This window comes from Xiphias gladius, chromosome 14 (assembly GCF_016859285.1).
Source record: "Xiphias gladius isolate SHS-SW01 ecotype Sanya breed wild chromosome 14, ASM1685928v1, whole genome shotgun sequence".
NCBI lineage: Eukaryota > Metazoa > Chordata > Actinopteri > Istiophoriformes > Xiphiidae > Xiphias > Xiphias gladius.
In genome coordinates, this window is record NC_053413.1 from 8,865,058 (window position 1) to 8,922,387 (window position 57,330).

A 57,330-nucleotide genomic window follows, 5' to 3' on the forward strand; every position below is an offset into this window, starting at 1 on the left:
GGATAGGATATATCAATAAACGTGTCGTCATTAAGCCGCAATTCCGTTTATTTTGTCAGGTGACTTTGCAGAAAATTCTGAATTGTGAATTCAGCAGCATTAAACACAACTTTTGCACGTGCATAAGGTGATATGATTTTCAAATACAGCTGGCATAGTGTGGAAAACTGTCAGAGGGAATGCATCTCTATTCACAATTACCTTACCATTACCTAACATTTTGGTGCTCTCTCATGTTAAAGATATAATGTGTAACTTTTCTGTATTAAAATATCTAAAAATGACAAGACCTATGATATATATTTTCTTCAGTTATGTACTTACATTATCCCAGCAATTTTCAAAATCAGAGAAATCTGTAATTTTAACTAGGTAACAGTCCGTTTTATTTGGTCGCCTGTCACTGGCGTCATATCCCCTTTGCGGATGAGTCAGCGTTGTGGTTGTCTGCCAGAAGCGTTCAAGATTGACTTTTTGTCCAGTTTAAGCCACATTTATTTTATATAAATTTATTTATTTAGTGTTTTTACCGGATTTGATCTCTGTGTCCATTTATTTTGAAAGGAGACCTCTGTTGATAATTCGGGTCCCGGTATAAAATGTATAGTCAATTCCATACAGTATGTTATAGAATTAGTTGACAAATTGACGCTCGATCTGCGACATGTGTCAAGATAATATGTGTCTACTTCAATATGTACAATGCTGCTTTATCTATTATGAAAAGTGAACAAATTATGTGTTTGAAATCACCATTTATAAAAAGATTCAGAATGAGAACTTAATAACCAATAAAGACCACTGTGACTGTGAGACATGCTTTTAAAAGTCTGGAAACAGCTACAGTCAGAGGCACACACCGTGTAAGGTCACCTTTGGCATCTGGGTTGTGACTCATTCATCAGCAGAAGAAAGGTTAGGCTACATGCTTCTGTGAAAGTGCACGTCATGCATGATCATTCTTTACTCTAGGCTGAATGGTGTGCATCCTCTCCTGTATTTAGTCAACATGTCACATCTCATCTGTGTGTGTGCGCGTCTGAGCTGTGTCTCATCCATGCGGGCTTTGCGTGAAAGCACAATGTGACCCGGTGGATGTGGACTCAATATTGTAGATCCACGTCTGCATTTCGTGTCCCATGAATGCAGAATGTGTGAGTGTGTATGTGAAAGTACATTCGTTATTACCCCTCACGTATCTCAGGCTTTTGTGTCAGACGAGCCGCGATCACAGGGAACACCTCATGTTTCTGTGTGTCGCATCAGACAGCAGCAAATCTCAGATGACAGAGAAGCGCAGAGGAAATAAGTCCATGAAACATGAAGCAGAAGCTTCCCTGGAGGTGACTGTTATTCATATGCACACATCTCCAACCAAACGTGGCATGTCAGCTGCAGCTTTTTGAAAGGCTACTTCAGCCCTATGCACCGAGCTTAATCACAAGCACATGGGAATGGGACTTTCCCATGGACTGCGACAGTGGGCTCACTGAGGGTAAGGCATGGCCAAATTGATTTCAAGTGGCTGCTTAGGTCTTATCGGCCTCTTGCGAAGCACCCTGGTAAACGGCCCAGTCCGAATGCCATTGTAGCCCAACCGTGAAGAGGATTTAACTGCTCCTAAATCACCACAAGTGTGTTTATTGTGATGTCCAACAACATGGAGGAAGTGCAGGAAACTGGGTCGTTGAATTATAAGTGGAGCAATTTAAAGAAAAAGAAGGAAATGAGCTATAACACACAAAGACGGCAGAGGGAGGGGATGGAAGAATCTCTGACAGAAATTGTAAATCCGAATTTAATGCTGCGGCCTCAAATGGTATCCGCAGAACATCAAAGAAACCCCCCTACTCCCCTCTCATAAAAATCTAAGAAAGCAAAGCACTCAGAGGATTATTCTCCTCCAATCACATACGCTCACACTGACGGGATCCTCCATCCCTCGCTAACTCCCCCCTCCCACACCGAGAGAGAGAAGTATGCATGGTGAGAGAAAAAGAGGAGGGAGCTATAGGAAGGAGGAGGTAGAGGAGGCCAAGAGCAGTGGGAGAAAAATATAGATGAACGTGTGAATCATCGTCAGTGACGAAATGTGGAGAAAAAGTGAATTTAAGTGGAAACCAGGTAATGGAAAGATGGAAAGAGAAAGTGAAGGTTAGAGGCTTTGCCCTTTAAAAGGACAGGTGAGCATTCAGGGCCAATGGGAACTGGCGCTTGCAAAGCTTTACCAACACACACTAACACACATACGTGGGTGAACCTTTTCCTCTTGATGGTAACAAGTTCAGTTTGCAACATCGAAAACATCATTATTTTACAAATCAACATTACTATAAAATAATGAAATAAAATAATTTGCAGCATGTTTCTCGTGTTTAAGACCACGTGAAACATACTGCAAATGTTTCAATGGGGTACTTCAAAAGAAAATTATATTAGTGCTGATTAAAGGGTTACTGATAGTGCTGCACTTCCATAAAGTTGTGCTACTCACAAGAGACAGATTTAGCAAAGAATGATCAAAAACAAAGCAACAGAAGCCGACTATCTTAATTTTTAATCACTGAAATTGCTTAAGCTTCCAAAATACCAGATCCTACATTTCCAACAATGCAACCAGTAGCATAATTTTGTTTCCCCCTTCATTTTCCCATGCCCTATGCTCTCAGTTTGTACCGCGGGTTCTCTGTTGTATAGTGTTTTTTTTGTTGTTGTTGTTGTTTTTTTGGTTTTTTTCCCCTCTCCAAGCCCAAAACCAAGACAACTAATGTTTTCTCAAGCTGCGCTCAGACAGAATGCAGGGCAAAATCTTTGACATTTTTATATAAAGTCGATAGACTTAAGATGGAATTAACAGAAAGAAATGGATTTCGGGTGACTTCTGAGATCAGTCAGAAGCTAAGCTAAACACACCCACAGCACTCACGGTCGGCTGCTAGCTAGCTTACAGAAGACATTGCACAACTGTTTTCACATGTTGAGTGGTACTTTTCATGACGAGTAAACCGACTGTAATGGGCAAAATTAGTGGAGTGCTCCTTTAATAACTATTTAGAGTTTTAGGGAGTCATTTCTGCCAAGAAACTGGATTTATTTTCTTCAGTTTTCAAAAGGAGTTGGGCGAGAGAGTGAACAAGCTAACAGTAAGTATAGACACCAGTATACCATAATAAAAACATACATATACAACAGCATACTGAGAATATTCAGTCCATAACAGACCTTGGATAAAAGCAGAGTGCCTTGGAAAAGAGGATTGCAGCCCTGCATTTACAGATAATCTTTGGGACGAGGCATGGCAAAGAGAAACCTAGGAATTCTGTTAACAAAATGAAGGAGAAAAAAAAAGAGCATCAGGCACGCTTATCTCTGAAAGGCTCCTGCTACCCAACCGGGTCAGATGAATAAAGAGGTTTTAACCTAATTTCTCACATTCACCACCGCTGTGACCGTGCCTGACCACAGCAACAGACCGCGTATGTAACAGTAAATAGAATTAATCCAGTTTTTCGACTTGAAAAACACAGCTGGAGCCGTATGATAAATGTGCTTGGTTGAGGCTACACATCAAAAGATCCTGTCTTCAAACACATTTTCAGTCAGTGTCCTTTTTTCCATTAAAAATGTACACTACAAAACAGCTAGCACGTTCAAATGGAATATTCCTTGTTCTAACAAGTACTTTTGTTAACAGAACACAGATAGGATAATAAGGACCACATTTTCAGCGGCTCTGTACTGGCAAAAGCAAATGAGATGGCTCGATGGAAAGCAGCTTAGCCCTTGAAGTAATTTACTTCCATCCTGAGTAATGACTCATCACATGGAAAAGATAGTGATGGTGGATCAAAAATCATTGCGGGTTTATAGAAAGATTTCACTGCCCCCTGCTGCACAAAGCAATGAAACACTTACATAAGAGAGGTTACCATAGTAAAATTTTCTGCTACCTGCAGACCTGGGTGAAATCGCTGTATTTCTCTTATTTTCCCCATACTACTGTCTGGTGAATAAGTACATGTCTATCGACACGTGTGTGTGTTGTCCATTTCAATTATGTACAGCTGTGACTGTGACACGTTTTTACCTTTCAAAATTTTGAAAGGGAAATTGCAAAATGAACCATTTGCGCAATATGTGCAAAAACCACTGGGCCAATCAGAGGAGTGTATATGAATGTCAGTGCCACTTAAGAGATGTTATGTCATATTCTGTGACCTAACGAGGAATTTCACCCATGTTGCTGGTCTTTCTGTAGCTGACCCTGTAATGTCTCCCATTCTTATGCAACAACACACTCTTGACTGTAATTAACTACGGTGCTCATATTCCTGTAAATTAAACCCACTGTATCTGGTGCTCAACTACATACAAATACAAGCAGAAGATATTATAAAAATACTATCTGACTAACACTAGTCAGCAACGATCACAAGCTCTTACCGTTACCTTTCAATAACACTGAGCGGGGAGGGGAACGTTATTCTCCCTCAGTGCTCAGGGCCCAGGGCCCAGGGCCAGTTAGAGAACAACACTCCTGAGGCAGGTAGGAGGGGCTCATTGAGCGGCTCAAGGTACCTCAGTGAAGCGGAAGCTTGCCGCTCTCAGAAGGTCAGAGTCCTGGGTCCTCAATTTTCCCTTGATAGCACTCGCAGCATCGCTAGGAATGTGAATTAAGCTGTTGGAAAGTAGTGAACAGTCCCAGGGCTTTCACTCAGACCAACCAATCGCATTTCAGATGACGGAAAGATACAGCAACTTGAGGGGAAAACCTGGCATTTCAAACCTGAGGCATGTCAAAGGCTGAGGGTTGAAGCAGAATTTTTCCATCCTTTACTTACATGTTTGATACAACTTTGCATTTTTTTCCAAACTGCTGGCTAAAATCTTTAATTACACTGCTTCATAATGAAATTAAACCCATCAAATAATTTTTCAAAAGTGCTGTATCTTGTATTATTTGAAGGTTGAGTGGACTCAGTATTTAATTGTATTCAGGCACTAGTTTCTTTTTACATAAATCAATAAAATAAACTCATAACCTGAAGTCAGTCAATGTTATGAGTACACACCTGTCTTTTCTTTTCTCTCTGCTTCACTGAATCAGTAACTAACATAACCACAACATAACAGCACAGGGCTATGACTATGTTAAGTAGCTCTATTTGTCCACTTTCAGTATAGAAATTTGCTAATACTATTGTACAGTATTTCTTCTTCCAAGTACTTCTGCTGTGCTGTAAACCCTATAGTTTTCTCAAACAGTTTCTTTGCTTTTACTCTGATGGGTGAAACTGACAAAAGTAAAAGTCCTCTGCTTGTCCTTGAAGGTCCGAGGCAACTTCTTGGCAGAAAAATTAACCTAGATTTACTATGAAATAAAAAAAACAGATTGAAAATGTATATATATGATTTAAAGACAGAAATGTTTTGAAAAAAGAGATGTTGAACTTGTTAAGTGCGCACATTATGTAGAAAATAAAACTGAGTCCTTTTTGTTAAAATCTTAGGTCGATGGTCACAGTAAACATTTCCAAACAGAGGGAAATCTTTAATTTTAAGCTGGGAAGATATTTCTTTGACTTGAAGTTTAACAAATATAAAAAGGTCTGACATGAACAGAACAGAGAACATGAACAGAAAAAGAAACTAAACAGTGAGAGTGAAAGGACTGTCTCGATTTGGAGCTTAAAGCTGCCTGTGGCTACAGAAATTATCATCCATCCTGTTTTGGAAAGAGTTTCGCAGTCAGTGGGAAGGAGTGGAGCCTTTTTTAAATTTGTCTCTTTGTCCTGTCAAACAGAACCTGAGAGGGCAACATTTACCCCAAAAGTCCCAGAGCTTTGCTCTGTTTTCCTGTTCATGATATATGGTAGATGTATGGTAGAGATGGGCAACGGATCACTCTTGTTCCTCTTTGGGGCTTGAAGCAAGTCCGAGCCCGCACAGCCGGGCTTGGGACGCTGGCGTCTTAAAGCCCGTTTCTCTGCCCGGGTCTTGGGTGGCGGGAGGCTGTCACAGATTCGAGAGCAGGCTGTGGTGATGCCACAAAAGGAGGGGTCATCTGAATGTGAGGATCCCTCTGAGCTGCCCTCTGACGGTGAGTCTCTGAAGGTAGGCTGAAGTAACCTTTTTGTAAGAGGTGTAGGGTTTGTGGTGATAGGTACACCGTTACATATAACAGCTCCATTACTCAGTTCTGGAGCAGCATGAAAAGAGGGTTTCAGAGTCTCCACTTTCTCTATAGGCTTCATCTTACGACGTCTCCTCTGTGTGGGGAAAGGTTAGGGAGAAAATGTAAACAACTTTTTCAAACTATATTTTATATTCTGCCCTGCAATAAATTTGTCTTTACACACCTTTCTGTTAGCTGGACAAAGACTCCGGGTCTCCTCTGTGTGCCGATTTTCTGGGCCTGTGAGCCAAACAATGAGGTTAATTCTACCAAGAAAGGGAAGGGTTCAATTCTGGATTGATTAGCTAGTATTCAAGTTATATGAAAAAAAAAAAAACTTGAAAACAATTTGTATTATTACCATGACAGCACTTTTGTTGTACAACTATACCCTCAGTGGTGGCTGACTGGAATGCCTCAGAGTGTATCAGTGGATAGGATGCACTCCTCTTCAAGCCCGTCTCATCACAGGAAGAGAACTGCCTATTAAGGAAACAGTAATGGTTGAGGGAAAGCACTGCATGTAGCACCTCTATTAAGATATGAGTAACGGCTGTGTGATCACTTAAGATTCCAGCTGCGATGTTCTTGATTAATAATTGTATCAATAAACTGGCTTAACGATTGGAAGCAATTCAAGGTACTGTAACCTCTCGCCATTTCATCTTTCACTACACTAATCTGGTAATAATGACATTTGTACATTGTAGTATTATATACATATATATATAGATATAAAACGTTATTTTTATTTTTACCCTACCTTTCAGGACAGCAGTAGGTGTAGCTCTTAGGTACTGGTTCCTCTTGTTCTGCGACTGGTGGAACAGTGGAGATGCGGCAGTAGCTGACACACAGCCACAGGCCAAGACACAGAAACAACACCAGAGACAGCAGCAGGTAGTTCTGCCTGTCTGACACCTAGGAGACAGAAAGTTGATTACGCCATTAGCAAAACTGTGGCAATATCTGATGTGACAAAATAAGAGACGGAAACAGACAGAAAATGGACAGTACACATTCAGACATATAATCCAGAAGTTGAAGTACCACTGCATTTCACAGCCTTAAAGATGTTCCTCAAACTATGCATAACGATCTGGTAGGCAAAAGTACTGGTACATCCTAATGACTTGGTCCCAGAAAAATGGACTAAATTTACTCAGTTTAATCCCCTGCTGAAAAACCCCCTGATTACAGATGAAGCCTTTGTGCCTGGAGTGTTGTAGCTACCTCACTCTGCAGCTGGCTGACTCTGACAGACAGGTTGAGAACCAGCTGAGTCACGTTCTCCAGCTGGCCCTGCAGCAACTGAATGGACTCAGTCTGACGCAGGTCCTATGGGAGAAAAGGACAACGTATTAAGCAACCACACATCTTCACACACCCATTCAGATTTGCATGATTTAAATAGTATGTAGAGATATTATGAATAAATATTTCAAGGTACAATATTTAAAGCAGCACAGACAGTTTTTTGGCTGCTTGGTGTCAGCAGAAACAAGCCGTAAACCCCACATTGACATATCATCCGATAAAGTTGATATGGTAAACATGTTAGCAAACACTGGTTTTAATGCTTTAGCTGATAGGTGTACACATCGAGCAGACGTGGAGCAACGTTAGTATTCATTTGCAGTCGTGTTTCTAGACACCTTCTGACTCTAAGTGTAATATTCACTCTCTGTTTGGGTTTGTTTTTGTCTCTACGAACTCCTGGGGCAAATATTTGGCGCTTTTGCTGCTAAATGCTCCACTGTGTTCACAAGCAAGTAGCTAAATTTGTCTGTATGCCATTTGGTGCTGGGAACTCCATGGCAACTGCCTGGGATAACATTTGTGCCCTTTCATTGCTCACCTGCTCCTCTGCTATTCTGGAGGTGTTTTGGAGTTTAATGATTGTTTTGTTGAAAGCCTTCTGCATCTCCTCCATCTGCTTCCGATACCTAGTATCAAAACATAGAAGAAGAAATCTTAATATCACCCTCAACTCAATTCATACATGAAGAATAGCATCTCCTTCTGTTTTTTGTGTCCCCGTCCCTCACCTCTGACTAAGCTGCTCCAGGTAGCGTCCGCTGAGTGACATGTTCATCTCCAGGGCCTTGATGCGGTTGTTGAGTCTCATGAACACAGACTCCTTCTGACTGGAGCCATGCACCAGGTTGCCATTCTGCTCTGTGCCATTGGGGGTTTCTGCATAAATGTCTGAGAGGGATGGTGAGGTAGGTGAGGGAGGAGAAGAAGGAGGAGCTGGAGAAGAGGGGCGAGGCAGCTGACCAGTGCCACCTGTTGATGTAGAGATTTCTTCTGTGAGATCCTCCGTTTTAGTTGCTGTGATGACTGGGGGACCACCAGAGGGCTCAAGTTCTGTTACAGTGTCTGGAGCAGGGCTGGACAGCTCAGTGGAAGCAGTGCTACTTTCAGGTACAGCTGGTGGGTGATGTTCTAAATGAAGGGAGGTGGTTGGAAGGAGAACCTGAGACTGATCTGTTTTATCTGGGATTTGGACAGGGGTATTTATTTCTATTTGAGAAACATCAATATTTGGCTTCTCCTCAGCTGGTTCCACTGAGGCATCGTCCACTGTTGCACTGACACTGGGTTTCACATAGATGGAGCTACTGAGTGAGACTGAAGGGTCTGTGTGTTTCCCTTCAGCCAGCACATCCAGGCTCTTTTCTGGCCTTAGCTTCTTTGCCATTTCCTCAGAAGACAGCTCTGGTCTCTCCACAATAGGAGAAGGTTTGGCAGCAGATGAATCGGTGGCACTGGGTTTGGGGAGGCTCGAGGTTTGACTGGGCTCCAGCACAGGAGGTTTTGACATAGACTCTCTATGAAATTCTACTGTGTTCCCTGGAGGCTGTGGTGATTCTGATGGGCTGGCTCCACTCTCGGGTTGGTGCTCAGAAGCTTGTTCTTTTTCATGAAGCTGATGTATCTCACTGTGGTGCGGATGAGGTTCAGGGCAGGCGGAGGGGGACAGGGGTATGTGCCAAGTGGGTGTTTGGATAGGAGGAATCATTTGCTTTCTGTCTTTTGTTAGGCATTTCCTCTTTTTCGACAGCAGGACTGAACACTGCTGATGGAGATATTCCTGGAGGGAAGCTGTGCAAGAGCATGAAGAAGAAAATGAAAGAAGTAGAGCACAGTCATTTTGATTTGATTGATCCCTTTTCTCTTTTTCTTCATCCAACTCCTCCTCCTTATCCAAAAGAGTGATTGTAGAATGGGTAGGTTCTTCCTCATCTTTCTCTAAAGGAGTAACAATGTTTTCCTTCACTGGGGGGAGCTCTTGTTTGCTAGTATCAGTATCAGGTGTCTCTGACACTGGGGTCTCTGAAGAAGGGGCTGCAGTTGTAGGGATATCAGGGTCTGGTAAAATTTCTACCTCTTCAGAGTCTGGACTAGAGAGGCAGAAGAACAATATAGTACATATTAAATACAGCAAAAGCAGGACACAATACTATACCCACAAACTTCAAAAATAACCCAATATGTAGCTCTTCAAACTCAACTACAAAATAAAGTATCTAGAGCATGTAAAGTAACTTTATCCATTATGTTACAGAGCACAGGTTAATGAAGAAGCAAGACATTTAATTTAATACAAATTTATTTGTTCTTCGCCAAAGCCCAAGACAAATGAAGACAATTGATTTGAAAAACAGAAATGTTTGACTATTTAAACTATAATGAAAGGTCCGTATTAAAGAATACTGGAACAAAAGTACACCCTCCATTAGTGAGATTCTGTTGTTTTATTTTTAATATTTTGTATGTCTGCCTTTATTTTTGATAATAAATTCAATCTTTTTGGGCATGAATGATACCAGTCTTGCACAAATCTGTGGAGAGATGTGCGATTCTTCACAGATGATTAATTTCATCTGCTCTTTGCTGGAGGGGTTTCACTACTCCTCCTCCTACTTTAAAATACTCAAAAGATGTTCCATTTGGATTCAAGTCAAGGGACATACTTTTTCAGTGCACCCAACTGATCCAAATAAATTAATTTTGGTTTCTTCCGACCAAAGAACGTGCTGCCAACATTCATCAGGCTTCTTTTCACATTCTTTGGCAAAGTGTAATCTTGCAGTTTTGTCAGCAACGGTTTTTTTCTTGGACTGCATCCATACAGGCTGACTTTGTGCAATGTCCTTCGTACTATCTGATCACCAACTGAAACACCAGTTTCTACAGATAATCCTTGTGCCAAATCAGAAGCACTTACCCATCTGTTTTTCAATGCAAGGCTGCATAAATAGTGAACTGCGCACGGCCATTGCACCTCCAGTTCTTGGTACTATGACTCTTCCTATACCTCCCGCCACTGCTGCAACTGTGTTTCAGCTTATATTCAGTAGCCTACTGATGCTTTTGTACCCTCTTCTATCTTTGTGAAGTCTCAAAGTCTGTTTTCTTACTTGTTCAGGCTTTTCCTTACCATGTGGAGCCTTGTTGCATTAGACATAACCAGGGCCAAAACTGAAAAACTGCGGTGTTCACAGGTTATTTTATATCCCTGTTTATGCATTGAGCCTTACCTGGAAAACACAGGTTTAATAAAATCTGTTGAAGTGATCACAGGTAAACGCAGTTTTGTTGCATGGAGGTTGTAGTCTAACTAACCAGCTTGTTTTAGTTGTACATAAGATCAAATACCCTACCCTTCAACTTGAAAATACTTAAAAATACTAGTGTGTAAGATGACACAGTTTTGAATCATTAAACGTGAACTCAGTTTTGTTGTATACTGTAGTTTTCTGTGCAGACTTCAGATAGAGTTATAAATGCTTTATGACCTAAGTCATAATGACCACTTGCACCCCCTTCAAACACTATAAATGAATTGTCAGTATTTTCAAATTATGCGGTTGTATGTTCAACTATGAAAAAAAATGCTATGGTTATATATTTATTGAAAGTAACTTTGAGTGATGTTATAAAACACTTGACAGGTACTCACACTGAACTAAGATCTGTAGTGGTAGTTTGGGTTGTGGTTTCAAGCTGCGCTGATGGCTCAGTCACGTTCACTTCATGGGATGAAATATTGCCTACAAAATGTAAGTTAAAAAAAAAAAAACATTAAGATTGACTATACGAATTATTACAATTCACAAACTCCACCATATTGTAAATAACTGAAAAGGAAAAAAAAAATTTTTTTAAGTTTAAGGAAAATAAAATAGTGACTGCATTTCATTTATAAAATACTTGAGGTGTTGGTGAGCAGAAACGTCCAGCTGTTTGTGTTGGTCATACCTTGTGTCTCTGGGCCTCCGCCGAGAACATTAACAGCAATATTACTGACCATGTTCAAAATGACATCTAAAGAGAAAATTTAAACACCAGAGTAACAAATTAATACAGTAATCCAGGTCATCTTTTAAGCAGTAGAAATCCCTTTCGGCCAGACTTACCCTTTGCTGATCCGATCAGATTCTTAGATAACTTGACTTCACCGGGTGCATGCCCGGATGGATAATCTGTAGAAAGCGGTGCACTTATTAAAACACATCAATCTCACAACAAAACATCAAAGTACACTAATAAATGTGAATGTGAAACCACTTTCATTTTTGTAACCTGAACATGAAAAATGATGCCCGAATACACAAATGAATGTCTGATCATATTATCTTCATAAGTAATATAAACTGTACCAAACAGAATTTATCACGTGGATAATATTTCCAACTGTACTAAATATGTGACGTTTTCAGTTCTTACCCACGTCATCGTCCTGATCATCCGGCCTTTCTGGAGGATCAGCTATCTCCTCATACTCTTCCACCATGCTCGTGCCAAACACCCTGGCATAAAAAGTATGTCAAAATCATTCTATAGCCATGCTCATGTAGCAGTGATCAGGGAAGCTAAGAACTAAACTGTTTGATGCGGCAACTTAAAAGGAGTCCACTCTAAGATCTTCAGTCTCAATGGGGTAGAGAGCTATGCTTAAAGAATACAACACACAAAGGTCATACAATATAGAAGAGCCATCCAATAAGTGGTCCTTTTTCTTTCAACATGAGACTTGTTTTGATTTCCCTTGATGGGGCTTCTGAAACTGCACCAGAAATACTTCCTAAATAACCATCATAATCAACAGTTTTTATATGTGTGTTGGTTTTGACGATATTTGTCACCTCTTTTGTGTGAAGGCTTCAGCCAACATTTATCTTTACTTTTTGCAGAAGTGGACTATGAGCAGCAGCTAACATATGCATCAACTGCACTTGCTCCCTCCACAGGCTTGATAGTCTGGTAAGGGGTAAGTGTGAGCTAAATCACCTTGACTGCATGCAAAATATGAAATAATATCACTTGACACCATCTCGAGCTCATGCAGTATGCAACAAGCCATCATCTGGAAAACATAGACTTGGCCGAATGATTTAATTACAGTTGATTAAAAATAGGTGAATGCATAATAAACTACAAAAACATGAGGCACACACACACAAAAAATAAAGATACAACCAGAAGAAGAACAGGACACATACTGTAAATGGCACAAGCTACATTTTGCTTTAACTTTCTTGTTTGTTGTATAATGGAAATTCTCACTTCCATTTTACAGGTTTTCATAAGTGAAAGTGAAAGCCAACAATGTGTCATATTTTATTCTTTGTTTTTAGAGTATGTTATGAAAACTATATTGCGTTATTTGTTGCATACCTTATGAGACTGAGAGGACAGAAATGTTCCGAGCCAAAGTGAGAGACCAGCTCTACCTGAAGAAAATGAAAAAGGATTCAGATATTATGATTGAAACGTGTGCTGTTTTATACCCAACGCAAATCAACATTCTCAGCAGTGGTTGTGTTACGAACAAACAGCAAAGCTGTGATTTTGTTTTGTGGTAAAATGAAAACAATGGCTTAAGAGGAATTACTGATGGACTGAATGGCAGGGAGTTACTGTGTGAGGAAATCTGAGAGAAACATCTTAGTATATGATAGGTTAGATCATCTGACAGAATATGCCTGATTATCTGAATTATATCAGGTGGGTATCAATTCATTGGGTTATCAAATGTTCATTATGTGCAATATAAATGCATTCAAAGAATATTTCTTGAAGTTATAATGGGTTAGCAGGCAGCATAGCAAGTTAAATCTGATACTGTTTAAAAGATGACCAGACCACTTGGACAGAAGAAAGACAAAAGACATTCCCCTCCATGTTTACTAGTCGGTTCACTCAACCACAGACCACTAAAAGAAATGCAGGCTAACCTTTATGTACTTGGTGAACATCTGAAGCAAGAGAAACAAAAAAAGGAGAGAAGAAATTAAGGAGATTTAGACATGCATTCAGAACAGGGACAGATAGTGTGTGTTGGCTTTATTTGAGTCACTTCAGATGCAAAATGATGCCACTGTCTTTGAAATTTGGTCATCTAAATCTAGAGCGTAAAACTCTTTCCAAATGGGCCCAGTCACCTTCCACATTTCAGGACTTTTGCTGATGTTTTCATCGAGAAGGATGTATAATATTCGCAACACTGAAATTAACTTTCAGTTAACCAGAATAACTGACTGTAAGCAACCACAACTATTACATACAGATGTCAAGACCGTCTACAATACAGTCTCAATAGCCACTCTACCAACCATAGAATGACCTTATGACTTTATACCAAAGGAACAAAATAAAAGTAAAGGAACCGAAACTTCCATTCAAAGAGATTCAGAGAGAAAGTGTACAGAAACCACCCTGCTTAATGTACATATTAAATATTCAACTGCATTTAGAGATGACGGTGATTCCTTTACACTACATTAACATAAATAAGGACAGTTGCAGAGGTAGTGTGACTAAAAAACAAAACAAAACATTGTGCTCACCTTCACATATTTAGCATAAAGATGCTCATCTAATGGGAAGCTCTGGACTGTGCGTTCATCCCTGGCATGAAAGGTTCCCAGCTTTACCCACTTATTTGTTGGGTATCTGGAGGAGCAAGTGTATACAACACAGTCGCTTCAGTGGTCCGGATGTCATGATTACAGCTTGGTGTCATTAGAAATTATGAAAACGAAAGAGCACTGGATTTGATCATTTAAAATTGGTACCAGCTTTAATTGCATTAATATTTTGATATGTTTTCAATAATGACCCACACTTAGTTTTTCCAATAAATGCTCTCAATAAATTTTATCGAAAATCTGATTAAATCCAAAGATAATTATCATTAGCAAGCTGTTAACTGTTAGAGGTATGTTTTTGATCTCCAACTTCACTGAAGATATAACAGATATATTTCCATACTGTATCATATTTAGTAGCTGTAATGCATACCTATCACTAATGGAGACCAGAAAGTCTTGGGGAGTAGAGGAAAAGAGTTCAAAGTTAGCAATGTCCAGCTGCTTCAGCTGGATGGGCTCACAGAGCTCAATGATGAACCTGAGTGAGACAGAACGAGAAGCAAAACGTAGAAAATGGGCTTCAGATGAAGGAGATGAAAAGAAATTGTCTTACATTTAAGGATAGAAAGCAGGAGATGCACGCATACTACATACCAGATTTTGTTACTACAGGGGTTTAGCATGTACAAGTCCATGTTCTCCTTCAATATGGCTGAAGTGCTCTATATGAAACAAATGAACAAATCCATATCAGCTGTATTTGTCATTAAGTCACCATCCAACCGAGCAAGCAAATTCTTCAGTATGATATGGTTATTACATATACAGTACCTTAGCCTCTGGGTTAGCGCCAAGGATCTTGGCCCCACATTCCACTGAGGCGTAGTTATTGAAGTTCTTCTGGACCTTCTTCACTGTATGAGAACCCCCATTGTTTGAGGTGTGAGCAGACAGAGCTATGGAGAGAAAACACATCCAAGAATTGTGGTAAATATTAAAATTCAGCCCTTACACTCCTGTAGTTTGATATGAAATAGAAATTATTATTTGGTTTGATGCATAATATGCATCATGCAGAATATGTTTTAAAACAACTTCATGAGCAGGATCAACATGTAGTCTTACTCTTCTCTTTCTCCACCTCCATCATCTTCCGCTTCCACTCATCAAAAGTGGGGATGTCCTCTGGGTCTTTGCTGCTCACACTGGAATCTACGTCTGTGGTAACAGAGGAGCTAAGGTCCTGTCAAAGATATTGAGAAAATGAGAGCTTGGACTCTTCCTCTGGCAGGGAAAAGAGAAAATAATTCACACTGTATCTCAGTTCCTTACCTGCTCTTTCGGCGTGTGTGATATGTTGGTCTCCAGATGCTGTGTGCTGTGACCACCTGGAGAAGCCAGAGGAGGGTCAGTGTGGGTTATAGTGCCTGCAGTATGAACGTTGGAAGTGTTCTCCAGAACCACCGGAGGAATGCTTTGGAAACACAAAAACATTGTTGTCTTGTTACAAATAGTGACAGTTATTCTTAAAAAGAACTTCGACCACATTCTGAGGTGGTTAGGCTCACGACTAACACTCAAAGCCAACCTGACAACAATGCGAGAGAAATGTTACTTTGATATTTTTCTATGCCACAAGATTAACAGTACCCACCTATCAATGTCATATGGGTTGTTTTCTTCTTCTTCACAGTCAGCTGGGGACAGGTCAGATTCAAGGACCTCAGGTGCAGCTACATCAGATACATCATCTGAAACACTAAAATGAAAAAACAATCGTACATTTTAAAGCCTTTTCTTTTGCAGGGAAACATCCAAGAAAAAAGAAACATTTTAAATGGAACTTGTTCTTCTCATTTGGCGCTATAAAGCCAAACATATACAAAAAAAACAAGCCGTTTACAGATAGCTGACAGATTTAATGAACTGGGAAAAAAAAGATTTGAGGTAATAATAGCTTACCTATTTGGGATGTTGTTTTGAAGATTGGGAATGCTGGGATTGTCTTTAAATTCAGCAGCAAAACCAGAGATAGGGTCGGAGGATGGGAGTAGGTCAGCTGAATCCTGGTCTTGAATGACAGACGTTTCATGATGTTGATAATCTGATTTTGGCTCAGGATCTGGCTCAGACTGTGAAATTTTGTTGTCTGCCTCCACTTCTGCCTCTATAGTGGGCTCCTCCACTTCAAAGGTCTGATGGAAAAACAGAAAGACACTTGAGCTGTCGAGTGGAATGTTAAAACGGTTAGCCCACTAGCCAGATTTGGATTGATCAACTAAACACTTAAAGCTTCAAATGTTCCAGGAATAATCAATAAAAAGAGCTGGATGGAGTTAAGTATCTGGTTGCTTATCCGGGTCTGAAGCTGTTGTGCTGCTAAGGGAGCAACCAAATGGTAAAATCAGTACGTTAAATAGATCTTTGAAATTATTACATGCATTAAGCAAGTGCCCTTGCATGGAACCCATTTGTAGTATTAAGTTAGGATTTGAATGTCCCAAACCTAAGTGTAAATTTATATAAATTCAACAATTATACCTGTGAATATTGTTCTTTTTTGGCCATGTCCTGTGTTGTCTGCTCCTCCTTTTGCTGATAATCCTCCAGCAACAGCTCATTTTCAGACAAGGACCGGGCAGGTAAGACCGAGCTCTCCTCAACCTGGAGAACAAAACACACACACACACACACACACACACGTGCACACGCAATTTGTAATGACCCCATGAAAGGGACACATTAATCATCGAAGCCAAAACACCCATATATCTGAAAAAGCTACATACAAATAAAACATTCAAAAAAATTTATATATAAATATATATATATATATATATATATATATAAAATAATTTATATAACATTAGTGTATGGTCACATGAGTGATCTCAGACAGCAACCTGTGAAACCTCTGGGCAATGAGGTGGGTTGTAGTATAGTAGCATAAAACTGATGCTACCTTTTGATGAGGAGTCTTTTCCCCTGACTCTTCCTCCGAACTGATGTCCTGTGAGGACTCGGGCCTCTGGGCCTCTTGGTGCGACTCTGTGCAACCAACATAGCAACTAGGGTACCTACGTGATGAAGGGAACAATAGTCAGTGTCATAATAACACTGAGTCAATTTTATCTCAATATGGGTCATCTCATAATACACTTTGGAAAATGTCCTGGCATCTGGGAAAGAAGCGCAGATTATAAAGACCATAATTCATAAAATATTGAATTAAGCAAACTAAACATTTTATTTGACTGAAGTGAGTCAGACACAGAGGAAGCTGGATCCCAGAGTCACAGTGTGACGCACTCCAGTCCAGGTGGCCTGCACCCCACCATAGACAACATATCTTATCTGCATTCAGAGTCAGGGAATTAAATACACACACCTTAAACAAGTTGCATATTGGTCAACTTGACTGTGGGGCCTTTAAAAAATTTGAAATCTGCAGTAATTTTTTAATGTTTTTTATATTTCAATACGTTCTGTTTTGGTCTGAAACCTGCTGCATCTGTCACCTGTTTAGTGAACAAAAACACTATTTAGGAGAGTGAAAATAAAAAGGAATAATGTTCCCTTTTCCTTTACTGATTTTTTCTTCTGTAGTTTTTTTCTAGTAAGTGTTAAGTTTCTGTGTATGAATACATTAAAACCCTACTCTTTTGTTTTAAACCCCACAGCTCTGTTAGGTGACACTGTTCCTAAAAAAGAGGTCTGGGTCACAGTGACTATCACCACTCCTGGCAGGAAATGATATTTAGTAGGAACACGACTTTAAATAATTGCAATAATTTCACGTTCCTGCGGGGGAAAAGGCCCTCTTGCGCCAGCCTCAAAGGCCACATTCCAACAGTGACCACAACTTGTCAACAATCCAGGCTAGTATCTGGATTTTATTTGGGATTCCAGGTCAAGTTATTTACCTGGCCACTGAGCTGGCTGGCTCAACTGCTTTGTTGATCTAGTTTCAGAGGTTAGACTAGCTCCAAACACTTCAGTAAACAACTGAGCATTTGTTTTCTAATTAAAAGCCAGCATCCATAATGCAACTAAATAATTAACTAACTGGTTACAGACAAAGAGCTAAAGCAGTGGTAGGAAATGCTAGAAGTTAGCATAGATAAATGACATGAATGTATTACAAATACAAGATGTTTTTAGGTGTATCCTTCATGATGAAATGGCTATTCTGTGTGTTGGAGAGCCTACTATGCTCTACATGAATTTTTCAGGAAAGTAACTGGTAAAATAAAATTTAAAAAATCAGCAAGAATAGGATGTGGCGTTTAATGGATAGCAGACCCCATGCAATACCTACAAACAGAGCTCAATTCACAGAGTGAATGGCCCACTATTGCAAGTTAGAGGACTGAGATACACGTCACCCACAAGTGCAAAGATCACACGCAGGTGTCCACTCATCAAGATTGTCCTTGAGACACACCTGTCTGACACTTGATTGCAAGTCTTTCAATTGATATTGTGACATACTGTATCATGATGCAGTCTCTTGAAACACACTGATATTGAGGCACCAGCATAATGCATGTTGTGGAAACACTTGTGCTATGATATTATTTTTAATTGTGGGCAAAATACTGTGAAGGAATCGTAGAATGGGTTACCCTTCGATTCCCAGACCTTATTAAAACCCTTTACATTTTGGCACATCATTGGTATTTTGTTAAAAGAGGTGGTCAATGTGGATAAAATCTTTATCACAGATTATATATTTAATTCTATATCACAATATCAATATATATCAATATATGTTATTTTTTTCTGGAAAATTAATTGAAAATGTGTTGATGGCTAAAATGGATGGGACAGGAATCTGTTATTTGCTAATCCAGCAAAAATAAATATATGACATATCAAGCTACCTCATCATATTGATGGTAAAATCATACCAATACAAAACGTCATAATAGCCACAAAAAGCCATGAAAACGGTCCTAATGAGCTAATGAGCTGGTCTGGTACAAAGGTCTAATTCAAACAGATACATTAAAATTATAATATATCACAGTATGGCGACTATGGCAAAATCTCTGACGGTGGACAAAATTATATCATCTCACATTAAATATCGGCTGACCCAATTTGAGAGCAACAATTTTAAGACATTCCAGTTAACTATAACAAGAAAGGCACAGGATGTGATTCATGAAATTAACGACATCTACGTTCCTCCAGAAAGTGCCCCAGTGTGCCATTCCAGTTACAGCACGAGCTACACCACGGCCGGGCAGCCGTTACGCCCGCATGAAACGCAACCGCCCCGTACGTTATTACTGACCCCTGGGCTGTTATGACACGTCTGAGTGCCGAGACAAAGTCAATTAACATCTACTGGCGGGACTAACGTCCACTGCCCTGTCCAGACCGGGACATCGTTTCTAGTCAACCTAAATGTCCTGTGCCAAAAATACTAGAGCTCAGAGCTTCACTGTTAAATGAGAGCTAAAGCGACAGTGGGCCAGTAGGCCAGGTCAACATCACCCGCATAGATCCTAATACCGTATCGCACCATATCACCCTCCCTCCCTCTACTCTCTATCTGAAGTACAGTAGTCAGTGCGTGTTATGTTTTTTGACTGTCCTCTAACATCATGGCGGGAGCCCATAATCATCCTGCGTAATCTCTCCTCTCTCTCTCTCTCTCTCACTGCTGCCTTTAGTCTGTTCTGTCAGATTTACCCAGACCTAACAACCTCCAGCTTTCAAGGGGGCTGACGTGAAAGGCCTATAATCCTGTCAAGAGCTGATAAACCAGATCTGTGCAACGTCGGCTAAGGTTAGCTCTTGGCCGGCCAGGGTCGAGGGAATCAACAGTCACTGACGTGCCATAGACCCAGTAGATTGTTGTGTGTGGAGGAGAAATACTACGGTAGTTGTTGTCAGGTGTCTCCCAGAGAGGTTACACTTGACACTTGTAAGCTACTGCTCAAAGGAGATTCATACAGAGCTGACAGGTTTATGGTTGAACTACTGATTAAACTGCCAGATCTATATCTGCCGGACTATATAACATAAGGTAATATGTTAGGGACAACTTTGTTATTAGCTACCCAAACAGCGTTAAAGCCAGCTAGTGTTCAGCAACTTAAGCTAACCCGTAACACTAACAACATGTCAGAAGTCAACCAGGTGCCACATCACAGCAGGATGTTAACGCTAGCTGGCTAGCTATTGCGTTGTAACTGATTTCCACCGTGAGAAAGGTTAATCAGGTGGTTTGGTAGATTCCACAGTCAATATCTGCCTACGAAATAATAGCACTGTGTTTCAATGAGACAAATTCAACCAACTTACCATGAGACTACAGCTACACATAGCCACACTGACACAACTCGCCATAACAGTGGTGTCATCTTCATCCCTCTCCCGCCGGGACAGACATCCTCGCCGTACTCAGAACTAGCGTTATATCCTTTCAGTCAGCGGTCGCCTTCAGCTGTGAGGAGCGTTAATTCGCCCGCTGCTTCCCGTTAACTTGGCCAGCGTGAGGTGTTTCGGTGGTGAACTGTGATGCTAGCTGCTGTCAACCACACAACCTGCTACTACCGACTGTCACTGCGTGTCGGCTGTCCAATGAAAAGGCAGAGAGGCTTTTGCGCAGTTCAAACTGAGAGTGTGTTGGGAGCGCTCGTTTCACAGGCTCTGGTCGCCCAAGTTGGTGGAGCTTCTCGTGGTGAGGCATTTAACCGGGTAACAGAGGCCAGTCCTGCCTGAATATATTATCATAATTGTGGAATTACGACTCATGACAAAAAGACTCGCGACAAAAAAAAGTCTCACGTTGTAATAATAACAACAACAACAACTACAAAAAACACTGATACACGAGTCATGTGAACGTGTCACTGGTGTGTGAGTGGGTGAATAACATGGAAGCTGTGACAACAGCTGAAGGAAAAAAACAACAGAACCTGACAAGAACTCCAAATAATCTCAACTATTTGACTTTCAAAAACCCGTACTTGAGGAGTACGATAACTTTGACGCAATCATTGGTAAACGACCAGAGTTGCGCAATTCAAAGCGTTTGTTACAACCGTTTGTAAGGAAAAAAAGTATCATCCTTTATTGCAAAAGGTGAGAGCAATGAATGCGTCAAGTTGTTCTGCGGTTAGTTGGGCTTCACTTTCCACTTTTTACAATACCAATCGAACAGTAAATGCATGTCTATGTTATTATCACTAGAGGGAGCCCTCGACTCAACTCTGCAACATTTTCCAGGCGTCGAAAAGGGTGATTTGAATCTCAGCTTCTGAGGACAAGAGACAAAGCGTCAAAAGACTCTGGTGGACTAAATAAAAAAGAGAAGGGGGGGGCATGCGTGATCACACCGGAGCAGCACTTCAGCCACTGTAACCACAGGACGTGTGAGCAATCATAACAGAAGGCACCTCCGACTGACAGACCAGTTCATCATCTAACACGCCACCTGTCGTTAAATTAGTCATTGTACTTGATCCCTTTTTTCCCCCTGATCATGCTCAAAAAATATATGTCAAAATGAGGGGACGCCAGACCGGTTAGGTTCCTGATACAACTACAAAATTCAAGTAGGCCTCTGCTGCCATCACGTGGCTGGCAGTGAAAACGGGCTTTGGTTCCTCAGTAATCCCGGTGGTTTTAGTATTTAAGAAAGAAATCTTTGTCTTCAATAGTATGCAGTGTGTATATTATTCTATACAAAAAAAAAAAAAATCCATCCTCACATGCACCAGTTTAGACATCTATCAATTCCTATAGCAGAAAAAGATGAACATTTACATAGTCAGTACAAACAGTCAAGGGTTTTATCCCTAGTAAATCCAATACTGTTAGTGATAGACAGCAGATGGGATGTGAAGCAGTTTGGGCTTTTTATTGTCACTTTTTTTATTTATTGTATACTGAGTAGTTTTTCAGCTTGTAGGGTACATACCCAATACATTCATCCCCATGAAGCAATACCAACTTATACAGTTGATTATGAGGACATTAGGGTTACAATATCAAGACTTTTTTTTTCTGCATTTTGGTAGGAAGAATGTCAAAAACAAAACAAAAAAAATGCATTATGCTACAGATTGTTTGTTGTTGTGTAGCTGATGGCCTTGCTCTGCTCCCCTCCATGGTTATGGCCTTCACTGGTAGAAAACAGTATTCAATCATTTAGGTCTTTACCCTTTGCGGATGCTTATTATGCTTACGTTTTTGGTTTAACTAAATAGGTTTTCACTGTAAGACAAGCAGTCTGGTTCAACATTCCTGATTAGACCATTGGGCAAAGATACGAGGTGTGGAGCACTTTTCATCAATCCAGATATTTAAGAGGTACCTGCAGCCAACTACCTTTTTGTATTGGTGCATGGAATACTATGGACCGTAGTTTTAAGTATTGTTTCATCTTTGAAGTAAATGTTGTATATAATACACAAGGGGCACGATTTTTAATCTACAGTACCACTATATTAATCTTACATTCACGGTATATTTTGGGAAGGTTTCAATGTAGATGCAGATATTAAAGGGATAGAGATTACTTGATACTGACTACTACTATTACTTAATTGATCCTTATAACAATTACACTATTACAAGTGCAATTAGGTTATCCAAAAAAAATGACGACATCTATAAGACATGAAGAAAGTAGATATATAAATTAGAATCGAAAATCTTTGAGGATAATATTAAGTTATGTTCATTTTCTAGTCGTGTATTCATCCTCTTTTTTGAGTTGAACCTCTGCTCTTCAATTTTTTTTGTTATGCTAACTGCCTAACAGAAATGATGAATGTAAAAGCAACTGTAAAATGAAAACTACCTATTAGTGCCATCTTCTGGCTAAAAGAAAATCCTACAGAATGAAAATTCCATGATATTAATGCAGGAAGACAGTGTTCAGATTCGATATCAAGTTTGTCGTGATCTTGAAGTAGTAATTAGCTGTTGAACGCAGTAATAATACCACATATGTTTTGCTGTATTATTTGTACAATATGATATCAGAGAATTTGCTGTAAAATTACTATAGTTATTTGTCTTGGGCCTGGTAGACAAAGTACCAACCGAGATTACATTTACATACGTTTCTGTGTGTATCTATAAATAAACAAGCAAGCCATAGCATATATCATTATTTTTGCTGCACTCCAGTGAGAGCTCTGCATAAATATATATCTATAACCCAGTGGCTGAACCAGTGAAGACCCTGTTGACAAAATATGACATTATGAGGAAGAAGTTTATTGAGGAGCGATACAGAGACACAGAAAATAACAACTGATGCAATCCCCCAGTTTAACATTATGCCCTCTGCTAAACAATGCCATGTCACTACAGCTGGAACCATTTCATTGTTGGTCTTCAGCAGATTTTTTATTTATTTTTTTTCAACTTTACGATTCTCTTTCTACATTTAGCTTTGGCAATACAGAATTGTAATTCATGCCGGTAAGGCAGTCTACATCAGAGAGAAGAGAGCAATTAGTGATTAGAGACATAGAGAATGATTAAAGCGCTAGGATCCTGGATGAGGTCTTTATAGTCCACAGGTACAGTATCTCCTTATCATTACCTATATACATCAGAACACAGTTTGAGCCCACATACACAATAACAAATTGACAGAGAAGCACTTGAACATTGACAATACCACCTTAAGCTCTGATGCATCTGCTGCTGACTGCCTAGCTTTAATGGTTTTGAGGGAAGAGGAAATAAGAGTTGAGAGAAGAGACAGAGTGGTAGTTGGTGATGTGCATGGAGTTGCATGTTTCAAACCTGAGACGAAGGCTAAATGGAAACATGTAAAAGCCTGTTCTTGGTTCATTTCTGGAGGAACTTGTGTTTTGCAATGTTAAGTAGCAACTGGTTTTTGCTTTGTTTTTTTCAAGTGGCAAGTTCCATCTGAGCAGTCAGCGTCTGGATCGGGGCTTAAGGCTGCAAGGGTCACAAGTTGACCATTGATACAGCACAGGTGGACACCTATGACGAGGTTAAATGCATTATTGAGGCTGTTTCCATACAGAGAATACTGAAGGTGCTCCTCAGCCTTGCTATGTGTGTATGGCCGCTACTACAACACAGGAACAACTGACAAAAGTCCAACATTAAATTTACCCCCAAGGGCTTTATGATTCATCATTAACAGCTGTGACCATGAAAACAAATACAACTGAAACGCCAACAAACGTGCATACAGACAGCACATGCACACGTCCTCACACACTCTTACACACTTACACAGAATTAATCGCACACAAACACGCACTTACACACACATACTAAGACACAACTTCTGTTCCTAAGAGAACATTAAGCTGATAATTAACACTTACTGTAGGGGGGCATTATACAATAAATGAATACAATACTAAATCAAACTCAGCCTACATATAGGCAAATTAGTCCCTCCCCCGTATACATACATACGCACACACACGCTACATACACACACTCCCATGCAATAAGAGCAGCTCATGTGCCATGCTGCATTTTGGAATGAGTAGGGCAGTACGACTGCTGAGCGTATTTTCATGTAAAAGCAGCAAGTGGGGGTGATGGCTGACTTGGTGAGGAGTTTGTGGGGGGCAGGGGGAGAGGTCCCAGGGACTGATACTGGGTAGTGGATCTGCTAAGCAAACCTGGACAACAGGCGAGCAACAAGCGCACATACACGTACACCACAAGACAAGTACCATACTATACATAGATATATGGACATCGTCACCTGGCAGGAAATTGAGGGTCAATGGGGTCAAAGACTTCAGTGTCTGCACTAAGGAGAGACCAGGACAGCAGAGCCATGGCTAAGAGAGGGGCGATGAGCTGGATGAGGGATGGAGATATGGGTAAGAGAAACCCCCTTTGGATAATTATGGTGGGGCTTGTCGTGTAGGAGATGGAGGGGGCCGCCGGCTAAGGAAGAGAATAAGTAATGTGACGTAAGGAAAGTGTCACGGAGGGAGCAGGGAAGAGAAGAGAAGAGAAGAGAAGAGAAGAGAAAAGAAGAGAAGAGAAGAGAAGAAATTAATCTTCAGTGTGTACACAAGTTTAATAGATACTGTTTTTGTATTACGAATAAGACACAGAAAGAAATTAATTTATATTCCTACTGCATGAATGAACTATTTTCACATCATATTGTGAATAAAATCTTCCTTAAGTAAAAATGATACAAACTTCCTCAGTGTCTCACACAGAGCAGCCAAAATACGCATCAAAACTGAAGAACGTAGAGATACTTAAAGGAATAGATTGACATTTTGGCAAAACACGCTTAGTCACTTTCTTGCCTAAGAGTTAGATGGGAGGATGGATACCACCACATCTGTACACTAAATGTTAAGGGTACAGACGTGAGGGCAGCCAGTTAGCTTAGCTAAGACTGGAAATAGGGAAGCAGCTAGCCTAGCTCTGTCAAGGGGTCTGTCTAAAAATCTTTTTTTTTTCTTTAATTTTTTTTAAGGATTAAGCGAACAAAATATAACGTGTTGATAAATTAGCTTCAGAGCAGCCTGTAGGCAGATTTCGCTACCTAAGGAATGAGCCAGGCTAGCTGTTTCCCCCAGTTTCTAGTCTTTGTACTAGGCTAAGATAAGCTAACTGTCTCCTGGCTATAGTTTCTTTTAGCTTAAAGAAATGAGAGTGGCATCCATCTTTTCATTTAACTCGCAGCAAGAATGCCTAAGCCAAACAACATCCTTCTTCAAACAATTTGTTTTTTTTATTTTATTCTATTTAAAAAAACACACATATTGTTCAATTTAAAGTGATGAAGGGTAAACTGCGCTGATATTAGATGTCACCTACCTCGCTGATGCTCAAGCTCGATGATGTAAGTTGCCACAGACTCCCCTATGTATTTTATTTTTTCAATGATATTGTGATATTTTTAATAAATGTGCAAACAACATAATTTGGAGCGTAATATGTTGTCACTGTTTATGGATCAAAACTTACACGGTTTGCTTTGAGGCAAATTCAATCGTTTCTAGTAGTTGCTTCTACATATCAGTCAGAAAACTGATACATAGAGTACTTTATTAATCCCAATGAGAAATAGCACTTTAAGCATTCCTACTTTCATAAAAAACAAAATATCAGAAAAGCACGCTTTGTGTCTTCCCGGTGGGTAACGTCTGAGGGCTGCATTTACCTGGGGATGCTAGGAGGGGCCCTGTTCGGGCGGCTGGGAGCCTGAGGGCTGTCCGCAGTGTTATTGAAGGGCCCCAGTGGTCCTGGGCGGTTTGGTGGCGGCGGGGCCCCTCGGGGAGCCGGGCGCTGGCCTGAAGACATCCTCCTCGGGGCAGTGGGACTGGGTGGAGGAGACCTGGGGAGGAGAAAGTAGGTAGTAGAGAATAATGTTTAGGGAAGAAAGAGCACAGCTAAAAATAGTGATACCGACCTTTGTTTTTATTTAAAATGGTCACAGTATGCATGTGTATACTCATTTTTAATTTCACTTTACCTGCGACCACCACTGGATCCTCCCACCCAGGATGTGTCAACGGGCGGAGGCAGGGGAACAGTGATGGTGGAGGTGGAGATATCACCAATGATGGCCAGGGCCTCCTTCAGGGCCTGGTGGGTCCTCAGCACCTCATCCCTCCTCTGGGCCTGCTCCTGGGACTCATCCATCAGGGCATTTTGGTCACCTGCAGAGTACAGCTGGGCCAATAGCTCTGCATTGATGAAGTCCTTCACCTAGTGGTATGGAGAGGAAGTGCAGGATGATGAATCATTATTGTGAAAAAGAAGATTTTTTCATGCAAGGATTATAATGTCATTATTGTTATCATTGATTTAGTTACAATATCTTTACTTGAATACAGTAAAAAACCAAAGCAAAGCTGGCCCGTGGAAATGAACATTTAAGTAATCTTTTCTTACATTGTTGATCATCAGATGCATGATGGTCTTGGGCATGAGGTCACGGATGCACTTGTTGACAATAGCCATGTAGGAGTCCACCAGGTTACGAATAGTTTCCACTTTACGCTCCAGTTGAGGGTCCATGGAGAAGTTATCTGAGGTGCTGGTGGTCTCACTCTCAACCTGTAGAGGGAGAAAGGAGAAGTACTTTTTAAAAAAAAAAGGAAAAGAGACAATGAGAAAGAAAGTGTTTAACTTCGCAAAAAAACATGCAGTTTCATTGCTTGCTTTGTATGGAAATTACATTTGAATACAGGATGCTTCAAATCTTTTAGAAAACTGAGTAAAAACAGTGTTATGTTTTCATGCTTGCTTTGCAAAAAATGTGGAAATTTCTGACATGTTATAAGCTCAACGAGAGGTGAAATTAAAATGTCACTTTCTACAGTTCTGAATTTTAAACAACAGCTAAATAAGCGATTATGTTAGGATCACACTGAATACGTGAACCAAAGTTCAGAAACTGTCACTGAGGCACTAAAGGAACAATCTGAATGGAGGGTGAATGAGTCTGCTAACCGTGGTGGTCTTCTCAGGATAGACTCCAGCACGAAGGAGAGAAGATTTCCAGCTGTCCACATCATCCTGAGAGTCACAGGCCAACTCCAGGGTGCGATTGTCCTTGTACACATTCCTAAACACCGCAACACAGGAGAGCATATACTGTATGAGAAGAAGCCACTAAAGAACTTATCCTATACAAAAATATGACAATATAAAGAAAATACTGCAGAGGAAGCATATATTTAATCAAATAAACATTAAAACTTCTATCTATTGAATATGAATGAATCGTGAATTAACAAAAACCACACAATACTCCCCATTGTTCAAAAAATTGTTCAACAAAAGAGATAAACTCTGACATCTGGAAGTATTGATAGTCTATTAGGTTATGTGCCTCCTTCCATGTGAGATATTTTGTTATTTAACCTCTTTTTTAGGTTTCAGGCACAGGAGTACTTAATGGAATGACGAAACTGATTACAATAAAACTTTTTACAGGACATTCTGCACCAATTACCGAAAGTTCAGGCACGATAACAAGCATTTTAAACAGATTTGCTGTGTTATGGATAGGTTACAGTCCTGTCAGGGCAATCAGCTGTTTGTTTTCCCTATATTATCATCATAAAACGATTATTAAAACATCAAGACCTTGACGTAACTCTAATTTCTTAATAATTCCATGAAGTAATTCACTGTAAAATGTCTAGCATTTTAAAATGGTATTTTACACTTGATGAAATAACAAACTGAGCTGTAGATCTATTGGAAATGCTTTCGGTTTGTTGTGGCCAACATTAATGCATACATGCATGCATACATACTGTACATAACATATAATCCAAAACATATTTCAGCCAATGCACAATCACACAGGCCTTGAACTCTCTAACTCCATCGCTAGCAAAAGTTTTGTTTTATTTGCAGCCCCATGAGTTGCAAATAAAACTATGACAACGGCAAGCAGAGTAGACATTTTAGGCCGTTGCAGCTGACCTCGACTCCGTATTGAAAATGCAGAATATGTGCTTGCTGGACATGAAACTCTTCTCCACATCGCGGACCTTCAGGTTGTCCAGGGGGAGCATGTATTTCTTCTCCTTCTCCTGTGAATGAGGAAAACAGAAGGTATGGATCATCAGCCCACTTACAAATCTCTCCGTTATTTTCTGATTTGTCTCGGAAACAACTGCAGTATATAATATCGGTAAGAGAAAGGTGAAATCAGGTTTTTAAAGAGGGAGAAAGGGGGTAAGCAGAAAGAGTGGGGGGTGACAGGAGGGAGGAGGAATGGGGGAGAAATGAGAGTGGGAGGTGGGTGGGTGGGGGGGGGCAGAAACAGAGAAAGAAAAAGGGAGAAGGAGAGCACATGTGGAAGTCATTACAGTGTGGGTCAAGACACAGTCGTTCTTCACGGTGCATTTTGCAGGGGAGAACTGGAAGCTAAAGGCTGAGGAAACTCTGGCTGTTGTAAAGACGGGGAAAATTCAGATAAATGAAAGCACTGGAGGTCTAGATAATGCACTGCTCAAATACAGTGTTGATCCTCTTAGGTACAGGCTCTGACAGATTCAAGGAGGGCCTGTGACGGATGCTTAGGTTCAAGAAACTCTGCTCTTCATTTTTACACTCCATCCTAGCCTCCGTCTTTCTTAACTCTCTCTGTCTTTTTTCTTTTATCCCTCCCCCTCTATATTTTTTCAATATTTTTTCTTTCCATTCCAGAGGGGCCCACTTCCTGCCTGATTTTTTTGAAGACGGGGGGAGAGAGAGCGAGAGAGAGAGAGATTAAATGACAGCCTGGCGTTAAAACTCAACATCTGGTAGTGCTTAGCAGCACACAGAGAACCAGGGAAGGAGGGAGAAGTTAAAGAGACGGCGGGTGAAGGAGGAGGAGAGACCGAGAAGAAGTAACACAAAAGTGGATTTGCAAAAGACTTGCAGAAGAAAGCCCACATCTGGTCTGACGGTCTGGAAAGCAGTGGTAGATGGTTGCAGGTAAGAATTAAAAGAGATGAGGGGAGAAGAAGAAGACAAGACGGGAAAACTCTGCAGACCCTTCAGTGTTGATTTCTCCAAGGGGTCACTACAGCCCATATATGGTCACACAGGTCCCCTCCCTCTTCCTCTCTCTTCCTCTCCCTTCCTCACTCACTCACTCCCCCCCTCCGTCTCTCTCTTTCCCTCTTTTTTATAATATCCCCTCCCTGAACGTGCAGCCAGTCTGCCCCAGTCGTCTGAGCGAATATGCCACGTCAAGGCTGGATACTCTTCATGGCCGGCGTGACCAAAACGGACCGCGAGGGGACCCAGAGCTCAAACTTCTACCAAAACAAATAAACAAACAAGAATCGTGCACCAAAAAGCTGGGGGAAGCGGCAAACACGGATGAGGTGATTCGCAGTTTCGAGGGGTTTTCGATAAGACAGGATCCTTGCTGCCAAAATGGAGAGGGGCGAAGGGAGGGCACAGACGACAGAACCGCGAGCATCTGGAATGGCAGAATACAGCACACAAGGCCTGACTCTTAACTCCGGCTCCGTCCACCCAGTGTTCAGACTACCTGTTCATTGTCATACTGGTGTACAGTAGTCTGCACATTGGTTAGACTGGGCACGGACCCTCTTCTGTCAGTCTGTCTTTCTGTGTCGCTCTCTCTGTCTCTCTGTTGGCATTTCAGGTCTCCAAGATGTGTTTTTTTTTTTTTTGCATCTGTTCCTTTCTCCTCACACTTTGCTATTTTTAATCTATTTATAATCTGTATTTGTTCTGTATTCATCTGTATTTTGTCCTAAGTGCATTTCTAACACTCACCACTTCCTTTTCACTCCTTTTTGGAATAAACATATATCACAAATTTTCAACACTAACTGCAGATTTGACAAATTGCTGTGAAAACCAAGGTGTAAAAATCTGAATTTTGAGCCAGAATGGTAAAAGATTTAAAGCCAAAATAGTGATCTCACATAATTTATAGCATGAATGAGTAAGTTTGCAGGCTGCTAGCCTGGTGCTCTGAAGAAGATGTGGTCCACTGGAACGGGGAGGAGCGAATGTGGCTGCAAAGCATCAGACACAGGCCAAAAGAAAGAAGGGCCAATCAATCAAGTTGAGTTTGAAAATACAGTCAGACACCTTCAGTGAAGTTATTTCAGTGGGTGGCCAAAAAGGACTTGGAAGCCTCAAGGCAAAGGACACTGATGTGTACTAGATTGCTTTAGTATTAAATAACTGCAACAAGCTGGTAGGAAAAGTGTTTTCCAGATGGTTCAAGAAATACATCAGCAAAAGCCACAGGAAACAAAGAATATGATGTTTTACATTTGACTAGTCAGTCTAATGGGTGACAGTTTATTTAGTTAAGTTCTTGTGTTGCTGGTTTGTGGTGAAAGCACAAAAAGACAGAGTGGACATGCAACTTTTTCACTGTTGCATGTGGAATATTACGGGTCAAAACATGAAATGATATCTGGTTATGAAGTTGAAGGTTGGAAAGAGAATGGGGAGGTGTGGGGTGGAGTGTGGGTGTGTGTGTGTCTGTGTGTGTGTGTGTGTGGGGGGGTATATTGATATTTAATAGAGGGGTTTCTCTCTGCTGAAACATTGGAGGCCAATGTTTGGATTAAAAACTTGTGATTCTCCTGCCAAGAATGCGAGCAGTTCCAAAGTAACTGCCAACCACACCAAGAGAGGGAGGAGGGTGTGCGAACGCGTGTATGTGCATCCGCATATGTGCACATGCATGTGTATGTGACTATAGAAAGTTCACAGAGTATAAAACAGAAATATACAAGGCGAAGCCAGGGGAGTCTATAATTTCCTACATTACCACACTAACGTATCAAATGACAGTCTGTAGACCCAATGCTGTGCGGCCCATGTGCTGTCTAAGGGCTCAGTGTGCTTTCATATATTTTGGGTGTCTGCTAGTGAACATTTGGTTGGGATTGGGACTGTTCCAAATTTGCTAAGAAGAAGCGAATGCTTAAAATCCCAGTGGAAAGAGGTGGGGAGACAAGCAAGAGAGAAGAAAGAGAGAAAAAAGAGGGGAAACTCCAAGACAAAAGGAAAGATGAATGGAAAGAACAAGTGAATGACAGAACCATGGCCAATTCTCATACGCAATTTATAAAGTAAACTGCTCCATCATGGTGATGATGCACTTTTGGATTTAGCTGGCCTAAAGTGCAACCACATATAAAAATCTATTTGATAATCAAGGCTGGAGAGAACGTTATTGTCTCGATATTAATTTGTCTTTTTGCAAAACTTTTCTCTTCTGTGTATCTCTCTTGGAAATGTACCCTGGCAAGTCACTGAACCAGGTCCAATAAACAAACAGCAAAGCAGCAATAACACCAACTGGCTAAAGGAGCTGCAGTGTGTCTGCCTATCTACACTTGCTGTGCAGAATATCCTCCAACCTGTACAGCAGGCACAGACAGGCAGATAGACATCAGCCCGCCAAAAAAGCCAGCAGGATGGACCAAATGCTGCATCCAGGCCTTGCAGAGCAGTGGGCACAAATGGTGTTCTTTCCTACAAAACCAGTATGTTGTTGTTGGTCTGTATTTAACATTATCAATAGTAATGGAAATAAAAATTCTCAATAAATTCAACAGAAAAAAACATCAAAGAGATCTGTGTCATTTATCCACCACTGGTATGTATAAAGTTTGTAAGGTCTCAAATATTAAACTTCTTGACAAAAAAAAAAGGGAAAAGAGGGCAAGACCAAAAATCCTGAGGGAAACATGGGGCTCTTAACTTCACAATTCGCCTGCTAAATTTGCAAACTTTGTCTGCCCCCGGGCAGGTAGTGTTGCAGCCAGAAAAACAAGACAACACACTGAAAGATGCTAAAACGGGGACCTGCAGAGTCGGGTGCATTCTCTGTGGGTTTGTCACTACGAGCAACCCCTTTCACAGCACACATAATCATTTGATCCCTTGTTCATATAAAAATAATGATCATAGCTACTTTAAACTCACCTCATCATCCTTGAACCAGGAGAGGCTCTCAGCAGTCAGCACAAACCAGTACTCCTTGGCTCCTCCCTTCATGATGCTGATGTTGTTGATGGTCAGCCAGCCTTTACGAATAACCTGATGTTAGGGGAAAGTAAGAAAGTCAGAAATAGCTGTAATGCCAAAAAAAAATGAATAAAATAAAAAATTATACACCTTAGAACAAAGAAAAAAAAAAGATGACAGAAGCTCTTTAACCATAAAGATTCTGATTTAAAAAACGACTCACCAGCCTCTCAAACAACAAATCTGTAAAACATATCGTGGCTACAACTAGCCCAAAGTAATCTGTGCATGAATTGCGATGAAATGTGTGTGAAGGTCGGGTTAGGTGTGTCACTGTGTCTTTGTGACTCTCTCAGAGCCTAGCATGTGACTGTGTGTCAGTGCATTCAAGGAACTGTGTTCACGATGCCACAAGCAGAGACCCGTGTTAGCTTGTTAAGTGATCACTGTGTTAAGTTCAAGCACACAACAAAGCATGTGTGTGCCTTCTGTGTTAGGTGTATTAACCCTGCAAGCCCTACATAAACAGGCCCGTGGGCACAGTGCCAAGTGATTATTAGGTTAGATTACTGTCAGTCGTGTACCGCCTAAGACTCACTAAGGAGGTTACCCACAACATCACAAAGCTTTTCTGTCATAGGCGCAAATGAGAGAGCTGTTTTTTGTGGCTGGATCCATGACAGGATATTAAAATAATTCATACTTCTAACTCTTTTAGTTTAAGAGATAATAAGATATTTTAGCTGCCAAACCACGGAAATTTTTCATTTCTCTTTGTCTAGTTGGCAACCCCTTGTAGTCTGAAGGCCTTGGTGGGTGGAGGGGGTGTTAGAAAGTAAATGGTTAGACAGTAAACTCTTACAATCAGGCCTGATGCGGGAGGAGAGGAGGCCTGCAACAGGAAGGAATGTGGGGGTTTTAGACACCCTGCGGCACTAAAAAATGGCAACTTTTCCAGTGCAACTTGTCTCAAAGAAAATCCCATCTGCCCAGCAGTACCCTACAAAGCCAATTTGCCATTCTTGACCTGTCAGTGGTGAAAGCGAGAAAATGACAGGTTCTTTATGCAGCGGCGCTAGAGAGCACCACACAATGGGCAGAAGTGTTACTGCAGGCACAAATGACATTGCAAAACCATAACCCACAATGAGCAATACTCACCAACAGACACCCATAAGAGGGCAGCTGAGATTCTCACTAAGGGATGGGGATGAAATACATAGTGGCACCTTGATGACACAGGAGGGGTTCAAACAAAGGGAAATGTCTCAACAACAACACCAGTGAGGATGGTGGCATAAAGTAATAGAACCCAAAGTGATTCTTTTACTGAGATAAAATCATAAAACCAAAGCAGCAAACAAACCACTGTACACAACTGGTGCCCCACTAAACATGATACAGCAGGCATGACTAAAATTGAAATTAATAATAGTAACCCAAAACATTAGGCTAAAATGTATATAACATAAAATTTGTGCAATGCAAAAGGTTAACTCTAATGAAAGAGTGTATTTCAGATCCCTTTCATCTCAGCATCTCTCTCTTCGTGTCCTCTCTGCAGTAGCCCTCCTGTCGCTGTGTGGGTGTGCAGTACTCGCTTGACCTTGTGCTCCGCTATTTGTGTGTGACACACAAGACATGACAAATGCTCACCTGATTTCCTGCCGAACTCTGGCTCTTATTAGTCTGACTGCTCCTCTGCTGCGCACTGTGGTGGAGAAACAGCAAAACAGAGATGGCAGGAAAGAAAGGATGATAGGGAGAACAAGGTGAACACAGAGGACGGAGGAGGAGAAAAACATGACAGGGATAGAAGGAAATTTCTAAACATTTCTTTTCACTAGCCTGACGTGTTAGACAATGAATAATTTATCACTGTGGAGCCAAGCTAATAGGTGAGTCTTTACTTAGCAAAGCCAATGAAGTCCTCGTGGTTAGTGTTGATGTAAGAGAGCTGGATATCAATCAACAGCAGAACCTGAAACAACACACAAAACATGTATCATTATGTGAGTGTAACTCATTCTTAAAGGGATAGTTCTAGACATTTTGGGGAATGCACTTTTTCGCTTTCTTGCTGAGAGTTAGATGACAAGATTGATACTACTCTCATGGCTCTACGGTAAGTATGTTAGCCAGAGCCAGCAGCCAGTGAGCGTATTAGCATAAAGACGCAGGGGAAGCAGCTAGCTTATCTCTGTCCAGCAGGTAAAACCATGTCATTTTTTTACAATTTGTGTTTTGTATGCATTTAATAAACAAGATATAAAATGTTAATTGGTGACCTTTGGATGCGGTAGATGAATTTTATTACCTTTGGACAGAGCCAAGCTATCTACTTCCCCTTTTTTCCAGTCCTTGTGCTAAGCTAGACATCCACTAGCGACAGCTGTTATTTAATGGGCAGATGTTTGTGTGGTTTCAAAATTTTCTTTTAACTCTGGCCAATAAGCGAATTTCCCAAAGTGTCAATTTATTCCTTTAAATGCATTGTATATTATATGTATATACATTCATAATAATCTATTTGGATAATTGGTACCACATTTGTAATTTCTACAACATGACAGTGACAGATACAGATAGAAGAAGTGGCTGCTGAAGTTGGCTTTGCATGCATATGTGAGTATATATGTCACAAACATTACCTTACAAAAATATGTACATGCCCATATTTACACACTAATGAGTTTTACCTGGTCCTTGGCCCGACTCTCTCTGTCTCGGATATGAGAAGTCACAATTCTCTCTGTTTCCTCACGCAGCCTCGGAAAGCATTCCAGCTGAAAACACATCACACAGCTAATCCTTCTCTCATTCTACATAATGAATGTGGAATAATGAATAACAAAAACCAAACTCCGAACCAAACTGAAAACAGAATTTTTCAGCAGTGAACTAATATCCATCTATTATGCCCCCACCCTCTTTCTTTCCATCCTCCTTCCCTTTAAAGTTCCACACTCCCATAAATCACATTTACACATCTCAAATTTAGCTACCTTGTTGGAGCACTGGCGCACAGTGTTAATCAGTTCCTGGATGACCATGTCCACACACTTGACACAGGGCTCCTTCAGCTTTATGACCTGCTTCTTCACAATGGCCTCAAACGCCATGTCAGGGGTGAAAAGTCCAGTCCTGAAGCCCACCAAGAAGAAGAGATAAAAGTTGCAAAGGTGATGAAAAGTGTTGACTTGTACTTTGCTGTTGTACCAACACTGGTTCTGGTTCCACAAATATCCCTGCCTTTGATCTGTGTTTTGGTTCTACCAGTTGTAACCAGAATGTATATGTGGTTGCAACAATAAATTAGTCATTACCAACAATTTCATTGATGTGATAAAATGGCCATTGCAGATATTGGACCTGATATTGTTTTTGGAGGGAAGTCAGGCTGAAATGTGGTGTTTCTTTAAATGTCAGATTCTCTCTCGCTTGGGTGGCAATTTTTTCGGTTGCGGTGGCTAACCGCTGCTGAATCATTATAGAAACACACACAGAGGAACACAGAACTTAAAAAAGGAAAGAAAAAAAGACAACATTCTCCTCCCTTTTTCATAAATTCCCATCCAGAAGAAACCACATTCTTAGGCTGATGGCAAACCAGTTTCAAAGATCTGTATTTTTTATTTTGTTTTTCCTGTTATGATATTCACCATACCAGTGGATTTGGAGATCTATTTGGCCAACAGGCTATAAATAATTGCATTTATACCTTTTAATGCTAACAGTCAGAAAGTAAAATGTGGTCAAATATTTGGTTGATTTGTGTGCCCTTCTCGGAAAAACTGATGACAAATGCTCAATAAGTAGATAGGCACTACTACCTACTACCACTGCTACCAGGGGTAGCCCGATAGACAAATTCCCACCTGATACCATGGATGTTCTTGATGGCGTAACTGATCTCGCGTCGCATCTCCTTCTCATCACACTCCATCTGAGGGGAACAGGTGAATACAGAAACTAAAGTTGTAAAATATGTAAAAGATGAGAGACAGTATTAGAGAAAGCACGACAAAGACAAAAAGGAAAATTATAGGATAAAGAAGAGTGAGAAAATAGCATGAAAAGCTGTATTTGTACTGAGTTTGAACAGGCATTGATAATAGTGAAACTATTTAGGGGTCATTCAAGGGAAAATAACCGCAGAGAAAGAATATCGACCGTTACATGTGTGAGGAGTTTGGAGGAATCAGGACAAATAACAATGAAAACACTGCAGGATATAGGTTGCGAAAAAGTGTCTCAGCAATTCATTTAGTCTTGTATTCACCGTTCAAGGCATATTTTTCTTAAAACTAGAAAAAGAAATCATGCAATGGGGATATCTTTACACTGTGCAGTTTCCTCTGTGTAAGTATTTTTTTTTGAGAAATGAGTCTCAGTCTTGACACAAGTCAAATGACTTCAAACTGTAGCTACCACTGAGGAGACTGAGGTCATGAACTTTTTTCAGGGGATTTGGGGTTTTAGCAATCTGGGAGGAGGTTGAATTCAACAGTTTCAAAATTAGACATGGTGGGCTTGCAGTAGAGAATTGGTATATTGAAATTTGACTACTTTAAGCAGACAAATGTTCATGTTGGGTAATCTACAGACACTATATACAAACAGTTGAATAAATGAAATATGAAAAAAATCTGAATAATTAAAAATTGTTTAGGGATTTTACATTTCCTATCTGGTCCGATTTTTCTGAGGACTCAGTCATTTCAAAATCCTGGCTATGGTCAGATTTAGGAAAATAAGCCATTTGTACTTGAAACTGGTCAGATAATATGCAGATTGTTTCACTTGTTTTTTGCAGTGCCGTTTTCTTTTTTGTACAATATTTCACCTTGACCAGTTCAAAGGGGAAACGCTCATGGAAGATGCGGTTGATTTTTGCTCCACCAGACAGCTCCACTGTGTCCACCTGGTCTCCTGAACCCTCAATCCTTTTCTCAAAGTCCACGGAGAACTGCTGCACCATCCTGAAACAAAACAATAATGAAAACAATTAAATAAATAAAACTAGCAATTAATTCTAATATCTAAAACATAAGCTCATAAGGAAGAAAACAAAGAAAGAAGGAACGAAATTCCTATTTTTTCTGTGAACTTAATCTAATGTAATGTTGCTGTGAGAAAAACGGGGTACTGACTGCAACAGCTGCTTGGTTTTACGAGACGGGTCATCGGGTCGGTATCCCCGGTATTCCTCGGCCTCCTTGTCCAGAGCCAACAGCTGGGACTGCAGCTTGCTGCGGAAAGCTGGCAGGGTGTCCCGGATGTGGTTGGTCAGTTGCTATGAAGACACAAAACCAGCACAATGAAACAAATTATTATCACGCAGGGCCATCAATAAGATTGTGCTACTGGCCTTTTTGCTTTACAGTCATTTTAATAATGAAGACTGTACACATACTTCACTGTACATCAATGCAAAGAAAACTTGGAATGCATGCCTGAGTGAAATTATAAATTATTAGCAGCTGAACTAGAAAGAGCAAGTGCGTTTTCCACCTGCTGACAGTCTTTTACCACCCACACTGATGTGTGGTACAATGGAAGTAAAAAAGAAAAGTAGGCCGCACTCTTATTAATTATGTAAAGTGCGCTGTGGGAAAGCACTGGGAGTAAAAATCTGTGGTCACCTGATTGAGTATTTTCTGCAAGCGAGGGGTGCCCATTTTATCAGCCATGTGCCTGTAACCTGGGTGGGACAGGAAGAACTTCCTCTCAGCCTCCAAGGCTGCCTTGATGTCTTTCTTCCCATCAATGTCCTTCTGACTGCGATTCACCACTCCAATATAACCTGGGAATGAATAAAGAAGGAAGAAATAATGAATGACAGAGAGAGACAGAAACAAACAGTGGGGGGGGTAAAACAATGGCAGATTTATTGGATACTTTGATTGAGAACACAGGGAGAGTATTTGAGAGTGAAGGGTTGGAAGAGAAAGACAAACTAGAAGAGCCAAAGAGAATCTGGCTGGCACAGCTCACTATATAACACACACCTCTTCGCAGCGGCAGCAGCTTGTTCTCCAGTACATCTCGGGCATCTGTGCCCTCATCCATCAAATCCAGTTTGGTGATCACTCCAATAGTCCTCAGTCCTAGAAGAGCGGTCAAAAAGTCAAAGAATGTGGGAGGATGTAGTGGAAATTTAGAAAGCTAACTTTTTTGGAAGTTCAACTGTACTATTTTAACAGGTGTTTGCTTGTACAAGCTTCTTAAATGTAAGTATTTTCCGATTTTCTCTGTCATATGTTGTTGTAAATTGAATATAGTTGGGTTTTGGACTGGTGATCAGCCCAAACGAGCAATTTGAAGATGTCATCTTGGGCTCTGGGAAATTATGACGCACATTTTTCAAATGATATTTCTAATGAAAACAGGAGTTAGTTGCAGCCTTAAATGCAGTGTGGTGCAAAACTATACAATCCTCACACTGAGCATATGGGGAAAACACTCCCACAGACTTTGCCACATCTGCTGCCTATCACAATCTACTTGATTATTATTATTTATTCTTCATTACACTAAATAAACGGATCAAAAACCAAGCCTCTCCCTGAAACCCCTTACATTTCTCCATCCATTCCATGATCGGTCTTTTTTTAATCTCATTTTACTTGCCACTGGTGACAGTGCACATAGAAAACTACATATACCAGTTTGATTATAGTTTTGCTACAGTCCCAAAAACTGGAATATAACATATGACCATGACAAATGGCCATAAGACCCCGCCCCAGTTTTACTGTGTGTCAATTTCTTTGTTGTAACTTGATTCACCATTAATTTATTTACAATTAATCAAATTACCACAGAGCGAACCTGGGACTTCTGGGGCTCCTGTGGGTCGGGCTACAGCTTTGTATTCAGCACTTCCTTTTTTTCTTATTCCTTCCCTCTCACCCTACGTCTTCCTTCTTCTTTACTCCTAATCAATTCTATTCTACCACATCATCCTTTCCAAGCATCTTTGGCCGTTAGCATAGCTTTTTCTCCCTGCTCCCTCCTGTATTCCTCCACCTCACTCCCCTTGTCTGATATAATTCATCCCTCCAACAAGGTTATTTTGCCCAAGTCCTCCTCCTCCTCCTAGCTAATTCATCCTCATCTCCTCTCCTGTCTGAAGCTCAAACTCAAACCCTTGGCAGTTAGATTAAGTTGATTTCTTTCTCCTTCCTACCCCCCCCCAATCTTCCCACTTCCAGAATCTCTTTTTCCTTAGCCTTACCCTGTCTCTCTTATCTTCCACCCACCTCTTCCAGATTTTCTTCCTCCTATCATCCCTTTCCAAATTTATCTTTTGATTCATGCCACCCTCATCCTCCATTTTCCACTTCTCTCAGCCCCTTGTATCTAATAATAAAGTGACACTTGATTGATCCCTGTAGGGTAATTCTGTTTCCACATTCAGAGAGGTCAGCGCACTGAGTCAGACACTGAGCACCATCCCTGCAGCTGATAGAGATTCGGTGTCCTATTGAGGACGGCCCAATAACGGAAAGGCCACCCTTCTCCTCCTTTACTTCCTTTGATTCCTCTTTCTATATCCCTATATCCCTTCCGTACCCCCACGCGCATTCCTTACCCTGGGGATCAACGTCTTTCGACAGTTTGAGGGCGTCAGAGTTGGCCAGGTCAGTGTTAGCCGGAGTGACGGCCAGGATCAAGCAGCTCTCTCGGGTGATGAATTGCATGATCATGTCCCTGATCTGCTGCTCAATGTCTGGAGGCTGGTCTCCAACCGGCACTTTAGTGATCCCCGGTAGATCAATGAGAGTCAGGTTCAGCACTGCACAATCAGAGGAATGCAGTATTAGAACTGGCCATACCTTCGTGACGTTTCTTTGACCTATTGCTTGTCAAAGGGGGATCTCCATCATTTCCCTTTACATTTGTTAGCTGGGATGGTCCCTTGTAACTTTAACATTCTCCCGTACAGCTGGAAAAAATAGAAACACTACGAAGTATTGGCCATATTTCTCAGCCTGTCCAAAACAATTAGATCTGTAGTTATTAAAAAAAAAACATACTATAAAAATCCAAATACCAGATAACCTTTAAACTTGAATGCCTTTACAATTTGATAATGGAACCAGGATTGGGTTAGACCAGCAATTTGTCCATTAGTGAGTTTGTGTGAAAGTCTCTCCTAAGTTCTTAAAAACTAGCTTCCTAGCTAGTTTCAGACTAACCAGGTTGCACCGTTAAAGCATAACACATCTTCGGTAGTGAAGACTTTAGTAATGTTAAAGTGTACTTTAGTTGCTATAACATCAAAAATGATCAACCATGTAAACAGAAAGTTTCTGTAACATAAAGGGCAGTAACTGAACTTTTAAATATTGCAATTTTAGGAGATAATCTAGCTAACTGACAGTCCTTTGCAAATGTAGATATTACTTTGCTTTAGGTTTGAGTTATGTTTCAGAGTTAGTGGTAGTTTAGTATGACTGGGAAATATCAGTTTATGCTAACCTAACCTACATTTGGTCATTTAAGCTTACGTTATTAGCATAACGTTTTGTAGCTTGAGGTATTTAAAATTTTCCCAATATACATCATTATTAAACAGCATTTCAATTAAGTGTTAGGCATCAATGGTGTCAGGTCAGATATGCCTACCATGGTCCATATTAGCGACCACTTCTACTCTTAATCCTAAACAGGTTAAGTTTTGTCAGGTGGTTCTGTTAGTTAGCCTACACAAAAAGTACACCTGCAAGTTAGTTGCTGTAAATATCTGGCAACAACTAGTCTCCATGTAAAAAACAGTTTGTGTAATGAAAATTATTTTAATTTAGTGATGCATAAATCTCCATTTTCACTTAGCTACCACAGCTGGTGCAACTGGCTCCATTTTAAAATTACACTAATAGCTGTAAGCTAATTTCAGACAATCACATTATCAGTTGTATTCTGAAAGGAGCAAGTGGCAGAGGATCACAGATGGTAGAGGGCTGAATTAGTCTTTCATTTAAAATTCACTTGATTTCAAGGCTCTGGTTATAAAGGACAACATTCACTTTTACAGTCCAAAAACTCTAAGGACATCAGTCAGTATAACATATTTGAATGTGCTATATTCAGCCATATTAACATGGAGTCTTTAAAGTATCTGTTTAGCGGCCTCCTTTTAATTCCTTGGCAACATAGTAATTCATTCATATATAATTATTTCACCAACAAAACCCTATTCTTTGTTTCCAATAGCCCTGTTTTTAAAAAGACTTTCCGCCAGCCATTCAGACAAAGAGCAAGAGTATGATGACTCATATCTTGTCACAGTCTGCTTTGATTCAAAAGTGTAATTGATGCTGTTACTTGACAGTGAAAGGAAGGAGGCTGAGTTACTGCTTTCACACCGTGAGGGGAGTAAACCCGTAGGTTGATGGGGACTGGAGATATGCCTTTGTTGGCCCCCGTGACGCGGTCCGTCTCCGCCTCGATCTCCTGGCGAACCTCATCGAAGTCTGTGAACTTTTTCCCTTTGCAGTGGAGGAATTCGGCCCATTCTGAGAGGATGAAAATGTAGAATGTGTAATTGAGATTAGTGGTGGCTGTGCTGCATGTGTGTGCGAGGAAAAGAAAATGCCAGTGAGAGAGGGAAAAAAAAAACAGTACTACTTGAAAAGGAACGAGGGGGAGGCTGCAATTGTGTGTCTGGGTTTGTATGTGTGCATGCTAGCATGTGTGGGAGTGTAAATGTGTGTGCACCCACCTGCAGTGGCGCTGATAAGCTGCAGAACCAGGGGCCTGCGGGTGACAATACCAGATCCACGGGGTAGAAAGTCCCTGCAGAAGGACAGCCAATCAAAACTCTTTATATAAAATCACAGTCAATGCAGACATTTATCAAAGAGTATAGGCCTGGCCCTTGGTGGCGTAATGATATCATAATGACATCTTGAGGCTTTTTTCACTTGGAACTCTTGAAGGGCAGATTTCAGGACAATGTGACCAGATAAACAACAGGACAAAATAAAGAGCTGCATCGATGACTTTGCCATTTCCTGGGGCGTTCTACACACAGACACTGTGCGTGTCTGTGTGTGTGAATGTGTGTCCACTAGTGTGTGTGCGCGTGCATGCCACGCTCCTGACAGCCATCACTACTACCTCCTATCCTACAGGTCTGCTGTAAGAAACCTTATTAACACATATCGACCTTTAGAACTCCCTCAAGAGGGATGAGTTAAAAAAAAAAGACAAGCCCACTATTTGTCCATTCAGTGCTGCGCAGAGCCAGTGCCGGACAGATGGACCATTACTCAGCATCGTGACTCTCAATAAGGGCTGGGACAGAACAAAATCAATGCACCTATCTGGAACCGTGCACCTGTATGTCAGAACTATGCAAGAAATGCACTATTGGATCACAATGAAGACAGTCTAGCTAAAGGCATGTAACTGCATGTTTGTTTTAGTACTGCACTTCCATAAGTGACTCCTATGGGCTGAGCTCCAAAAACTCTAGATCCTACAATTCCAATAATGCAACTTACTAGCATCTTTCGGAAGACCTCCAAAATCTAAAGCCTCGAGATAACCCTGATGACATCATCAGGGTTATTTTCTCAAATATTAGAAAACTCCTTCCAGAACCTCAGATGACAATGTACAGCCGTTTTCACAGGTTGAGCAGTACTTTATGACCTTCATCTCTTAAACTGGTGGAGCGACCCTCTAACGCATCAAAGATTATTTCAACTGGCACAGATACTGTGCAGCAAAGGAAATGTGGCAATAAATGCATCAGCTTGAATACTTCATTTTTCAGTAAAACCCGAGATTAAGCGTTTAGCAATTCTGTTTATTATAAGAAAACTGAAGTCCATTATAATTAGCCCACATTCAAAAGGACCTCAATCTCTCTGAAACGCATGGCTATAAAAGAGCCTAAAGAAACTACGGTACCATATTATTGAGCAGAAAATAAAGTTTTTGTAGCAGACAAAAGCACAACATGGAGTAGTGCTTTGGGTGGTCAATATTGGAATTGATGCACCCAATAGAATTCTTGGTCTGGGAATGGCTTGATCCTTATCTTGAAAAAAAAAAAAAACATCACCTCAACTGCAGCTGCTCATAATTTATTTGTTTTAAGCGACCACAATCCAGGGCGAGATGATGAATATTCATGTGTGTGTGAGGAGTGGGAGCTAGCACTGCTGCATGTGCAGCGGGGCGATGTGGGTTGACGTGGCTACACGCAGCGACGTGTCTCCGCAGTCTGCACTTCGTACAACGCGCATTGTTACAACAGCACGTATTCATGCCTTTGACGGGATGCTTGGAACCTGTAAAGCGATGGATATTTTTCTGGGACTGCGAAGGGAGCCTGAGTGCGGTCGACGATGATTGGGCTGGACTCCCCAGGGTGCTGCTGTAACCCAAATACCACTGCCCTCCTCTGGTCGCAGCCACAAGACAGGGCTGCCTGTTTAAAAATATACACCGCACAGAACATAACCGGAGGTCTCTGCTCATCCCGAGGTGCAACAGCAGTGACTTAGTGCTGGGGAGAGATGGTTTGAACTCTGCAGAGAGATTGGCCCTATAGGCCTCTTATGTCATGCTCAAGGTTAACGGGAGAAGGGATTATCCTATTTCTGGTGGTCAATTTTACCTGCCTACAAAGTTCTCCAGCACGGAGCTCTTTCCTGCGCTCTGGCCGCCGACCACCGCGATCTGCGGCAGGTCCAGGTTGCAGGCCTGGCCGATGGAGCTGAAGGCATCCTGCAGCCTGTTGACCAGCGGGATCAGCTCCTCCATGCCACGGTTTCCCATGGTGCCTTCAGACGGAGGGACTCGGGATCAGCGAATGGAGAGAGAGAGAGAGAGAGAGAGAGAGGTGGTGGTGGTGGTGGTGGTGGTGGGAGGGGGAGGGGGGGTGGGGGGGAAGATGGGCCGCTGCTATATTAGTCCAGGATACCGCGGTGCTTGTTGATGTAGTGAAGTCATCTAGCCGCGCATTGCCCCGAGCCAAGCGAGGGTCGGACCGACTGTGGAGGCAGAGGAGACAGAGAGAGGGGGGGAGAGATATGAACAGACAATTGCGCAGTTGCTTACCAACCCCCCCCCCCCCCCTCCGCTACACACACACAAACACACACATAGCCTACACAGCGAGCCGCACGAAGCCTATACTTTCAAGGGCATTTGGTGATCGGAGCTCCGTGGGCTCCACGCAGGTCACACCGAACAAGCCCCCGCGCGCAAGGCTCCGCAACTCAAAACGCGAATTACGCGAGTCGCAGACGCAAAGCAAAGCAAAGCAAAGCAAAGCATCACTCGCCGCCTGCGGACACACGCTGCCACACAAGTGGAGCAGAGCCCGCTGAAAGTGTGCGGCGGCGACCGTCACAGACCGTGTTATTGTGCTGCCGGCAGCCTACCCCGCCTCAGGGTTCCCTCGGTGTTGTCAGCGTCCGACGGTCCCCGTCGCTGTCCAGTGCTGAAACGACGCGGAGATCAGGCAGCAGAGACGAGTGTCGGGACCCTGCTCGATTAACACCAAGCACCACCCGCTACGGCGGCGCAGCGGCTGGCTCGGAAATTCCTGTGCATTAACCGTGTTCGCCTGTGGGCTCCGCTACGGTCGGCTGAATGTCAGAGCGGTCTCATCCCGAACACAAATTCGCCTTTGACAGATTAATCATTTTTCCCCCCCTCTCCTCCTTTGCGCGGCGTAATTGCGAAGCTGCGCCTCGCTCCCCTGCACCGTATTGACGCGGCGCAGGGCCAATGAAATCCGCGGGATTGGGGACGAAGGCGGAGAGGCGCGGCGCCCCATTGGCTGGACAGGTACAGGTTAGGCCTACCTGAGCCCGCCCCCTGTTTACATCCGTGCCATTTCTGCCGTTGTGAGTCATGCGGCACGGCTGCGCATCGCTGCAACGGAGGAGGCGGATGCGCTCCCTCGGATCCCTGCAGCACGAGCAGAGAGCAGCCGTCGTAAATTTCATTCACTTCCACTGCCTGCGCGCTGCAGGCCCGCGGCAGGCATCTCGCGTCGCCTTGCTCTGTGCATATCAAAAACTGGCCGCGGTGAGCTGCGTCCCTCCATGACACGGACGCGAACGGCCCACGTTCGGAAACATAAAGCCTGGAAGGCTTTGCGCTAAGTGGACACAGCAGTGTGATGCCTGGTCCCAGACTGTCAGTGCGGGCCGAGGCTGGTGGGAGCGCTCATGCGGAAAGGACGCTGTCATTCTGTCTTAACCTCTGTCGGGACAACATCTGTACCAGATAATAACACGTATCTCTCCTCCGCTGGATGGTATCTGCTTCCCTTAAATGATCTATGAGGAGAGATCTCATTTGCCCCCCCAGGCCCTTTGCTAAGAGGTTGAAAAAGACATCTGATAGGCATCGGGCAAAGCGTCCTGCGCCCCCCTCCACTTGCCAAAGACAGTCAAATCTTACCGATTAAGTCGGTATTTGCCCTTTTCATCATGGTCGGGCCTCCACAGATTGGTCTAGTTGACACATCGTGTTGTAGTGAGCGCGAATGTCACTAGGTGGCAGTAGCGACATGACCGCTGCGTCTCTGCGTTTGGGTCCAGTTGATATTTACTGGTTATCTATTTAAAGGGGGGGGGGTATATTTTAGAAGGATATTACACCAGCATCGATTTTTTTTTTTTTACAAAAATAATTGGTAGAGCAACAGGAACACAGTCCTGTCAGGGAGAAAGTACTTTTCATTTCAATAAAGTCACAATAATGGGGCAGAAAAAAAACTCAAGTTGCCCTTTACGCAATGTAAATTCTGCTTTAAGTGTCTAGTAGTCTTTACATTTCCAGCGTAACTAAATCTGTTAGTTTTTATGTCAGTGTAACTCTTTATAATATCCTGTCTGACTGCTGGACTGATCTCAGGCTCAACCCCTGTGACCTCACCTGACAGGGGAAGGATGTGTGAGCAGGGGTGTCCACTAACGTCAACATCAATCCAACACCCTTCTCTCTGTGTGTGTGTGTGTGTGTGTGTGTGTGTGTGTGTGTGTGTGTGTGTGTGTGTGTGTGTGTGTGTGTGTGTGTGTGTGTGTTTGTCTCTGTCTGTCTCTGATCCCGTTTCCTGAGGTATCTGGGGCAACAGGAGAGTTGGTCTCCAGGTCAGTATTTCAGGCTTAAAAACATAGGTGGGCCTGTTTTTAGACCAGGAACCGGCAGTCGCGTCCCCACTGACCTGTCCACCTACTGCAGAGGCACCATTAAAATGAGCCTTAAACTGGTCAGGGTCCCCGGGTCAGTCCGGGAATCAAACTTATTTACTGGGTCAGAGCTGCTGGTGAGAGGTTTTTGGGGGGGGGACATAAATCTTCTAGGGGAAGCCCTGCCACCTTGAAATCTAACTGAACGTATCTGAATTTCAAGCAGTCAGTTACGTTTCGTAAAGAAGACTCACCCACCCAACTGTCACTGTTGCTGTCAAAGGATCACTCTTCGACAGTATAGTTTGGTACATAACAAAAATACTGATAATATAACACAGACTTGTAGAATAATGTGGCATTTTAAGTTATTATACATCATATTATATAGTTTTTTTTAAATCATTATATTATAATCTATAGTGCTCTATAGTTGAGTCCAGATCATATAAAAACACCACAACATAGCAGTAGTGGAAGATGTATTCAGATCTTTTGTACTCAGATGATAAAGTAGGAATATAACAATATAAAAACTATAGGTCCCGCATTTAAAAACTTAAATTACTAATGGTCCCTTTGAGTAATTACATTTGATTACATGTACTTATTTACTTTCCACTACTGCAACAACCTAATGTAAATAATGTTTATCACTTACATATGTGTACATGTACCACATATACATGTACCACATATACAGTATAATTGTAGTTTTTTTTTAACCATGCATCTGCTATGTGTACAAATGACACAAATGACTTATTAATCTCAAGCTGCTTTTAAAATATATAGATATTAAAATGTTGAGTTTCAGACCACTTTAGTGGTTAACACATCTCCTAGTGGATTTTCAACCTTTAAGTTTTTTGTAATTGCAAATAGATTATTTTAAAGTTAAAGTCTTCTCCATGAGGCGTTCATATTATTTTGTCGACTCTGGCTCATGTACAGTCGGTCCGAGAATATTACAGATGCCCGGTATACTGTATGTTTCATCAGGAGGATTAAGGATACAGGCTAAAAATGAACAGCCGCGAGAAGCATGCAAGTTCTGTTTAAACGAAATACAGGACACTGTGCTTGTGAAGATTTGTGCGTGTGCATTTGTTTGTCATTGCGTGTGTATTTCTGAATAAGACACAGATGGTGGAGTGCTGGTGGAGAACAGATTATTGGCTTCAGGTCAAACGGAGGCCAGGGAGAGTAGTTATCAACACGCTGGTCTCCATGCACCACTCCATCATCGGCCTGAATCATCCATTACCCATGCTTCATTGCAGCACTGTGTTTGGACAAGATGGTGCTGTCTGCTTACTATGTCTGAGCTTACATAATGTGTCAGATTTGAGTGGTACACGAACATCTTGTTGCAAAGGCCAACAAGAATTCACGGACAGCACTGCAGTCACTGCTGCTGAATTCAGTACAGCCTTCGATTTCAATCTCTTTCCATGGAAGGAATTCAGTTGACCTTGCGCTTTCTTCCTCTCTTAAATGATACGATAAAGCCCCTGAGATGAGCTAAGGAGAAACATATGAGTCCCTGTCATTTCAAAATGAAAACAGATCAATGTTTGATGTTTGCGAGGTTTCAAACTATTCAGTGCTCCTCTGTTTGAGGAAAAAAAAATGGAATGAATAGACTCACATTTTGTTCGTTTTCCTCATTTGAGCTACTTTAATGGCATAGTTGCCAAATCTTTGCCTGGCTCGCACCACAGTGGAAAGGTCCTGCTGTTAAACTGTCCTCAATGGGGGAAAAAAAGAGGCCCCATTACATAACCCACACCCTTAACCAGACCAGACACATACTGCACAACAAACACACAAACGAACGCGCACACACATACACGCGCGTGCGAGCACACAGAAACAGCGATGGAATGACAGTTTGTGTTGTGGGTAGGAAAAGAGGAATTTACTGAACCCGTTGAATGCACATATTAGAGCAACTGGAATCCCCTAACCCTTACTTATAAAAACAATGTGCCTGGAGGGTCTGTGAGGAGATATTACTGGAATTACAATGAGCAGGATCTCCATTATTTTTTTCCTCGGTACTCTGATGACTTGAAAGACAAAAGTCTCTGTGTCACAACAGACACAGACATGAAGATTAGTTGTGGACAATTTACAAGCCAACGCTTGAATGTAAAATTTAAGAATTCTCAGGAGGACATCGATTATGTTGGTAATATCTTAAAAATGTAATCATACACTTGCAGCCAGTTTAAGAGGTATTGTAAGTAGTCAGACTGTATTTTTTCAAATTTGACACCTGAAGACATATTTGTAAAAAGTACAGCTTTACAGAACTGCTAGCATTGCTATAGATTGTTGGTCTTAACTGTTTCCCTTGATCCAGTCTTCATGCTGTGCTTAGCTAAGCTAATGGTCTTCTGGCTCTAACAGCCAGATATGAAAATAGCTATATCAATCTTCTCATCTAACTTTCAGCAAGAAAGTGCATAAGCGTGTTTCCAAAAATGTTGAACTATTTCTTTAAAGGCCCCCTCCAGACATGTTTGAAGCTATATAAAAATACTCAGCTTTGAACAATCATTTGTGTCTGATATGGCTTTTCCATTAAAAAAAAAAGATCAATTACCTGCTTAGAAATTCTTAAAATGACACCTACGCCTCCTCCCTCATTGGCAAATTCAGAGTCTATGAATATGCAAATATTTTTTCAAGTACTGGGTACAAGATGTCTCCTACATCACTGAAAGTCCATTTTCAATGTACGGTATGTGTAAGGCAGGTCTCAAGTTTCCCCATCACACTTGTGTAAGTTGCCTATTGGACCAGGACTGGCCTCCGAACTAGTTGTGATGTCACAAAATCATGCACGCAGGTACACGCCTTAAACTGAGATTTTAGGTGAGCACAGAGCAACTCTCAAATTTGGGAATTTGAAAGCGGTCTTCCAGTGTCAAACCTTGGAAATACATCATTTTGCACAGTGAAGGTCGAAGAAAAGTAAGAATGACCGAAACACATTTTTGAGTAGAGGGGGGCTTTAAGAATCCTGTATTTCTGCCTGTCCTATAAAATGAAACGGATTTATACTCCATTACTAATAGCCCACTGACTTATGCTTCAGACTTATCTCTCAATGTTTTATATCCCCGTCCCAACAACCTGCAATGACAGCATATCATAAGACCTTTAGGCACCATATCACTTCCTGTGAGGCAGAGGGCTTCTAGAAAGAGCTACAGCACCTGACTCCAAGTGTTAAGTAGGTTGTGTCACCATGGTGTGTATGCGATTGTGTGACTGTGTTTTCACAAAAGGACACTCTGGAGCCATGCCAGTCTGTCTGTTTCTGTAATGAGAACCTCTGGTTTAACACCTGTACCGACCTGTCAAAGACCAAACAACACCTACTGCGCTGTTAGCCACTGTGATTATACCCTCAGAGTCACAGCAGACAGCGGGCCATTTTTAATGCTTTTCTCAAAAACACGTCACCGTTACCCGCTATGGGCCCATTTCTATGAATGAAACGCAATGACTATTTGAGCTTCAGTAGCTTACATCCCAACACATGCAAAGTGTCAAGACTATCTCACTCTCTGTCTCTTAAAACGGAACTCACACAAACAAACATTCAGAGAAAACAACTCATGCGCTGTACTTTCAGTCAGAGCACTGAGGCTTGCTTTAAAATGTCACAGAGACGCTGAGGTGGGAGTTTGCATGTTAAGAGCATGTTATACAACCCCTCACACTTGTAAATGCACGTCTGGTGAGCCGGTGATTGTTCTGTGTCAACTTTGCTCTTCATCGCCGCTGGATCATGATGTCATTGTCGTAATGGCCCAGTGTGAGAGAACCGGCTCGTCATTTCATTTTGCTACCGAGCCCACTGTCCTCCTCCTCTTCTCAATAATCAAACTCTAGTGGCTGCTGTGTAAACAGCTGTGATGGTGAGCATTTCAATTACCATGTGTCTCTCCTGATTCAGCAATCACACACTTTTCTCATCTGTTTTGTTTTTACTCAGTGATTCCCTACAGTCCTCCCCTTTTCCTGCATAATATTACGTAATTCATATTCAAACAAATGTGGCAGTAAAATGTCCCTTCAGAATTAAACGCTATGCAACCAAGAATTCTGGGACTGTATTTTTAAAAGGTATTTAAAATAACTGCCAAAATAACTAGGATGTCTCCTATTTTTTATCCCCTTTCTCCATCACATTATGATAATCTTTTTTTTTTAAATTCATTTATTCATAAATGTTCTTAATCGGTGAAAATTCAGTATTTTTCTGTAAAACTGTATAGCATGTGGTACTAGTTTCACACATAACCAACTGTAAAAGGGTGAATTGTCATTTTAACACTTCAGTTTTTGTATGGATTAAACAAATAAGATACATGTTAATCAATGATTTTTTTTTTTTTTTTACCTTTGACAGAGCCAGGCGAGCTGAGGAATCACATATACACAAAAAAGGCAAACAGGCTGAGAACCAGTGCTTAAAATGGCTATCATTAATTTTTTTACATAACAGTGCATCAAATGGCAACGTCAAGACAATCTGACAATGTGAAAGCGGTCACTCATAGAGATGAACCCACTGAGAATTACCACGTGAATCTGCAGCTCCTCTCCTCTTTACTGTGGTTTACACCGCGTTTCAGCTCATTGTTTAGCTGTCCGGCCCACAACTACTGTTTTAGTTCAGTCTCAATGCTCCCACAGCTTTGTTTTCTTTTCAGCCGCAGCAGACAGCTGTTGAATGAAAACAGCTGGCTGGCTGACTGGATATGTAAAATGCTAGGAAATGTACTGAGAGTTACAGTTAGAAACTAGTGTATCTCTCAGCTTGAGTTTGAGTACATGAAAGCGCAGTATCTCGTGAACCTAAGAAAAGTCGGTGTGACCGGTGTCAGATATTGTAAGAATCACTGTCATTCAAAAGTAACTCTTAGGTCAAGATGTGCATGTTGAGCACTTCAGCAGACAGACATTGAGGTCCTGGTCCCCAGTAGAGCTACTTCAGCATATAGCAGGGTTGCCTATGGAAAAGTTTGTGTGCACTCTGTGATCTTCTGTTCTCTTAGGGGCCGACAGAGGAGCCGGGGCTAACTTTTACAGGTTGCCTGAGTCGTTATGTTACATAAGGAGAAACACACCTCAGTGGTAAAAACACTGTGGAATACTGGTGACTTTCCATGGGCCGTAAAACAGACAGGTTAACTAGGCAGCAGATTGATCTTGTAGAACCAAACACAGATGTGCACCGCAAGCTGCTTCTTTTGGGGGGAAGCTGGTGCCCTGCCGTTGGTATTTATATGAAGCATTTTGTAACATTCATTCTGGAAAAACTCAGCATGTTTATTAAGAAAAAAGACAAATGAGAAGAACTGTGGAAGACATGAGAGGAAGTGCTACCAGTTCATAACTGCGACTAATGGCCTTTATCCTCTCTGAGACCAGAGTAATTTTTTTTTGCACACTTACAATGGGTACACTTTGCTTGGACTCCAGCGTGGATATATTTGGTATTTCCCCTCTCGGTTCAACAAAGAACCAGACCAAGTCCCTATCGTATCTCATGAGGACAGTTGGAACACAGGCGGGCCCCGTGCCTCCGTCTGTAAAGGAAGCCAGAAGGGATGTTTTTGATCATGAAAAATTTATTCTCCACTATCATGTGCCCAGTCAAGTAAAAGTCCATGGCTTTTATGTTTAGCTTTTTAAGCCATGTTTTAAGCCAATGCTAGTGACATGGCTCTAGGGGGTCTGCAATGATGGTCTACTAGTCCAGACTAAAATAGCTCAAATACTATTGGATGGTTTGCCATGAATTTGGTACAGACATTCTTGTCCCCCTTGGGATGAATTATAATGTATATATATATATATATATATATATTTTTTTAGCAAATGTTAGAGTGCTATCGTGCTAAGCTAAGATGTTGAACATGGCAAACATTAAACCTGCTCAACACCTCAGAGCACCACTATGCCGGAGCATAGAGTCGCAGAGCCAGTAGTCTTGCTGATTTACTGGCATGTAGAGTTTGTGGAAATTATGGGGTTTTGTAGGAAGAAAGGAAGAGCAACTACACCGCATCTCCATTTCTTGCCAGACAGCCAGCCTATCCTCCTGTGCCAGACATCCTGACCAGCTGTGGAGGGAGGAGAAGAGTACCAGCGTGCACTAAGGCTGCCCTGCTGCTGAGCACGGTTGGCGAAGGCTGGGTTCAGAATCTTGAATTTTGAAACACTTAACCTCAAGCCCAAATTTAACCTTGTACCCAGGTCATTAACAGCGTTTACTGTTAATCACACGGCAGTTTAATGCTAAAAATGTCAGTTGCGAAGGAGGCAAACAGCACCACAGCTGAAAGCTGTAAAGAGATGCTGTCCAGTCAAAAAAAACCTGCGAGACATACCAACTGCTGAGACACAATGAAAGAATTCTATACAGGAAAAATAACAGACATCAAATTGTGTATTTTTCCACTGATACTGTGTGCCTTTCTGTGTGCCTTTCAGCACACCTCACCCAACCAACAGCAAAAAGAAGCACGTGGATCTTTACACGCACAAACACACACACACACACACGCACACACACACACACACACACACACGCACACTCCAAACCCCCCGGCTATTTCATTCCCTGCCACACTCCTCGTCCCCTCCCACTCCCTGACAGTAAACTGTATAAATATCCTACTCTGCGCACTGCTGGAATTCAGACACTGACCTGCACTGACCAGGGATACTCAGGTAGGAAGAGACTAGCTGAAGACAGAAAAAAAGGGTCTATCCTATAAGGAGAAGAAGAGCAAAATAAACATCTCTGAAAATACTCCTCAAATAGAAGATCATTGACTTTGTCTGCCCCCTCCAGAATGTGGCTCCAGGCGTCTCTCCTGTGTCTGTCCTGCTTAACTCTGTCGAGCCAAAGCCAGGGCGAAGATCAAGCCTCCCTCCACCTCTCCAACGACCCTACTGGACGCTGCCAATACACCTTCACCGTGGCCAGTCCAGGGGAGTCGACCTGCCCTGGAAGCAGCGTGAAACCAGTGATGGATGGAGTCTTGCCCCGGCTCACCCTGTTGGAGGCTTTGGTCAGCCGGCTCATAGGAGGATCGGACGGAGGCACCGGGACTGGGATAAAGTCTGATGGTGAAGAAGGTCTCCAGGAAGCTTATGCCCAGGCTACAGGGGAAAGAAACCAGCTGCAGCAGGACAAGGAGCGCCTGAACAGGCAGATCCAGGAGCTGCAGAGGAGGGTGAGCGAGTTGAGCCAGGAGGCAGAGAGTCTCCGGCAGAAGCCCTGCCAGCAAACACACACTTCAGGGGGGACTCAGCGTGAAAGCAGACCTGCCAGTGGTATGTACATCAGTGTGTAAAGGGAAACTGCACACAAATTGAATCCCAATTTCTTTTTCCCCACATATTTTTCAGTATATTAAGCTGGTGTAAGCTTGTTTATTTATTTTTTAATGTTTTAAATAAAAGTCTTTGTGGCTGACTTAGGCTATGAAAAATCTCCCAGGGCAACAGGTCAGGTTGCAGTTAGCCATCCTAGGTTGAGTAAGGGGATAGGAATTTACAACAGACTCTTCTTTTACGGCTTTGTCACTCATGCATGTCTGTTTACGTGCGCATGATCATTTTCAGGAGAGCAGTAGCAGGGTTACAGGGGGAACCTGCTGCGTTCTGAGGCAAATATATGAGACACTTACACTTTGATGTTGTCTGCGGGTTGGGACTGACTCTGGTCTTTCCAAACCTTACTGCTAATATATACAGAAGTTGTTATTTTTTGTCATGTTCTACTCAAAATTCTTTTGTGTAATATTTTTGCTTTTTTACATAACTTTTTCCTTTATTGTGTCTCTCCCAGACCCTGGATATGGTTTTGTGAGTGGGGCATACCAGGAGATGAAGGCTGAGGTGACAGAGGTTCCGGCATCCCACCTCATTCCTGAAGGAAATCACAACCTCACAAGTAATAACTGTTTTTTACTGATGCCAGTGTAGACGGTCAGACTGCCCTAGTGGTGGGGTGTTAAATATATAACAAATACCATTAACTTTAATTCTATTTTTTCTCCATAGACTGTGGAGAGCTGCTGTCAGTGGGAGATCCTGTGTTGCACAGGAAGGCTGACAGTATCACAGGCAAATATGGAGTGTGGCTTCAGGATCCCGAGCCTCAGGGTCCTCATTACACCAACAAGACTGTGTGGCGTATTGATGCAGTGGGCAAAGATGTCCGTCAGCTCTTTGCGTATGAAGATATGGATCAATTTTCCCGAGGCTTCCCTATGAAGGTCCTGGTCCTGCCGGAGCCTGTTGAAAGCACAGGGGCAACCATGTACCGCGGCTCCCTCTACTACCAGCGCAAACGCAGCCGTACGCTGATCCGCTACGACCTGGCCTCTGAGAGCCTGGCATCACGTCTGGACCTGCCTCACGCCAGCTTCCATGGCCAGCACCCTTACTCCTGGGGAGGCTACACCGACATTGACTTGGCAGTGGACGAACAAGGCTTGTGGGCTATCTACAGCACGAGCAAGGCAAAAGGTGCCATTGTGATTTCCCAACTGGACCCCGAGAGCCTGGAAGTGAAGAGGAGCTGGGAGACCAACATCAGGAAGAACACAGTGGCCAATGCTTTCATGGTGTGCGGACATCTGTACACGGTGGCCAGCTACACCGCACCCAACACCACCATCAACTATGTGTTTGACACAGCCACCGGCACGGGGCGGGCAGTCGCTGTACCCTTCAAGAACAAGTACCGTTACAACAGCATGTTGGACTATAACCAGGCCCAGAGGAAGCTTTATGCCTGGGACAACTTCCACATGGTCACCTATGACATCAGACTGGACGGGGCCAGCCGTGGCAGCAGCTAAAGAGGACGCAGGCAGAGGAAGACTGCCGTTTACTGGACTGTGCTGACGCAAGAGCGAGTGAATGAGATAAAACATATAGTCATTTACATTGTATGGAGGTTATGGCAAGGCTCGAGCATCTAATGTGTTTGTGCATCATTAAAATCGATTTTGCCTATTACTACTGTAAATAAGATGCGGGATGACAACACAGAAACATTCATGCAGCTGTGATAGTTCCCCTGATGATCTCAGTTATTACTAAAAACACTAATACTGGTTTAAAATTGTGAAATAGTTCTGTCATCTGCCGTTTCATGTTCAAGTTATTTAAGTTCCCAATAAAAATTTGGAAAATAACACCAATCATTTTGGTTTGCAATTTCACTCTTTTTGACAAATGATCAACAGAAACTTTATGCTACCTGTTATTCTCCCTGATGATGACAAGACAGTGTGTAGAAGGAGTATGAGTAGTGCACCAATGCACACTGTTTGGAGGGTCAAGGACAGGTGCATCTGCCTCTGGAATTTGCGTGTATGTGGTTGAAACCAAAACATAACATTTTTCCAAAACACTCACCTAACCACATATTTAAATGTATTCACCAGAAGCACAAACTTGTTTATCCACAAAGTTTCCGTATGATCTTGTAATTCAGCGGTCAAGGCCCAGCTTAAAACGGTTCAAATGTGTTACAGTTTTCTGGTCGCCATTGTATTGAGCCATGATGCTATAAACCATCTACACGCTATCATTTTAAAAAATATTCGGTTGCAGAAAAGGCGCGCCAGCCAATTCATCACCATAGCAACATCTGCCTGGATGGGACTATTTTGGACTGACACAGCAGGAAAAGCACATGGTATTTGTGGATGGCAGGTTTTTCTCCAGCAAATGTGAGATTCCACCCACTGTTACCTACGGGAAGTGCGTTGCTTAAGTTTGTGCTATTTCGGTTATTACTGTTGCAGTTTGTATTTGGGCTTTTACCTCTTATTGTTTTAATAAGGACTCCTGTCTTTAGATGAGACACACATACGCACCCACCCGCCACGATACGCGATTTGTGAGCAATTTGTGCCTATCTACTTGACGCTTTAAGCCTGAGTATAAAGACAGGTCCAGTGTCTGAGTCCTGGTCTGACATCTCATATTAGAGAAAAAGTTCTGAACCAGCTAAATCCATGTGAACTGTACAAACCCCACGTTGCTATTTGCAGCCACATTGGTATTGTTATTATTATTATGCACTGCCCTCTGTGGACAACTGCCTGTATCTGCATTTTACATGCACACCTTCCAGCTCTAGTGACGGGCGGTATATTCTAATCCAGTTATACACTGGCAAGAACCAAAGGACTCTCCTGCTCTCTGGCCTCTTTAATAGTTTTAAGCTGAATCCACATAAACTCGCTTAGTGTTTGTAAAGTTTGTATTTTTTAAATTGCAATGGTCTTTCGAAAAGGGGTTCATCAACAGTGTAAGCGGAGATGGGATGTATTGCAGTATAATTAGAGGCAGGAGACACAGCAGCAGCTGATGGAAACGGGTGATTGTGAGTTGACTTCCCCACCAGCAGTCACACAGATAGAGAGAACCCACTGTGTTTGTTTTCACAGCAGACGAAACCACATGCCTCTTAGAGATAATGTGCCAACACATACTGAGATCACATTTTCGGGAAGTATTGTGCCAGTGTCATTTTCATACACTAGTTTAAGCTTCTAATTTGCCTTTTATAAGA

The 57,330-nt window shown here is 41.8% G+C and overlaps 3 protein-coding genes across 6 annotated transcripts; 1 reads left to right on the plus strand and 2 right to left on the minus strand.

The window, feature by feature from the left end:
- Positions 1–4,649: 4,649 nt before the first annotated feature.
- Positions 4,650–20,777, minus strand: LOC120799188 (SUN domain-containing ossification factor-like). Of its 2 annotated transcripts, XM_040144146.1 has the most exons (24): positions 20,374–20,777; positions 17,021–17,135; positions 16,600–16,722; positions 16,021–16,253; positions 15,713–15,817; positions 15,391–15,532; positions 15,184–15,301; positions 14,890–15,014; positions 14,713–14,780; positions 14,489–14,596; positions 14,035–14,140; positions 13,423–13,443; positions 12,863–12,918; positions 11,912–11,994; positions 11,602–11,667; positions 11,444–11,509; positions 11,145–11,235; positions 8,224–9,582; positions 8,034–8,121; positions 7,409–7,513; positions 6,939–7,096; positions 6,537–6,658; positions 6,360–6,415; positions 4,650–6,269 (listed from the first exon to the last, which is right to left on the minus strand). In XM_040144146.1, exons 1-24 carry the CDS (start codon positions 20,436–20,438, stop codon positions 5,796–5,798), a joined length of 4,053 nt encoding a protein of 1,350 aa, XP_040000080.1. In that variant the 5' UTR covers positions 20,439–20,777; the 3' UTR covers positions 4,650–5,795. The 2 variants fall into 2 exon arrangements, with proteins under 2 accessions (XP_040000080.1, XP_040000081.1); XM_040144147.1 differs by lacking the exon at positions 13,423–13,443 and having other exon boundaries at positions 20,374–20,776.
- A 3,699-nt stretch (positions 20,778–24,476) lies between these two features.
- On the minus strand, positions 24,477–44,331 carry dnm3b (dynamin 3b). 3 transcript variants are annotated; one of them, XM_040143367.1, is made up of 21 exons: positions 44,171–44,331; positions 42,263–42,336; positions 41,907–42,056; positions 40,130–40,333; positions 38,544–38,642; positions 38,178–38,338; positions 37,686–37,828; positions 37,379–37,514; positions 36,411–36,478; positions 35,538–35,676; positions 35,232–35,318; positions 34,443–34,513; positions 34,189–34,243; positions 33,395–33,424; positions 32,491–32,604; positions 28,495–28,604; positions 27,511–27,625; positions 26,950–27,114; positions 26,528–26,763; positions 26,216–26,389; positions 24,477–24,975 (listed from the first exon to the last, which is right to left on the minus strand). In XM_040143367.1, the coding sequence occupies exons 1-21, from the start codon at positions 44,329–44,331 to the stop codon at positions 24,933–24,935; spliced, it is 2,535 nt and encodes an 844-aa protein (XP_039999301.1). In that variant the 3' UTR covers positions 24,477–24,932. The 3 variants fall into 3 exon arrangements, with proteins under 3 accessions (XP_039999301.1, XP_039999298.1, XP_039999299.1); XM_040143364.1 differs by lacking the exon at positions 33,395–33,424; XM_040143365.1 differs by lacking the exon at positions 33,395–33,424 and having other exon boundaries at positions 34,174–34,243.
- Positions 44,332–53,487: 9,156 nt separating this feature from the next.
- LOC120799342 (myocilin-like) lies at positions 53,488–55,603 on the plus strand. The gene is made up of 3 exons (XM_040144449.1): positions 53,488–54,068; positions 54,586–54,690; positions 54,801–55,603. Exons 1-3 carry the CDS (start codon positions 53,585–53,587, stop codon positions 55,601–55,603), a joined length of 1,392 nt encoding a protein of 463 aa, XP_040000383.1. The 5' UTR covers positions 53,488–53,584.
- Positions 55,604–57,330: the final 1,727 nt, after the last annotated feature.

What these genes read in the sequence shown, in the direction of transcription:
- LOC120799342 (XM_040144449.1), top strand. Translation starts at nt 53,585, where the DNA reads ATGTGGCTCCAGGCGTCTCTCCTGTGTCTGTCCTGCTTAACTCTGTCG. An exon ending in TGAAAGCAGACCTGCCAGTG is followed by an intron (nt 54,069 to 54,585) that starts GTATGTACATCA and finishes TGTCTCTCCCAG; the next exon opens with ACCCTGGATATGGTTTTGTG. An exon ending in AGGAAATCACAACCTCACAA is followed by an intron (nt 54,691 to 54,800) that starts GTAATAACTGTT and finishes TTTTCTCCATAG; the next exon opens with ACTGTGGAGAGCTGCTGTCA.
- LOC120799188 (XM_040144146.1), bottom strand. Translation starts at nt 20,438, where the DNA reads ATGAAGATGACACCACTGTTATGGCGAGTTGTGTCAGTGTGGCTATGT. An exon ending in CTGGAGCAGCTTAGTCAGAG is followed by an intron (nt 8,122 to 8,223) that starts GTGAGGGACGGG and finishes TTTTGATACTAG; the next exon opens with GTATCGGAAGCAGATGGAGG. An exon ending in ACCTACTGCTGTCCTGAAAG is followed by an intron (nt 6,659 to 6,938) that starts GTAGGGTAAAAA and finishes TTTCCTTAATAG; the next exon opens with GCAGTTCTCTTCCTGTGATG.
- dnm3b (XM_040143367.1), bottom strand. Translation starts at nt 44,331, where the DNA reads ATGGGAAACCGTGGCATGGAGGAGCTGATCCCGCTGGTCAACAGGCTG. An exon ending in GCTGCTGCCGCTGCGAAGAG is followed by an intron (nt 38,339 to 38,543) that starts GTGTGTGTTATA and finishes ATTCATTCCCAG; the next exon opens with GTTATATTGGAGTGGTGAAT. An exon ending in ATCCTGAGAAGACCACCACG is followed by an intron (nt 27,115 to 27,510) that starts GTTAGCAGACTC and finishes CTCCCTCTACAG; the next exon opens with GTTGAGAGTGAGACCACCAG.